Source organism: Mastigoproctus giganteus, chromosome 14 (genome assembly GCF_048544385.1).
Source record: "Mastigoproctus giganteus isolate SK-2022 chromosome 14, ASM4854438v1, whole genome shotgun sequence".
In the NCBI taxonomy this organism is placed as follows: Eukaryota; Metazoa; Arthropoda; class Arachnida; order Uropygi; family Thelyphonidae; genus Mastigoproctus; species Mastigoproctus giganteus.
The window spans coordinates 44990994-45063082 of record NC_143588.1 but is presented as its reverse complement, the minus strand read 5'-3'; the positions used below and the strand labels follow the sequence as shown (position 1 = coordinate 45063082).

General features: G+C 33.9%; 1 protein-coding gene across 1 annotated transcript; it reads left to right on the top strand.

Moving 5' to 3' along the window:
* The first annotated feature begins 16178 nt into the window (after positions 1-16178).
* Positions 16179-62413, top strand: LOC150075100 (homeotic protein ultrabithorax-like). The gene is made up of 3 exons (XM_090388366.1): positions 16179-16587; positions 29337-29399; positions 61950-62413. The coding sequence occupies exons 1-3, from the start codon at positions 16188-16190 to the stop codon at positions 62411-62413; spliced, it is 927 nt and encodes a 308-aa protein (XP_090244492.1). The 5' UTR covers positions 16179-16187.
* The last annotated feature ends 9676 nt before the right edge of the window (positions 62414-72089 follow it).

Genomic DNA, 72089 nt, shown 5'->3' with positions numbered 1-72089 from the left:
TAATAAAAACATATAGGCAACCTATAGTTTATTTTACTCACTCTTTTAACATTACATCATCGAATAAAGGCAAGCTACCAAAAGTCACAGTCGAAAACATTTGAAACGTAATCGTTGTTAGCACGGCCTTGAAAATATACCTTTGAAGGTACTTTAAATTGAGGTCGAAGAAGCTGCATATTCATCTTGTGCTCAGAGATCAGTAAAGGGTACTCAAATTCTCTCATCTGGAACAAAATTGTAGTGTTAGTGTATGACAACGAGAAACTGATAAATGTACAATATATATTTTTAACAACATAAACTGGGATTAATATTTCATTAAAAATTCAGTATGCACTATTATATATTTAATATTTAATTAACAATACAATGTACAGTGTGATCTTTTATTCATCGTGCCATTTTGTTCATCTGAAGAACACAAAATATTGCTTTGAAAAAATTAACACTTTAGCTATATTTAACTGTGTTGAGAAATTTATACCACAACATGTTCAATGTGTCCTCCATGTTTATCAATAATGTGTCGCAGTCAGAATATGATATTGAGAAGGAAATCCTCCAACACTTCCTCCAAAACAGAAAACGAAACTCCTTTAATTGCTTTTTTTCAGCCCAGGAATGGTTCTTTGATTCTTCTGATTCACTCTGAGATAACTCCAGAGATAAAAATCACATGGATTTAAATCGGGTGACATTGAACCATGCAAGTCCTTTTCATACACCTTAGAGTAGCAGGTGGAACCTATTCAACCACCGTATTGTCAAAAAATTCATCCTGGAACTCCAGGACAACTCCGGAGTTTATTCAGTGTTGCCAACCAAATCTCCAAATCTTTCTCTACAGAGTAAAGACGTTGTTGGTTCGAAAATTTTGAAGCTTGAGAATATGCCAGAAAAAAGAGAAAGACGTGCTATGTGATTCCATAAAATATATTTAGAACAAATCTCTTTCTGTTAAGAAAATTGAAGTAAAATAGTCATATTTTAAATTTACATCTAATCAATAGCCTAAGTAAGCTTCCATCACGATTAGGTTGCTTTATTATTTAGGTGGAAAATAGTAATTCAGACTTTAAATAGCTTTTAGGTATAATATAATGCGCAAAATAAATTAAAGCCATATTCGTGGCGTTTACGGATTATACAAAATGCTGTGTTTTTGGGTAGTGTAACTTAATGGAGAAACTGAGCCTAACTACAACCATACGTATAATATTCCCCTTGATGACATCATTATTCATTTTCTGTTCTATCAAAATTTTCTGAAACTTTTTTGTTAGCTTTAGATGTCCATGACAAATGTATCATTGTTAAAGGTCAAGGAATAGACGTATTAACAGATTTTTAAATTTCTGATTTAGAAGTGACTGCAACTTATAAAACGGTACTGCTTTTTAAAAGAAATTTAAAATTTCTTTTAAATTTTAAGAGGTGCTTGAAGAACAATATCTGAAGGAGTGTTGAAGATAATGAACAGGCCTACCCCTACCACATATGTACCATTTAGCTTTCTAACATAATCAACTGAACCTGGAGAAGGATGAATTAAGTGAAAATGCTTTTCATCTAGTCAAGAACTTTTCGTGTTTCAGATACATAAAGAAATATAAAATGAAAATGCTTGGAGATTTCCTAATATTCACACAACTATTAAACATCAAACGGTAAAAAGAAATTTCTTGGAAGTCATGGCTTGTTTGTACCATTTTATCTATTTTCTTTTTATCCCTCTGGAAAAGTCTGGTCGTTCTAATTTCTGTGTACATGCCTCATCTATTTTCATTCAACACCTAATAAGAAAATAAACAATAAATTAAACAACAGAAAATTAAATTAATATGTATTAAACATCTGTTAAAGAATATGTTAGATAGAAAGCGTTTTTAACTTAATTAATGACCACCATTAAGTACATAAATTCAAAGAAGCCATTCCAACTGAAATGGGATATTTCGACCTGATTGATTTATTATTGAAAATCCCTTCCACCGGATGCTTACTTTTCTTGAAATAAAACTATAAGGCAATAAAAAAGAAATTTAGCAGTCATATCTAAGGTGTAAACAGCGAGATAATTGGGCATCAAACTATATATTAACAGAGTGCTTATTAAAAGCTTTCAATTTTCACCATTTTATTATATTAATTTTAAAAAATATTTACTAATTTTGGAGTCTCTTTCCCTATGGAGCTGAAATCTGTTATATTTTTGTTCAGCTTATGTTTGGCACGCAGACTAGAAAAAATTCGCTATCAATGATCTATACCATAGGGTTCAGACCCATTTTTGTGACGTCACCAGTGTGGGAGAAGTTATTGATGTATCAACACGAATCTGTTCTGTGTGAGCTAAAATAATGTAACAGCTAAAATTTATTTGACCAAAGTGAAGGGGGGGGGGAAGGATTTATGTCATAAGAAGACGAAGTAAGTGACTGCAGCACAATACCCTTTGTGAGAATATGGATTTGTCAACTGGTGGTAACATCTGGCTAATTGCAATCCGTCGAGTGTAATAGCCACCACTTCATGAGGCGAACACTAACCATACACCTTTTGGAACATTCTGAATGCGTAAGCAGTCATGTGAGACCATAGATAAAGTAGTAAAAAAATAATAATTTTTTTATTTTTTATAGCTTTAACTATGGTATATTATTACGTGTTTTTTTGCATACCTGAATTGCTTAAGAAGTTAAAAATATAATAAAATATTATTTGGGAAAACAGTTCTGTTGCAATGACACCATTTTTAAGCACCAACACTGTATTATTAAGTTCCAAAATTGATTTAAATGCCAAAAAGAATGAATATAAATGCCAAAAATAAATAAGTAAATAAAATAAAAATAAGTAAATAAAAAAGAATGAATCTAAATGCCAAAAATAAATAAGTAAATAAAATAAAATAATGTAAATGCCAAAAAGAATGGATCTAAATGCCAAAAATAAATAAATAAATAATAAATAAATAAAATAAAATAATGTAAATGCCAAAAATAACTAAATAAATAATAAATAAATAAAATAAAATAATGTAAATGCCAAAAATAAATAATAAATAAATAAAATAAAATAATGTAAATGCCAAAAGAATAATCTAAATGCCAATAACTAATTTTAGAAGTTACAGACTAATTAACATGAAAATCTGCATATTGATGATTCGTTATTGTGCCATTTCTATTTAACCCATTCAGACCATTTCTAATGCTTTACAAGATATACAGTTTCTCCTTATGGGAAAGGGTTTGCTTGACTTTAGAGCATAGATTATCAAAGAGTCATTCTAGTTACAGATTGGGGGGCTTGATAATGATTTCCGTTCATCTCAGCGGTCTATAAATTTCTAAAATATGACAAGTCTACTTAGGACATCCGGACTTAGTCTTCATTCCTTTCTCTGAGAACGAGAGAGTAAAGAAAAAAAGGCATTGATGCCTCAATAGAATTTAGTAATAGGTACAGGCACTGATGTGTATAAAAACACTTGCTGGGAGCCATCAGTCACTGCCCAAATGCATTAAGATGTCTACATCTACGCTTCAACCTTCGTGCGGTCGAAAAATATCGACAAACGCTTTCTCTCCGAGTCCTTCGAGTAAACGTTAAATCATGCCCTTCCTTACTCCTTAATTGTCCTTAAACAACAATTTCTATGCACACGAACCCCGAAGGCTGTAGTGAGAGAGGGGTGTTGTAGAGTATATGGCCGTCAATACTTCCCACATATCGAGCCTACAATGGCTTCATTTTACTGCGGAAGCTTTCTCTTTTTTTTTTCCTCCTTCAAATGCATTTACTTCCATTTTCTCCTTCCATAGATGTAATGAATGCACTTATCATTATACTTATTAAAGCTTTCTTATGGTTTGTCATACCCAAAATACTTTTATTCTTGTTTCTTGCTTGCACATCTTGATGATGGTCCTTTAAAACCTATTGGTAAGTCTTCATAACAAAAAAAACATGCCAGTTAAATTTGTATTTCACCAGCAGGTAATACAAAGCTTTGAGAAGAATGCATGAATCCATTTATTTATTTATACAATTTTGTTTTGTAGTAAACAAAAGAAAATCAGCTTTTGTATACATGCCTTTCTGCCTTATGAAAACATAAACGCTTGATCAATAACCACTTTTTTATTTATGACTAAAAGTAAGCTGCTATGAAATGCAGAGTTGTTGGGCTCTAAAACTGTACGAAACACATAAAATGGCGTTATCCTTCACTGAAGAAGCCATCGGACCTAAGTTTCTCAATTTGGATAATTTGGACTATAGCAATGGATATTACTAGTCGGACACTTCGTGTCAGCCATATTGACTGATAATAATATAATTTTGTTTCAGTTTATATTTCTCATTTCTTGTTTCTAGTTTGTTATAAACATGCTAACGATCGATGCTTATTTTGTTAAAGAATGTTTACGTTCCTACAAGGAAAAAAAATGTAATTGGACAAAACTATGTACATTCTTTCCTTTTTTTCTTTTTGTTTGAGTTAAGAAATGGTTGACTTAGGTGAGATAAGATCTGTCAGCCTTTCTTGATAAAACAAAACAAAAAAACGTCCGTTTGTCATCTCTATCTGGTTACAACCAAAGGTCAAATAGAATATTTATGAAGTGTATTAGCATAGGTGGCGCCAGACGCTATAGGCCCTCAACGTGATTCAAATAGAGAGAAGATTTTGGATTTTTCTAAATGCAGAAAATAGCGTAGCTGTCACATGAATTACAGATTATGGTTGGTCTTGCTAAATAACAAAAACTCAACTGATCTTCCTGGTACGAGCAATTTGGTCCAGCTAAACGAGTAAGGCGCATCTCTGAATGATTTATTTTAAATTATACGCCAAATTATGAAAACAGAACGAAAAAAGATCATTGGTGAACCACAGAATTACAAAAATGCACACACAAAAAAATTCTTTCCAAAAGATATCGTCGATAGTTAGACTAATTAAAATAGAATCGGTAGTTATAATTATTAGCAGTTATTAGCGAGTTATTTATTTATTTTATTCAATTAGAAACACGGGACCTCTACCCGGGATAGTAAAATGCCAGTGTGATTCATGGCATAATTCTCATTACCACCAAGAGAATTTTTCTGTGTTGAAATTTCTGTGTTATTAATTAGACCAGTCATTTTAACGCACCAGTTATTTCGCGAGAAATTTTTACGGGCCTTTTTTGACAAGGTGGCTGAGTTAGTCAGTCTCAGGCGTTGGTTCCTCCATAGCCAGGTGGGCAGGAGCGGCACACGCTTCTTGATTAGACCGAGGTTCGAGCCCGTGACCACCAAATACGGAGGATGCGGAAAGGTCAGGGAATGACCACCGCATATCCTCGGAGCAATATGGCCTTAGTTGCCAATGCTCCTAAAAACCAAATAACAAACAAACAAACAAACAGTCTCAGGCGAGAGATGCATGGCTTTTTCTCCCGGATACTCAAGTTTTTCTTCCACCAAAAAGGAAATCGACTACAAAAAACACGCAATATGGTCCAAGTCACTGATGCCCCTAAAACCTTACAATAGCAGAAACTTGTGGAAGGGCCACAGATTAGGAGTCGCGTATCTCAAGTTTTCATTCATTGGGAACGATGCACAAATTGTGTCATCTGCTTTATAAATACTCTGCTGGAAGTGGAGAGTCAATTTGGAATCAAGATGGAAGAGGTAAAGGCCATATTAAATAGGTATTAGCTGGAATAAGAAGAACAGTGGTATGGGGGAAGAACAACTGTAAACTTTAGTCATTTTTTCTAGTTTGGCCACTTTCAATTCATCTTTTAGAACTTTACTTCGATCTGATGTATGATTAAGATTTTCATCGATGTTCACGGATGAGTACTTGATAATCTAATCAGACCTAGCAATATTGCAGAGGCTTACAAAGTGAAGGACTAACGCAGACAATGTTCTGCAAAAGCTATACAAAGCAGGCTAAACTGGATGCTGTCTTGTGTAACATGCCCTTTGACCAATAAAATGGCATTTAATTATCGTAATGTAATTATATTGAATATAAATTCAATTGACTGAACTCTATATTTTTCTAAAATACATTCTGCAACTTGTAAACTTTTAATGAGAAGTGTAGACATGCAAATATATTGTTATAGTTCATCGGTTAAGATAAAGAACATTATTTTAATTGCAGATATCCCAACTAGACGATGAAGGTTTGTTTAGACGGGGTGTATGATCAATCCCACACCCAAACTCTTCAACCCGATTTGCGTACGTTCTGCAAGAGTGATTCCTTCTAGAATCTAGCAACATTATTAAAATATTGTTTCAGAAGTGTACACAGAAACAGGGGTCGGACGATTTTATTTTATCCCGGGAATTCTGGTTTTTCATCCAACAAACTATCATAGAATACGAGCATTTTTCAGATGCAAACATAAGGGTATATCCCTTATATTTGCTCTGCAGAATTCCATTTAGAACCACGTTTTTTATGATCAGAGTATGAAAGTTATTTTTCAACTTACAGAGGGTTTATCAACCGGGCCCCCTCCACCGAGTACGCTCGTTCATTCTTTTAACTTTAAAGCTGCTGTGCAATTTCACTGGCTGCATGACATAGTAAAAGAAATACAGGTTCCTAAATTGAATTATGACTCTGTTAAAAATAAAAATAAGTGATATATAAAATAGAAAGGAATGTCTAAAGATCTCCCTAAAATAATATACCAGTAGTTATTCGTGGATGATGACCAAGGAAACATTACGCAAATGTCACGTGATATATTTATATCTTTAGATTTTTTATGGAATCTTGAAAGCTCATACTGATATACTCAAAGCTTGTTAATGGCGTTTATAAAAACGTGTGCGTGGACGTATATTTAAAAATATATACGCCGTTGTCACATGGGCATTCCAATATGACTCTTTCCATTGACATGGAATAAATATATAAAACCCGGAGATTCCCATCACATAAAGTAATCTTTTTATCCGATACTTATGACGTCACATCCTATAAATAGAGCTCGTACGAAAGGGGGAAAGACAGTGCACTAGAAAGAGTAATCCGTCACGCTCCAAGATCTATTGATCACGTTCTATTTCTATGCTTTCATCCTAACCAATCGTCTGAGCCGTTTCTAAATAAGGACCGACGTCATGATGAAGTGCGGCTAAGTACCACCGACAGGCGGGGACACCGCTGGCCGCCCTTTGTAATTTATGGGCTACTAACACAAACACACGGCGGCCATATTGGTATGACGTGAGCTGTATTGCACTCGTGGTATCGATTTTCTTCCTGAAATCTTAAACTGAATTTTCTTTTATTAAGAAAATTCAGTTTAAGATTTCCTTTTTACGACTTGGTCCACGTTCTGCTTTGGAGGTATGATGCACGAGGCTTTGATTGAAGTCTCTTCAAGCCAAAGATCTCATTAGTAATTATAATGAAACAACGTAATATGTAATTAGGAACACGAAAACTGGATATGGAAAAATTATATGCTCTTGCGCTACTTTTAATTCACCAATTTGTTAACATTAGCTAACATCATAAGTTTTTCGTATGATTTATGATTAAGGTAGGCTGTTTTTATATATGTAGTATAAGGTAGTGGGAAAGGTATGATATTTTTAAGTTAACATGTAGTAAAACGTATTCGTATAAGAAACACTGTCATAAAAATGACAAGAGTACAATTTATCATTTTTAAAGTTTAGAATTTTCTTCATAATTTTCTAAATTCAATTTCAGTATATTTATGTAGTTTTAATTTGGCTTAGTGTCCTTCAATGTTGCTAGTAATTGCTGATTTTGATGGCAGCAATTTATTTTGTTTACAATTAGTTATGCAAAATTTCTTCTGCAACTCACCAGAGTTCCATGCCAGATTTTCAGAAATTATGAAATTAAGATGTGGGTGGAGAGGGGACCAAAAGGTTTTCGAATCATGAAATTTGGTGTTTATAAAAACACAATTTAACCGTGTGTGAAATTAGAAATTGTGCTGCTTGAATATTTTACAATTCACTGCAAATATAAATTACCATAATAAGTTACATGCACAAATTTTCGGCCTGAACATTTTCTCCATTTGTGGATAATTATTAAAGAATATCAACACGTGATTGATCAATATACGATAATTTCTAGTTAATATTCCAAACTAGTCACTGATTGGCTGTGATATTTATGAAAAAACATTTTAGCATAAGAGATAACAGAGAAAAATAATGGCCCAATCATACCATAGACACAGAATGCATAAAAACTGATATTGGCCCTATTAGAACCAAATTACAGATTTATGTGCTTTCCACATTTTGTACTGTTCTTTGTATACTATCTAGGATGGAACATTACAGATTTTCTTATTCCTTTTTTCTGATGGAACATATTTTTAGAGATTTCTAAGCATTCAAACCTGGTTGGCATGATGCAAAAACTTCTGGGATATGTTTAAAATGCAGCTAATTCTTATCTTGGGATTCATGTACTAAGCCTACTTTTAACCGCACGATAGAGGCAGAAATTCTTTAAAAAATAAAAATCAGATCTAAGTCCAGATAAGATCTTAAATGTTATTCCAGTAAGTATTATGATGTGTACCTGCTATGACGATTTTCTTTATTCTTTTTGTGAAATATTCTTTAAGTTTGCACAATACGTAGTCTGGTTGAAAACACTCTTGGTTGATCTGTGTGGACAGATAAAAATAAAATATAAGTTACATTTTGCTTTTATTTATGCACACAAAAAATGTATATTTTTATTAATTCGTGAAAAAGAGCTGTTCAATTATATTTTGAGTAAACAGTAAAATAATAAGCTGATCAGAGAAATAAAATATCAATTATCCATAGCAATTAAAAAGTTCCAACTAAACTTGCTGACCAAAGCATAATAGTCAGATTTCGTTAATTATTTCGCTTCATTTAGGCTGTAGAAAATGCTTAAAAATCATCACACAACGTTGCCTCTTTGATAGAATTTGAAATTTGATAGAATATAGTCCTGCCAAAAGTATGAGGATACCCAACATGTTGAACTTTAACTTTCCCCCTAATTGAAGACTGTTCATGGGTGAAGCATATGCAATAAATTGAATAATAATAACAATAACTTCTGGAGTCATTAACTGCTTATCTATCGAATAACAAAGATGAGTTATATATAAAGTGGATAGTCATTTATATCAGTAAAAGTGAAAATCCATTTCCAAACATACAAACAAGCGATGAATAGATATCCTGGTTATGAATTTAGAAGTCTTGTTCATGATGTAATATACATTTGCAGCTCAACTGCCTTCCCATGTGTCGTGACCAATCTGCATCATCAGTCCAACAACAAACTGTGTTCCTACCATTAGGGATAATACGAATCTTTCCAGCAATATGGTGAGGTGCCTTATGCTGCTGTTTCTTACATAGAGACATGAAATTGTTTCCGTTCAATAATCCAAGAATTTTTAAATCAAAATACGTGTGCATCATTAACGAATACTGTATTCCTAAGCAGTGTAAGTGGCAGCCAAAAGAGGATACTCCAACTTACCATTGAAAAGCGGACAAAGATTAAAAATTCTCCAGCTCGTATATAGAGGTCCCTGGATCTCTCTCTCTAGAAACAGAACCTGGAGAATTGTGATTTTAAATTAATTATATTTTCAGAAATGCTACAGTAGATTTTTACTGAAGATGGCATAACTGTACTGCATTACTCTTATGTTGTCAACTCGTTCTTACTTGCTGTAAGCAAGCCACAAACGGTTCGCTGTTGAGGCAGTCATCGCAACCATCTTTGGGTTGTTGCTAAATCGTGTGGTTTCATTGCCATCGCTTTTTGTAGTCATTTGTTTTACACATCTCCCTACTGGTGCATGCTTCTAGAAACTAAAAGTTTCCATAGCCACAAACTCCATCACTTGGACATGGTTTCTAATTCGATAGGTACCGATCTTTCCAATTAGAAGGTATGGTCTTTTGAAAGTGTCAGACAAATTTAGAGACGCCCTTCATGTAAACGAAGGGCGTCTCTAAATGGGTCGGTCTTTGGCGTGGACAGCAAGGTCCCCTCCGGAAACTCAAGTTTTTGTACAGCAAAACAGGCAAATCGACCAGAGAACACACATAATTTATGGACATAATACACATGGACAGATAAGTGAGTTCTTAGGCGATCCGAATATGACACTTTGTTTTTACAGACATTCAGAACAAATTAAATAAAGTAACATGAACAATATACAAAAATCGAAAAAAGCCACAATCTCTAAAAATCTGCATACCCAGTGAATATTAGCTCAGCAGAAATCAAGGAGATCCAAACCATTTTGATTCAATTGAGTGGATGCTTAAAGATTTGATTTCTTAATGCTTTCATTACCTTCGTCATAATATTGCCTTGCTGTAAGTCATATTTTTATATTATTTTCTATCGCTGCTGTTGGGAATCTTTCATGTTTAGAACCTTACTAATCTTCCAAATCTTTCTTCAGATGATATTCGCTATCAGTTTCTTCATTCTTCTTTATATTCTCATTTATGTAATTAAATAATATTAAAACTACACTCCCTCATCATCAGCATTCTCCAGTCTCAGTATACGGATAACTAAAGTTCAATTTGAACAACTACCTGCCTCCTCTTAGACTGTAGTTCATTTTAGTCACATGAGCATAATTATTTGCAATGATTATAATGTGGACTTAAGCCTATTCTTACAGGAGTAAGCTACGTTTTAGAAAGCTTGCTTTTATTTGTTAAAATCGATATTGTTTTCACTGCAGGTAGAACAGTTCAATACACAATCATTCCTCTGGTACCTATTCTTCCTTCCATGTGCTACTAAGCAGATAGAAGGAGAAATTTTCACCTTATTTCTAACGTTATCAATCCAATTACTAGTCAGAATGTTATTGTTATTTATCTGTCTTCAATTCAAAGTTATTTGATTCAATTTCTTTCAAAGGACAGAAAATAGTATTCCGTTAATTTTCCACATTTAATTTTGAAGTATTATTTTTCAAAATACCAGTTTCCTTTATTCTTATCTGTTTTACTTTATTAAATGTCAACGTACTTGTATCACCTTAACGTAATTTATTCAGTGCAAAGAGACAAATACGTCCTACGATAATTATATATTTGCTCAGATGAAGTCGATGATACTTCCCTCCTCTGTATGCATCTCAACTGCAATTCAGTTCGCTATTTTCTTTATACTTCTCTCTGTTTTATCATGTTGTCACCTTTCAGCGATCATATCTTCCACCTTCCTTCAATTTACCTTGACCTCCCATCATTGTTATCAGCAGTCTTATCGCCACATACCAGGAGTGAATCATAATGGCTTCTGCAGCCATAAAATACAAGGATCCATCTTCGAGCCCAGCACGGTAAACAGACAGAAAGTGGCATCCATTTTGATCGCACAGAAATATATTAAGGAGGTTTCCTCCAAGAGGTTCTTTAGATAATTAATAATTAAATAATGATTTCTGTGTGACTAAAGACGCCAAAATGATCCCTTCTCTTAATTTTCCCAGGTTGTCTTTGCATGGATTCTCTTTGATATTTATCAAATATCATTATTAACTTGTAATAATATTAAGTTAGGTACGGAAAAAGACAGTTTGGTTTATTATGACAATGTTAATTATTAAACTTGACTAATTAAATTTTAAGACAGAAGCCTCAAACTATGACATTCTTTAGTGCAAAGGCATCATTGCTATATAGTTGAATTTTAAGACAAACCGAAGTTGGTAAGAATCATTATTATAATATTTCTTTGGAGAATTTCACAATATGAGTTGTAATAATGATGCTTAATGTATAAACTTCGATTTATCTTCGAATTCAACTATCTAGTAATTGATGGATTTCAACTAAAGAATGTCATAATTGTAGTTTTATAAATGAATCTTAAAATTATCAGAAAATGTTTCAAGAGGAAAGGTACCTTTACATTATGAAATTAATCCACGATTAATAGCTATATTTAAATTTTATTTTATTTAAATTTCTACTGAATTAGAACTATTTTAAAATTATATATATGTGTGCTGCATACATCAAACATCGATGAATTAATTCTTTTTAAAATGATCAGTCAAGAGGACATCCAAATCAGTCTAAAATTGAGCAAGAGCATTTTTGAAAATAAAAAAATCCAGAGAAAGTTTGAATAATTTGATAATCAGTAAATTTTGCGTAATTTTTACCTAACGAATAAATTATGTATAAAGAGAGATTTTGCCTCTTTTTTTTCTTTTAGTTCTAACTACAAATCAACAGAAATTTTGCGTAATATTTAACAAATGGTAAAACAATAGAAATTCGGTGTAATTTTTTGCTAGCGATATATGAAGAGAAATTGTACCTGATTTGTTTTTCAGTAACAATAAATCAAGGGAAATTTTTCTTAATTTTTGTCAAACGATAAATGGAGAAATTTTTTCTTAATTTTTGTCAAACGATAAATGGAGAGAATTTTTTCTTAATTTTTGTCAAACGATAAATCAAGAGAATTTTTTCTTAATTTTTGTCAAACGATAAATCAAGAGAATTTTTTTCTGATTTAGTGAAACTATAAATTAAAGTTTGAATCGGTCTTGGACTCAATACGAGCCCAAGACCCAACACCCTCCCAAAATGAACACGAGCATAAGAAATCGTTTCAGATGGGATCGCTACTTTTATAAGTTGGATTGCAGACACTTAAGAACCTAATGATGCATGAATGACGAGAAGACGATTAAACTTGGTCACAGATGTGATGGAAAGCGCTTGTGGTGCCTTCTTTATGGAAAGTTATGGCAAGCACTCAAAAAAAAATGTCCATCAATCACGGGCTGCCAAGACTGTCAAAAACAAAGTTTCATCTGTATTTTCTGAAAAAAAAAAAAACACAAAATGGGCAAAAATTCAACGAAAAAGTAATCGAAGGAAGAAATAGTAAACAGGATTCGGTTACTTGTGGTGGTTTGTTCTTATCGCCGTAGACCTCGCGCTGAACGTCCTGATCGTATAACCTACTAGCGTTGTAATTTAAAACCTCTTAAAACCGGCACTAAAGGTACTCAGCAGAGAGACCTCTTAACGGGCAAGTTATGTAACTTAATTGCTTGTTTATTGCGTTATCAGTTTATTTTATGGTTGTGAAAACGTTACTGCTTTCGCCCGAACTCTCGGTTAAGCTAGAATTCTCTCGTAAAGGATTTGAATGCCAAGATGGCGGCCACGACGGTATGCTTCGAGCAAAACGCCTAGGTCTCCAAGGAGACGGAAGATATATAGCTCCCGGTAGTTAACCGTTGTGGGTGTGTCCCACGTGGAGGATTGCCATCTACACAGCAGACCGTTGCTGTCAAAATCTTAAAGAAGAGAAAAGATGAAATCTGGCTTCTTCAGAAACACACTGGTACATTTATTGAACTGCTCCTTCCCCTTCCCCCAACGTCGCGCCTTTCTCTTTCTCATATTCTGTTATGTCATATTTTGTTCTGTCTTACTTCTAGCAAGTGCGAGAAAAATGAAATCTGGCAACCTATTATACTTTCCACTTATTTTGATGGTCCCAAATGGTATAACCGTTGATCTATCTATATTTTACTTAATTTAAGAATTTAATTAATTAAGTATTAATTTTATTCAACTACAGACGTATATATTTTACGTTTTGTTTATCAGTCTGTATTGTATTTAAGGCAAATAATCATAAACTCATTTACAATCATCATCATTCAGTCTTTAATGATTTTCAACTTTTAAGAAAATGAGACATCACTTACTTGTAATTCTTTATCTCAGCATTCATCCATCATTTGTTTTATTTATTTTTTTCTCTCGAGAAGTTATAATTTCCAACGATGTGTACTTCATTATTTTCAGAATGTAGGAATTTTTTAGAAATTAGGAGTAGCGTTATCTGACCTGTAAAAGCAACACACAAAATGAAAATATAATCTTAAAATACTTATAAATTATATAAATACTTATTAATTAATTATATCGTTTAAATATACATTTAAACGATATAATTAAATTTAGAATAGATTTTCCAAATGGGGAAACAAAACTGTTAATATATAAAAAAAAATAATTGTAAAAGAAAATAACAGCATAAAAGTATTTCAATATTAAAACTTTGCCTGTGTCAAATTAAAAGTTTAACTTTAATTTACTTTTAATTTTAACGCTGTTTTAACTCTCTTTTAACGCCATTTTTCTTTTAACGCACTTTTAATTTAAATGCCGAATCAATTCTTTTAATTTTGGCGCAGAATCAGCTTAATTTTTTAATTTGAATTTTTAAAAGAATATTTATAATATTTTTAAAAATATATTAAACTTCTTTAAAATTTTTAAAACATTTTCACTGATCATTAGGATATTATCTGAAAGTTAGAAAAATTATTAAATTCACTTTGAAATTCATATAAATCAACAATTTGCTAATTAACTTGGTTGACAGAAACCAACAACTCAAAAAGCAACTTTAAAATTTAAATTTAACTATAGAATATCGAAATTATAATAGATTAATCTTAATATTCGCGATGTATATTTGTTGTCTGAATTAGTAATTAATATTAATTTTTTTTCAATTTAGTAAAATAATTGATAAACATAAGTCAATGCTGTTTGCTTATTGAATATAGAAGGAAGAATTTGCAATATTTAGATGCACAAAATAAATTTTTAAAATGATAAAAATTAACTTTTTGGAATTCAAAAAAAAATTACTAAAAATAGGAAATTTGTGTTAATCATGTAATAAATCCCTTTAACTTAATGAATATATGCTATTCATCCTCACTGCCACCTGTTATTGATTAAATTATGAATTTGATATTAATTTTATTTTAATTAATATTAAAACTGTTGACTGTTTGGCATATTTCATAAATAACGCAATATTCCATTTCATTTTTACATTTTTCTCTTTGACATTTAATTGCCTCGATCATTCTATCAATTATTCAAAAATTAATTAAACTTTTTGCTTTTTATTTGATCGGGCATCCCATTCAAGATTTGTCTTAGGCAAAATAAAAATCAAAAACTTTTTTCCTATCTTTGTACGCATGCGCAACTCTTAAAGCATATTGTTGATTTATCATTGCTTTTTATCACGAGCTGCTTTATTTTTATCTTCATGTTTATAATATAATAAGTTAATATTAATTTGTATATCATGATACTTTATAAATATTAAATATTGTCTTTGAGGAAATTAAATATAGGAAATTAAACAGTGATTATGTTGGAAAGAGATTTTTAAATAATCTGTAATTTATTACTATAGCAACCTGAATAAATTTTACACTTAGTGGCAGCTGTTCATTAATGCAGTACTGTGGCAACTCAATATTAAGAGATAAAACCTTTAACTCTAAGGACATTTTCGAAAAAAAGATTCTTTAAGGATCTTTTCGAAAAAGCTGTTATGAGAGCAGGTGTGTTAAACTTTTCTTTTGCAGTTAATTAAATTAATTAATCAATTATCATACTAATTAAGTAATTTTTCGAAATTTATCATGCGGATCTAGCAATCATGAGATTAGTGGACATCTCAGTGGGATAATAATCTTAATTAATTTTAATTATACCAAAAATAATCGTAGGAATAACTTGATTCTTAATTACACTTATATAAGCACTGGAATAGTATCCACCTCATTCATTCTTTACCCTAATACCCCATCGATCCAAATTAAAGGAAATAAACTCTGGCTTCCTCTTATTTGACACTCAAAAAAAAAAAACTTCTGGATATTTTAAAAATTCAGCTGTTTTTCCCGGAAGTTAGTTCCTCGTATCGCATTTATGGGATGAAATGCTGGACCATGTGCTTTTAATGAAGTTGCCCTGTGTGGCATTCAACATTTTGATTCTTTAAAAATCACGCGGATAGATGGCAGGCAGTGATGTCTTTCGTTCATTAAAACACACGGTTGTCTTATAAGAAAAAAAAATCTATCCTGAAGCAATGGTTTCTGTTCCTGACGGAAACGACGACTCATTGGCTGCCTACAGCCCTGGGGCTTGTGATTGGTTTGCCTTGTTTACGCAGCCAGCAGCTGATGTACTCTAGCCATTAGAGTGGGAAGCCATACCCGGAGTGTAAAGCTAGTCTTTTGAAGATTTGTAGAAAATTATGATGTAAAATGAGTTCCAATTTTATGGACACCTTTCTTGCAAATAAGTACACGGCCGACGGTGTACCGTCAGCCGCCGCGTTGCAAGGCTATGGCCACCCGCAGCATAGAATGTACCCGTACGTCTCTCCTTCGTCCTCCGTGGCGGTCTCAGGGACTTTGTACTATACTTCAAACGATTTGGCCAAATCTTGCCGATACTCTAGCGGTCACACGAATGGATTAGACGCTGGCTACGGTTTCAGTCTCCAGAACTGTGGAGTCTCCAACCATCCCGCTGCCCCTACAATTATGCCCCCCTCACAGTTCCTTCCACACCCGAGCGCCGACCTCGCCTCCCCACTGTCCTCATGCTCCCAGCTCGGATACCGACAACTTGATCCAATTCCGGACGTGCCCAGATATCCGTGGATGACAATTGCTGGTAAGGATTGCTTTTTCTCCCCTCTCTCTGCCTCTCTCTTTCTCTCGCTCTCTCTCACTTTCTCCCTGGCTCTTTTGCTATCTGTATCTTTCTTTCCCGCGAGAACTTTGGGGGCAGATGGCGCGTGCTAACTGCGAGTACCCTAGTCACTTTCAAATGGCAGTTATAACAAAATGGCCTCCCTTAGGCCTAGCGCTGGTTTCCAGTGGAGTACTAACTGACAAATTTTAAAACAGATAAGTGCCTTTAAAAATTTCCTAAAATAGTAATATATTGTATTTTATAATTCCTTTTTTTCTCTTTTCTTCATCGTGGAAAGTATATTTCAATTTATTCGTATTGATTGATGGTAATTTCGACTTTATTTCATTTCAAAATTTATGATGTTCCTTTGAAGTATTTCTAAATACTGTCTTTGATGTATGTAGATTATTTTGTTTTCTTATTGTGCAACTGGTTTTATTGGTTCTGGAAATGGTTCACAGTCAATATTTTGCCATATTTATAATTTTTTCACTGATAATTCGAGTATAGTAATTATGATATGCATAAAGGAGACCTTTCAGAAACCCAATCAAAATTCTGACATAAGTACAACCGTCCATTTAGTAATTAATTTAAAGAAAAAGGAATTTTCTCTACTCTACAAAAGCTAAAAATCAAGTGGAGGAGAAGAAAATACAAATTAAAAAACTGTATATACGTTATAAATTAAAATTTTCTCAATATATAAAAATGTCATGTGATTAAACACTTACAGAACATAAAAAAGTTAGTCTTAGTTCTAAAACATGGTTAAAGTCAGTTGTAAAACATGGTAAATACTTTAGAAATAATTTAAAATATTATAAAACAACTTCATGTGAATAATATTACGATTTTACTGTTGTATATTATTATACCTAGAGTTATTAATATTTAATGATGCTGCTATCAGATGTTAATGGTGAAACAATAGCACCTTGTGTTGTTATCATAAGAGATCATCATAATCATAAGAGATCATCATGATATCATCATAAGAGATATATGTGGAAGATTTCTGTAGGTTATTTTAATTAGTTTTTAGAACAAGCTTGTTATTAGAGTATAAAATGCTTTTAACTATACTTGTAAACTCTCCATGCTTTTAACCCTTTTTGAATATATAGGCCTAACTATATTTATTCTGTTATTAAACTACTAAGGCATATGTGATATTAAACTAAAAATCACAGGATTTTAAACACTACAAGAGATTGTTTTATGCTGAAGATTGTGTTGAAGAATGCCAACATTCTTCAATAAGAAGAGAAAACCTAAAACTAGACTCAGACTCACAGACGAAAAATTACTGGATTTATTTGTCCCATTCGTATCCAATCCACTCTTCAAAATATGCATATCTATAATATATATGTAGATAGTATTTAAATAATGAGCTGCATATATTTGATTAAAGATTTTATTGGAGCAAAACAGATAATATATCAAGGTTTATTGGGTTAAGATTGTCTTAATAGCCTCAGCTAATCCACTTTAAATATTTAATAAGTAGACTAAAAATTAAAATTAAAAAAAGGACACTAAAATGATGTGTAAATTAAGATAAATGTAAGCGTAATACATGTTAATTGAGTAATGAATCGTACTGCAATTAGTCAGACCACACCCATATTGTATCCCTTTTGGGCGTGTTATGGGAAGTATAACAATTTGCATGACGTGAACATAATTATTAATTGAACTCATTTTTTTAACATAAATAGAGTGAAATATTATTAAACACACCGTTATATTATGTGAAAATATCAGTTATGGTTTATTCATAATTAATAGTCAGTTGAGACATTAAAATTCTTAGAATTTTAATGTCTCATTTTCTTCACAAAGCTTAGAATATTTTATGGAGCTGAACATTCTGTAGAAATTCAACGTGCTTCAAATATTCAAAGTAAAAATTACGTTCTTCAAATGTGAATAATTCATTTAAAGAAAAATTATCATAGCAACTTTTACATAGAATAAGCTTGCCTATTAGCCTGCCTATTTCTGTGAAATAGGCAGGGTAATAGCAGTACAGCAGTGAAACTTGCAGTTGTAATTAGACAGTGTTTTAGCGTTATCAGCAAACAAGTTTGGCAAATGAGTTACTGCAGAATTTCTATGAGTGGCAATGTAAATTAACGGAATGATTTATTTAGCAAATACAACCCAATCTACAAAGTAAATTAACAGCATATATGTGCACGAAAATCCATTCGCTAAAGCGATATTCTGAATTTGAATTGTCCCAGAGACAGCACAAGAGCTATTTATAACATAAATAACAGATGTAAATAGCATCGTGCTATAATAAGGTTAATTTATAGGGCTTCGTTATGAATAAATCAGCCATTTATAACACAACTCTATTAATTAATGTGTACTTATAAATATTACAGAAGGTAATTTCAGAATACGTGATAGTGAATATGCTTTGAAAACAAGCAGGAATAGAACCATTTGTATAATGAAATGTTGGAGTATAGAATTAAACCCTTCCAGTGCATTGCAATTTTTAAAACAATATTTAAGGAAAATAATGAAATTATGAGATTAAAAATTGTTACCGATAAATTCAGGATAAAGAATGGATTCATTTAAACACCAGCGAAATAAATTAGTTAATAGTTAAAAGGAGTAGTTTTACGAAAGAGAAAGCCATCATTGCACAGTACGAATGTAAAATTCCATAGTAGGCTTTGTTTTCTAGCAGATAAACCAGATTTTAATGTATACATCGGCCAAATGTGTGCAGCATTTTAAATGCAGGCCACTTTTGTCATAACAGGTGGTTTAATGCCATATCATTCCCAGTCTGCTTCAACCTTTATTCTGTCTCTATTGTGTCTCTCTCTGAAAGATATATGCTATAATCCTCACGTTTTATTTTTAATGTTCATGAGACCAAATAACACATGTAAGTCCTCCAAAAACCCTGTTAAAGTATAAAAACTTTTCCATTTTTAAAAAAGAAGATGGCGAATTTTCTTATTAGTCAGATTATAGAATCGAACTACTATTTATGTCGGTAGTGTCTCTCGAAATTTGAACAACAGCTTTTAATATTAAGTTTTGTTTATCATTCTTCTAGATTGATACAAGATATTTAGAGACCACATGACTGAAGGAAGAAATTAATTTTTCACAATTACTGAAGAACTGAATTCCAAATTGAGTTCTTGTTTGGTTATTTCCCGGTGCAAAAATACAGCGGTGTCCAAAAGTTAAGCAACAGCCACCACAAAAAATAAAAGTTTCAAAATGTACCCATATGTCAATAAATACTTAAGAAGGGATGATTTGATCTCGATAACTTAATCTGATAAATTCCTCCATTCCTAAGGATGAAATGTTTCTTGCCTTGCCCTAAAATACCAGTAAAGTCTCAACCGTCTGTGTTAAAAGTTGCCGTTCAAGTCGATGTGCAATATAGTCTCTATGATGTTGTTGTTCTTCTTGTTGTAAGGTTTAAGGAGCATCAGCGACTATATATCAGCGTGTATATTGTCTGTAAATTGCGTGTGTTCTGAGGTCTATTTTCTGTTTGCTGGATGAAAAACCCGAGTTTACGGGAGAAAAAATCATGCTACCTCTCCTGAGACCGATTAACTCAGCCAAGTTGTGAAAAAGGCCCACAAAAATTCCTCCCTTCATCGACGGGACTCTGTGACGTCTTGAAAATATAGTGATAGTACTCTGAGAAGTCATCCTTGGATGACTTTGGACAGGTCTTCCTGACACGTTTTCTGGTACTTCTAGTATCCTCAGTCACCTTATCACACAGCAATCATAACTATTTTCTTCCACTGACTGGTTGGATTTTCTTTCCTAATCCTTTGAGGTGGACAAGAACAACAACAAAAAAAAAACTCCCCTGCCCTTTTTCTATTGTTCTATAACTTCAGTCTTCCTTCTTATAGTCTTAGAAGGCTATAAATAATACAAAATTTAGCAGACCAACACTAGGCAACTTGTCATGGTTGACCTTACAGTTTGAGAGATCGAAGACTTTACGTAATTTTCATACCTGGGCTATAAAAAAGGATATAATTCCTCTGTAGCAGAGGGCGGTTTTAAAGAAATGTCATGCAGATTGGTTTTCAGTCCATTATATTTGTCAAATCTTATCATAGCAAATCATAATGAAATTATTGTATATTATTCACTCGATGCTGAACTTCTGGACGCCAGTATATTTATGAATGGAACAGGCTTGCAAAGAAGGAAGGCGGAACTCATGTTAACAAATTGATATAGATATATTTTTATTTATTTTTAACTCGTTTGGAGGGGATATTCATAATCCATTTTATGAGCATCCCAGTGGAATACTTCACTTGACTTTTAGAGTCTCACCCCTTACATGAACCATAAATTTAATTTGGATCGGATTATAAACACAAGATATACCAACGGATGATGCTCCTAATAACTTTGGGAAGCAGCTATTTTTTTAGACAGTGGCTTGGTGAGTGTTAAGTTCCAAAGTAATCAAGGGTAAGAGGGGATAAAAATCTCAGCGTCATTGACGGAATTTGAACTGTATACTACTTGTACTACTAGTGAGGACTTTTAATAGTAGGTGCGAACAGAAATGATTCTCTATAGTTCATGAGAAAGAAATTTGTTCTAACTTTACACGAATAATATGCTACTCTCCCTTCCCCAGACCGGAGAGCAAAGAGACCTAAGGAAAGTTCAAAGGGAGCGCAGAGCTCAAGAGATGTCAACGGTCCATAAAGTCCTAACGTGTGTAATTGTGATGGTCCTTTTAGAAAAAATTCGGGGATCCTGCTCGAAAAGATATTTTTGGCTTTAGCAAAACTGTCATCTGAGTGGTTTGCGTCTTTGAACAAAAGTAGCTTTAAAAATTATGTTTAAGTTTAATTTTATGTCTCAGAGACGAGTTTCATTAACTATCAATGTCTTATATAAATACAGTAATAAATGGTTAAAGACAAAGCGACGTTTGGCATCTTGTGAGTCGTATATCATTGGTAAATTTATCTAAAAAAAATGAAAACTCAGCCTCATTTTTAATTCAACTAGAAACGAAAAACTTGTTTGCAAACTTACTCCCAGATATTTTGGACATCATCGTTATTATATTTAAGTTTTATACTTAAGTTTAAAAGTATAAAACCATAATATGTCTGCTTGTGACAAGGTATTGCAGATCAGTTAATGTTTTTCAAGGTTTGGAGATTCCTTGGTGCATCTATTACTTTGGCGATACGCATTGACCAAATTACTTTGGTCAAATTGGCCTATGAGCAGAAGTGCCTGCTCACAGGCCAATTTGCATGTTTTTCGGGTTAAAACAACCTGGAATAACTGTCAGGATAAATCCTCCTCCTCCTCCGATGGATATGAAAAGTTGTATTGTTATCAGTGTTGGAACTAATAACTATTTGAGTCAAAAACTATAGATAGATTGTAGATTATACGATACCAAGAAAATACTAATATTTGGAAACCTCAGGCGTGACAGGGCAGTGTGCGATACGATTTTTTGCTAATCACTTTTAGTCTTCAGAAACTATATAATGATTACCTGGATGGGAATTTTTTTCAGCATTATGCACAGATGTAAAACAGGACCTCTGCTGTAGTACATCTGAACGGAAATAGTGCAAGGAGGTGCATAAATGTTGAGCCACCTTAAATGTTCTGCAAAACGATTGGACTAATAACATGAATCAAAAATTCAACTTTTGCAAATTGTAATCTTTCATAACACCTTTTATAACTTTAGATTTCTAATAACATTGAGATTAAGGTTGAACTGGAGTTCACGAAGAAATGTAATGTGACTTTAACTATAGCAATAATACAATTAGTGATTCTTTAGCTAAGTATAGACGTGACAACTTAGAATTATAATAAGAAAATAATCAATGGTTCTCCAAAAGATATGATTAATTGCAGTTCATGGAAATTGATAGGAAAAGACCCTATTGTAGACTGTGTTAGGGTATAAAGAGTCAGAAAATTCTTATAGGAAGACAGAAAATAAATTTCATGACACTGAATCAACAAATGTTGATTCAGCAATACAGAAAACACTGTCATTCTGTTATAATGGATTCAGAACTGTGTGCGAAAGATAGATTTGACAAATAGAATGGATTAAATTTTATTAAAAGAAGGCATCATAGGATACATGATATTGAATCAGTCTAGTGTGACATGAACATGGAAGAAGATCGAGTACAGTAATCAAAGGCTATAAGGCAAATTACCTGGAACTCTTGACTGAAAAGACTACTGCTTTCTGTCTTGGAAGTGTCTCGAAGTGAAGCAATATTCTTGACCTAGTTATTACTAACGATCCTTGGGGCATTCAAGATCATCAAATAAAGGAGCCGCAACCAATTAGTGATTATACTTTGAGGTATATTCCAAGGAATAACTGTGGCTAAGGAACAATGTTTTCATATTCTGAAAGGGGAATTAAGTGTCCTTGGATATCATTTGAGTTCTGTTCACTAGGGTCAATTGGAAATTCTAAAAAGCATAAATTATATATGGGAAAGTTCAAGCAGGCAATTCTAGAAGCTACCCATCTTTACTATATACAATTTAAGAGCTATTGTTCGAACAATAGACCAAAATGGGCCACAGAAACCGAATTGGACAGAGAAAAGAGAGCAGCATTAGATGATTATAAATATCAGGAGACCTAATTACCATGATCAGTATAAATATATCTAAAACAAAGTGACTCGAGTGGTTAAACGTGCTAAGGAAGACTATGAGAAGTTCTATGCAAAGAATTCTTCGCTAACTTGAATACTAGAAGAAAATTAACTATATTGGCCCACCACAGGACACAGAGGGTAACATGGTTGATGTCTTTAAATATATTAAGTAGTGGATCAGCGCGAGTAGCACAGTGGTTACAATCACTAGCCTCCCTACGCTGGACAGAAAAGTCCAGGTTCGAATTGGGTTAATGACGCGAGGAACTTTTATGGTTTTGTTTCGCTCTGTGGTTGAGCTAATTGGTGTCAGGCGTGGACAGAAAAGCTTTTTCTCCCCGAAAATTTGGATTTTTCATCCAGAAAAACAGGCAAATTGACTAGGGAACCAACGCAATTTATAGACAAAATGCACATTGGCAAATGAGTTGGTTCTCGGGTGGTCCTAATATAACAGGTTTTTTTTTGTTTTTTTGATAAGTTGAATGGGTATATTGAATCGACATTTTCATGTGAACAGATTTTTAAATTTGAAGATACTGGTGGTCTAGCTAAAAGTGAAAAAGGTGCGGATGTCGATGAAATCCATGAAGTTATTTTTATGGGATTCAGAAGAGGATGTCATCAGGCATTTAGCTATAATAATGACCTCTGAATAAGTGTCCTATAAACTGGAGATATTCAAACGTCTCCCTAATTTACAAAGTGATTTTAAGGATAGAATGAGCAACTACAGACTTGAACGTTTTTAACATCAGCGACAGGGAAAATTATAGAGCACATGCCTAAAGATATAATGCGAAATCATGTAGAGACGAGGAATAGAATTAAGGGATCACAGAATAGCTTTGTTAAGATAGAAAACTCTATCTCTAATGAGTTTAATATGGTACCGTGTGTTTGTTACAAAAGAACTGGACAAAATATAGACTTTAGTAAAGTTTTAGTGTTGGGTTCCTGCTATTCATTAACGACACCGATGAAGGAAAACTGATTCGTAAATAGTAAGGTGGAAACCCCATTCACTGTTTCGCTTTTCTCAGCAAGTCGACATGCTTTCCTACAACTTCTCTAAATTCCCCATATGCAAATGACATCATAATTTGCTGCTGATTGTCAACTTTCACACCAAGCAGCTCTCCACTCATATCTCCCTTTTACAAACTGATAAAGTTTGAAATTCGCCTTCTCAAATTTGCAATTCAGGACAAAAGTATCGCTGATGTGCTTCACAATGATCTGTATTTTTTAACTTCTTCCTACACTTGTGTCAAAAAGTTAGGCTACAGCCACGAAATTTGAGATAGAGAAACATATGTTCTTGATAGAATTATATCAAATCTTTGTTTTAGAACATAATTCTAAGACAGCTACAGCACATCGAGTTTGAAATGAAGTACAGCCCTATTTTCATAATCAAAATATCACGAAATATCCAGTACTGATGGGCTACTCCTGAATAATAGGAATAGCTCCTCTTTACACTGAGGTCCCCGGTCACTCAAAGCAGGTGCCCTCGAGCCTGAGCATTCCGCTACGAGTGGTCATCTTCAGCTCGTTTGAGATTCCTCACATAGGACTCAAGAATCATTCACTTCCTTATACAATTAGGCTTCGCCACGAAATTGGCCGTTTTCCCTGATGTTAGAGGGTGGTGAGCGGATTGGGACTCTCTCCAGATCTCAAAAAAAATGTAATGAGAACAATGAACTGGTGGCTCCACAGATGATGTGCCTGCCAAGTCAGACAAGCTGTCCATAGAAAAAGGAATATAGTCCATGGGCTGTCTCGCATGGAGTCCGTTTTATTGAAGTCTTCAGCAGACACCCCTTCCTTCCGAACACTAAAAGTGCTGGGACTTGTATTGCTGTGTGTAAGTGTGGGTTGAAAGTTGAGAAGATCAAGAATTTAATTTCTAAATACATGTGTTCCAAATAAGTAGGAGGGATAAATGAGGAAGAATAAAAGCGAATTCAGTGAGTTTGGAGTTTAACTGTTAGTGGATGATGAATAATTGAAGCACTTGTTCTGACCGGTTTGGGAGAGAGAGAGAGAGAGAGAGAGAGAGAGAGAGAGAGAGATATCAAGTTAGAAATGTTAATTGAGAAAACAAATGCCTATGAAGACACGTAACAAAACTATCTGTGTGATACAAAGGGAAGAGAGTTTGTAAAAGACGGGTTGTTAATTATCCTGACTGTCCTCTTCTGAAAAGAGTCTAGGAGCTCAAGAAAGGTTTGGGAGCCCACCCCAGATTCGGGAACAATATTCCATTGTAAAAAGCTTCCTACCCAATTATGTAAACTTGTTTTGAAGATGCCAAATGTGATGGAAACTTTTAAACTAGATATAGTGTCTGACATGCAGATATAATGTATAGATATAGTGTCTGGCATGCAGATATAAGGTATAGATATAGTGTCTGACATGACAACTAGATATAGTGTCTGAGCAGTGGTGACATGACAAAAATCCAGGTTCTGTCAATGATACGTACAATAACTTTGCTAGCAGAAACAAAGAGGCAATTATTCAGCTGTAAAAAACAATGGTAGGGTCATATTTATGTTATAGTTATATTTATAGTTACAATAATGTTTATCGATTCAAAAACCACTCCTTAGGAGATAGAGTAAGTATTGCTGGGGTGGTGGAAGGAGGATGCATTAATTATGGATACAAATAATTATTCTCAAAGAGATAAGGTTCGATTTCTGTAAATAACAATGCCAGCAGTGACGAAACTACCATACTGCCAGATTCACCACAACAGGGATGCAAAAAGTCAGGGGGTCCGGACGGTTGGTTTACTGTTGAACTGAATGAGGCATTTCAGGCTTTAAAATGGTTTTGTTTATAAAATAACTGAGGTTTTCTCTTGAGAACAGAATAGCGATTTAAATAAATAGCATAAATGCTGACTAGGGTTATAAAAATTTGCCTTTAATCTAAGAGTAACCAGCCTGAAATAAACTTCCACCAAATGGAACTGGAACTTGGAACCTGCGAGGTTTTGTAAATATACAATGGGATTGAACAAAAAATTGAAATTAGTGGACAGATCTTATGTTTTGCAAGTAATTTATTTTCAAGGCTGATGCTACAGAAGCTTTCCTTCTTTGCAGTCTTAACTAATATCTGTTAATACAATAACAAAATTCCTTCAACTACAGAAATCAATCCATTTCTCTTTGGTGTAATTTCTCTGTAAGTGTAATCTTAGATGTCTAGAAAACCTTAGACCATTCTGGATGGTCTGGATTACATCACGAATTGTAAACGTTTAAAATATAGCTAAGATATAAAATATAGCTATACAGTAAATGGATTTATTCAAATAAGTTCAAGATGCTTGACAGCTCTTAGTCCGACGAATCTCCAAATTATAACGTAGCTCCATAACACATCTATTCAAGTTTTCAAAATCGACATTAATTGGGCTGATTAACTTTATCCTGCTTGCGTATTTACCATCCTACCATCGCAGATTCTTCCTCCTAAATATGCAGATTCTTTTTCTGGCATATACAGTAACGTCACATAGCTTAAAAATCTATTTGTAGTTTCCATAATGTAATTTTTAATTTGAATACTTACCACTGATTACTTTCAGTTTAAAATAAACCAAATAGCAGTTTTTTTACTCCGATTTTAACTTTATATGATTAAACGTTACTTATATATAATATTATTGATTGGAAAAAGCGTCCTTAAATATTTCAATTTGGAGAGGATGTATTAAATGTCCTTTTCCTATACTATAATTTCAAATAGGATTGTTTATTTTATAAAAGGCATTTTGTTCCCTCCACGTTGACATCTTTATATGTAATATCTGCGAAGATTGCCTTCTTATTACTTTACCAAAAGAAACACTTTCTTACTAATAATTATTATTACCATTATTTGAATAAAGGCGCTTCGTTGTGACTTTTAAGTGGTATTCCCTTTCATGAGAACTGGCATGAAATCACTGAACCATTGAAAAAACAATTATGACATAAAGTTGCAGCGTATGGAAGAATCAGAGGGAGGAAATGAAGTGGAAACGCTCAGGTGTGGCTATTCGTAGAAAATTCTGTTTTGTGAAGTACATTCAGTCAAGATAACTGAAATAAGTGGTTGCCACCACACCTGCTTGCTACCAGTGTCCTGATGAGCGTGTCTGAAAACACCATGTGTCAGAAACAAGCATGATATTATCAAAAAATTGGTAATATTTCTCTGTAATTAAGCATTATAGTAATTTCCAGGCAATTTGTTTGAAATTTTTGATGATTGTTGTAATTTCCAGGCAATTTGTTTGCAGTTTTTGTTTATTTTATTGTAATGTTCAGGCAATTTGAAGTTTTTGATGATTATTGTAATTTCCAGGCAATCTGTTTGCAGTTTTTGATGATTGTTGTAATTTCCAGGCAATTTGTCTGAAATTTTTGATGATTGTTGTAATTTCCAGGCAATTTGTCTGAAATTTTTGATGATTGTTGTAATATTCAGGCAATTTATTTGAAGTTTTTGATTGTTTGATCAATACCAAACAATGGTATGAGTTCAATACGCCTATTAAATAGACGTAAGTTTTAATAAACCTATTAAAAGTAAAAGGCTGCATGTTCTGTTATTAATGTATTTTAGCTGTTTGTTTTGTAGTATTAACTGCAGTATTAACCGTACTAATAACTATAGTATTTCGCATTTATTTATTGAGGAACATGTTGAAAAACCTAATGTCTGAAGTTTTTCAGCGCGTGTTGAAAAACTCTAAGTTCTCAGAAGTTTTGTTGGTAAATACTCTATGATTTTATTTTCTATTCTTCGTTTTTATCAGAAAATCATGCTCCTGGAAAGAGATGACAAATACTTCTTTGTAACATATGATCATTTTTAAACAGAGGAGTCAGTTTAAACAGAAATTAAACAGCAAGAAAGATTAAAAATTTCTATAACCAAAAATTTGATACAATAAATTTTAATTAAAAGTAATTAAGGCGGTATATTAGCCTTTCTTGGTCTTGACAGATTTTTGAGCTTATTCTTCTACTAATGTGTTCCAATCTCCTTTTTTGATCTCTGACCATGGTTTTGTTTTCATATCTTGGCTACTCTTGCATCCCAACTTGTATACCCAAAGAGTATTTTGAGAAATACAGAAAACTTTGCGTCTCTTTGCATTTCAGGATTGACAGTTTTTAATCTCATTTGAATCTGTTACCGATTTTTCATCTTAATGGCACAGAAAATTTAAGATACAATTGGCATTTTCTTGTATATTTGCACTATATATCTAGGAGGAATTTCGCATTTGGTAGAGTAGATAACTTTTTCGGTTTTTTTGTTTTTTTTAAAGATATGTACCCACTGGAAATACATAGGCAGGAGAAGCCAATAAACCTAATAGCTGAAAAATCATAAACACAATGTTGATGATGGGGGTATGAACTAGATGAAAAATTGAAAAATAATCGTCAAATAATGAAATACATTGTTTTAAATAGAATATTGTTTAAACTAAATTTAGAGCAAAAGCCTCATGCCACGAGAGGATTATACTTCTACATTGGAATAGTGCCGTTTATTTAGAGTACATACCGAGGCAATTCGTGGCGAAGGACCTCAACAATATGAAATCGTTGCACTAAATAGCAAACCCAGTTTGTTCACTGCCATGTAAATATGAGGCTGTACAATAATATTAAATTAATTTCTAGTTTAGGCTCGCTTCATAGATCTGCAGTTTCATCTACTGTTGTTCATTTGCAACTTTTAATGACCTAAAAATACCTAAGGAATTATTTCATTTCACAAATGCTTTTATTTGTTTGTAAGCATTACTGATTCATGAAAGATTTCAGAATATTTGAGGACTGAAACGGAAAAGTACACACAAACATATACAGAGATAGAGAAGAGGGTAGAAAATGGTATTTTATGTAGAATTCAGTATCGTGAATGAGAATAAACTGATATGACCATTTTTAAATGCTTTTCAAATTCTATATTTCTATGTTTTGCTTTGTTTTTTAGAATCCTTTCTACAGAAACTTCGGTTGACAGCAGCTCATGAAGTTTACAGAGCTAGCGAAGAATGTTAGTATTTGTTTAGTGTGATTATTTTATATAATCTCTCAAAATCTCATGGTTTCCTTTGATTTCTCTGCAGAAAATTATCTAAAATAATTGCACAGGACGTTGATGTCACTCAGTCATTTTAAATATTCATTATGCTTTTATGAAAGATGAAGAGGTCAGTGAATGGCTGAAATGTATTTTGTGAGGAATCGTTAATTTGTTCTGGGAAGCTCTATGGGCTAAAATTATTTATTTCTACAGAATTAAGTAGAAAACCAATCCCTGATTTGGTGTTTTTTGTTTTACATTCCAAGAAGCAAAATACATTGAATTTTCACTTTTATTCCATCCTTCTAAAGATGATTAATGTTTAAACAGACTGTGACGTCATGATCCCATATAGTGAATTATAAACATTAGTCTTAGAGTTATTTTAATGCCAGTAAATTAACTCAGTTCTGTCTTTCAAGAATACTAGTACTAAAAAAGACAGAACTCCTCTTTCTTACTTTTTTTATATTGCACATTTCGTAGTTAGTATTCTATTTGCACTTTTAAATCTCTTCAGTATTATTTTCCTGGTCCCAATATTTTATTTTTAAATTTCTGATTTATTTCACCGTAATGAGATAATCCTCTCCTTACTAATATATAATAAATAAGGTTCATTAATAGAACTAATTTAGTTAAAACATATTTTAGAACTTATTTATTTGACTATTTATACATAAATTATATATATATTATTTTTAAAAAAATTGATAATTTTTAAAATGATGTTTAAATCTAGTTAAGAATAGCCGAGCTCGTACACCATTCCATGTATTTTATAACATGATGTTTTTAAATTGACACCATGTTACATTATGTTGTAAAACATGTTCAAATATGTTCAAAAAATTAAAAAAACATGATCATGTTGTAAATACATAAACATGATTATTAATGTTTAAATGTTTACAACATTTTAACACAATGTCAATCTAAACATTTAAACAAATGTTTACAACATCATGTAAATGTTTTTTTGATGTTGTAAACATTTGTTTAAATGTTTACAACATCAAAAAAACATGTTGATCATGTTGTAAATACATAAACATGATTATTAATGTTTACAACATCATGTAAATGATGTTGTAAACATTTGTTTAAATGTTTAGATTGACATTGTGTTAAAATAAACATGACAAAACAACATGATGTTTAAATCTAGTTAAGAATAGCCGAATTCATATACAATTCCATGTATTTTACAACATGATGTTCTAAAATTGACATCATTTTAAAATAAATACGATGTTGTAAAATAGCATCATGTTTTTCAATATGTTTTTACATGATATTTAAATCTAGTTAAGAATAGCCGAATTCATATACCATTCCATGTATTTTGCAACAGCTGTGTATTAATGAATCAATATGTGCTTTTAATTGTATTTTTTTAAATTATTTCCATTCGCTGGTGTTCTGAAACTCTATCGAAGTGTATGGTAGGGAGACATCGGGGTCAATTGTAACACAGTTCTATCGTGTCATTTAAAATTTTTCTCCTATTATAGTTGTTATAGCGACGAAATATTTCTGAGCAAGGCAATGTAGAAGAATCATGTCAGCATGATTCTCATGTTGCTCAAAAATTTCCCAATTCTTTGGAAAATAAAAACAAGTTCTACTATCAATATTTCTGCGCTATATTTTCTCATCATTTGTTACAAATGTTACAAGTTGAGTCACAGACTAGGCTGAATTGTAACAGCGTGTTTTTTTTTTATTTATTATTATTTTTTTCTTTATTATGGATGTAAATGAAACAAATTACAATTGATCCGGTGTCTTTCCTACCTTATTTCACTGGAGCAAAAGATCAATTAAAAACCAGAAGCGTTGTTTTATTATTTTCATTGCTGTTTTGATGAATCTTAATTAAAAAGGCTGAAAAATAAAGTGACAATAATTAAGCATACTAGATGTGATCTGCATATACTAGTTGTTCAGTGCGTAATCTTGTGAAAGATGAATACCTTTTATACAAAAACAATGGCTACATATACAAAAAAGATCTAGAGCTGTTTTTATTTTACCTTTATCAAAGAAAAATTGATATCACAGAGATACTGTTATGTTACAGATCCCTTTGCGCGGAAGTATCAATACCTATTTTATTTATTTCCCTTTATTCAACGATTCAGATAAAATCAGAAGTTTATTATCCGGTCTTGGTGGTTTACTAATTTTTTGTGTCCTCGTGTATATTTGGTAAAACATGCTAAATGCACACTAGTAAGTGCATTTGGCCTATTTGTTTCAATTGTCAAATACCCATTTCTCAAGAAAATTCACTCTGTTGCATATTAAATAGAATAAATTATCAGCTTGACTAACACTGCGTCAACTTGAATGAAATTATTAAATAAGTAAATCGCTCTTCAGCATTTTTTATATCTCAAAAAAAGTAATATATTCCACCTTAAAATAAAAAAAAGTTTAATTTAAAGACAATTAATTATACTAAAATATATGCTGAATTTTTTAATTCACTAATGTTCTGAAATATTTATTTTTTATTAACCGCGCCTTCTGTTTAAGTATTCAAATGTTCAGTTTGTCTTGGGCATATGAAAAATGAGTTTCCATTCAGCTAAACTGTTGTTGTTTAGAAGGGAATACCTTCTGTTCTGTAATCGCGAAATATCTCTGTCAAATATCCCTACAATTTCAAAAATCGCAATAGCAGGATTGACCAGCTGAAAGTGCGCCTCAAGCGCGGGTTCGAACCTATCCGATGTTAAACTCTGAACCCTTACATAACTTAGAATGCACTGTACCATTAAATTGTTGAAGTACGTTTTCCTAAATAAAGTTGGTGCTTCAAATACGTTGCCCAAATAATAGCCATGGCTGTTTGGTTCAAACAAAGCTAATAACAGTAGGCCCGATTTGTCTGGCTTATAACGTAACCGATTGTGGCTTAGGAGTATAGATGTACACTGGTGTGCAAAATTTAAGGACCAACACTATTTCTAAAGGTTACAACCACAAAATCTTTACTGATGACAGTAGATTCAGTCTCAGCAGCGATTCTGGACGTCAGCTAATCTGACGAGAGGTTGGCACATGGTATCACCCCGCAAACATGTGTTTATGGATGATAACGCCACACCCCATCGCATTGCAGCTGTTGATATGCTTTTGGAAAGTGAGGACATTGTTCGTATGAACTGGCCTGCCCGTTCCACCGATCTAAATCCTATCGAAAACATATGGGACACTCTGGGGAGACGCCTAGCGGCACGTCCACACCCACCAGAACATGTTCACAAACTGAAGATGGCGCTGACAGAGGAATGGACGATGTTACCGCAAGAACTTATCAACAACATTGTTCTAAGTATGGACAGGCGGTGCAAAGCCTGCATCGACATTAGGGGTGGCTATATCTCCTACTGAGGACCACCTCTTCCATCTTTGGCAGTGATACATCTATATCATGGCAGCCAGTGCTATGTTGCCATTTTTGAATAAAGTCCCTCTGTACCGTTTTGTTTCCGTTGTTGTGTCGGTGTTGTTTCCTTCATCATTCTGTACCTCACGAGGTTCCTTTGGTATGCTTTTCCCATATCCAGGCCACTCCTATGAGAAGCTACAGGTGAAAACCTGACTGGTCCTTAAGTTTTGCACACCAATGTATATTTAAATTCCTATATTTAAATTTTGTACTAATTTTAAGTGGGTGTCTAGAAATATATGTGAAAATACTCGTATATTTTGAAACTTGGAAGGGTAGTCAATATAGAGAGTCAGTAGTGCATCCGTTCGAGTTGACCGTGACATGAGCGTACGTCACTGCTAAATACGCTAATGTTGTTGTGTTCTCTATTTTGAAAACTCTCCCTCGTGGGTAGTACAGTGCATATAAGCACCGCCTTTCCCACATCGGCTGAAAGAGGTTCGGGTTCGAATCCCCTTAATGACACGAGGAATTTTTATAGACATTTTTCGCAAAGTGACTGAGTTAGTCTATCTCAGGAGAGGACAGCGTGATTTTTCCTCCCAGAAACCCGAGTTTTTATTCCAGCTAATCGTCCGCAAAACACACGCAATTTACAGATATATTATACACGGCACAATATGACTTAAACCGCTGTACGCCTAAAACTCTACAACAACAATAACAACAGCAAAAATTTGAAAACTCCTCTGACTATATCCTGGAGTATAAATAGAAATTTATTTTTATTCATTTAATATACGTAATATTGGGATTGATGCTTTAAGTTTCTGCGCTTTTAAATTGACTAAAACTGGATTGGGTTATTCAAGGTATGTTGTCGTTGTTATTTGTTGTTGTTGGGTTTTAGGAGCATCAGCAACTAAGACCATGTTGCTCCGTGTATATTGTCTGAAAATTGCGTGTTCTGAGGTCGATTGTCTACTTGCTGAATGATAAACCATAGTTTCCGGGAGAAAAAACCATTCAACCCTTGCCTGTGACCAACTAACTCAGCCACGTTGTGAAAAAGGCCCATAAAAATTCCTCCCGTCATCGACAGGATTCGAACTCAGGTCTTTTCCACCCGATGCGGGGAGGACATCGATTCTTCTGACTGTGCTACCCATAAGGGCATCAAGGTATGCAATGTGGCCATATCGTATTTGTAAATTGCGTGTTCTAGGCTAATTTGCATGTGACGAACCCTCATGTGCAGTGCAAGAGAACAAGGTCCTTGCTTTATGCTACAATACGGAAAAGGCCTGGGTTCAAGTCTTGTCGGCACCGAAGTTGAGAAATTCCTCCCATCAGTGCGGAAGGAACTTTCATAAGCTCTATTCCATAGCATGGCGAAGTTAATTGGTATTGAATGAAGGCTGCAAGGTTTTTCTCCAGGAAATTCGGGTTGTTCTTTACAAAAAACATACATACCAATCATTGAATACAAGCGCATTACTGACGCAATGTATTATAGTGAGTGGTCATTTTATTAGGCCTATATCCTTTTCATAAAATGAAGCGAAACTTCAATAATCGCATCCCATGTTTGTGCCATGCATTATAAAGCACATGGGCAGATCAAATAGCGATGTTGTACGTGTTCCATTCAGTGCGAGAATGGGCAAAGTGGAAGATTTAAACTTTGACATGGCATGGCAATCTGTGCCAGACATCCGGGCAACCCTGCTGACGTTATTAAGACGCGGGTCGATGAAATTGGTCCAAGAACCAAATAACATCTAGTCAAATGGCGATCTTCTGTTCGAAAAATATTTCGTTAATGCGAGAGGCCAACGAAGGTGACAAGACGTATGGAGAGTAACAGAAAAGCTACAGTCAGTCAAATAACTATCCCGTGTAATAGTGGTAACCTAAGAGGCACTTCAGAATGCACAAATCGTCGTATCAGTCAAGGATGGATATTGCAACTGACGATCGACCTGAGTTCCACTACTGAAAACAAAAAATACAAAAAAGATTCGGTTATAGTGAGTTCAGGAACACCAGTGCTGGACAGCGGAGATTGGAACACCGTTTCCTGGTGTGACGAATCCCTGCTGTTTCACGCTGATGGAAGGACCGAGTTATGCTAATAGCAGTACGAGTCAATGGATCGGTCCTGCCAGATGGCAACGGTGCAGGCTGGTAGTCGCAGTGTAAGGAATAAGGAATGGTTTCATGATGCATATTGGGCCCCTTGATACAATTGGATCAACATTTGGATGCCACAGGTTAGTGTGTAAGCGGTCTCAGTGGTTCCTCACAAAACCGCTAAAAGTGTTACTGTGATGACGCAAACTGGAAGTTTATTCCGATTAGGCGTACACTTTCCCGCCTGCGTGCATTCATAAATGACTGGATTTTTCCAACAGTATAATGCGCCATGACACAGGAAAAAATTGTACAGAACTGTGAACATTAGCTGTGTTGGCCATCCTCGTCACAGATCTCAATCCATTTGAGTACCTATGGGATGAAGTGGACTAGCTATTCTGAGTAGTGACCCACAACCTTCCAATTTACAACAAAGTGGGACATCATGAACCAGTATTCTCATTCGCATCCATAAACCAGTACGGTATACTTTTACACTTCGTTCTGTTCATCCCCCGACGAATCCAGTCTGTTATGAGGGCTAAAGGGAAATCTATTCGCTCTGAATTCGCAGAACCTAATAAAGTGCCATTCAGTGTACTTATGCTTCTTAACCTTAATTACATACAACTGAAATTGTGAAGAGTCTAACCGGAGCTGACTGTACGTCTAATAAAAATCCTTACACTCCCACCTAAGATCGGTTAATGCAATTCCCAGTGACAGAAAGTGCTCTTACGGGAATCGAACCTTAGACTTTCATAAGACAGAGCAGCATATCCATTAAGCTACCATTGACTAACGTAAACAAGGTTTTACGTAAACAAAATTATACATACGATATAATTGAACCGTATGCGTACAGATGGAAAGCTGTGTTTAGACACCACCATCTTGTTCCACGTCATACTAGTTTCATCTGCACTCAGTCATGTCGATTAACGTTACGTACCCTGCCTTCGAAACCTGCTACCCAGAAGAAACAACTTGGTTAGCAAAATTGCTGTTTTCTTCACTCTTTGCACGAAACGTTTCCGTAAAATCCATGCGCTTGTCAAAATCATCTTCATTGAGGGCCTGGACTAATTTGGGTGTATAGGACTTGAATACATTAAGCTTGAAGGTTCTTGATAGGATCATTAGAAAGTCTTTTGGTTCACATGGAAAATATAAGCAAAATGATACAAGGAAGCCAGGCTTATTTAGCATTCTTCTTTAAATGTACACTAGTTCTTTAGTTCTATAAGTTTAGGGGTCAGGTTGTTCCAACATTTATAATTCTTTGGCTCAAAGAAAATCTTATATCCAATTCACAGCCGTCCTTAAAAAAAAACATAATTCACTTAATTTTTTACTCCTCACGGCTCTGAAACCAACAAACTGAATTCAGTCGCTGTAGGAATATCTGTTCATGCCAATAACTTACTTGTTATTATTCGTTGTACCTCTTCTAGCCCATCCATGTTTTTCCTGAAATAAGAATTCCAAACCTGTATACAATACTCATGACGTGGCCTAAGCAAAACTTAGGCTACGTCATGAATGTATATGATGATTAATGCACCATAAGTTGAAAAGCGCACTGTTCCAGAAGTCTGTCTTCACTGCTGTCAGAACTTAATGTTGATTCGACAGTTACTCCTAACTTTTTTAAGTTTGTTGCTTTCCAAGTAATAAGATATTACTGTTACTACCCAAACATAAGATTTGGATAATAATAATCCCAGAACGTTACGTTCGCAGTATTTACTTTAACTGCCATTTTCCTGTCATCCTGGAGAGCATAGTTATTTCACCACTCTTGTCAATTTTTTGGAGAGTGTGGATTCAAGACTAGAAGAAATAAGACTTCTTCAATCGGGGCTGTAGTTAGCCGCTCTCATGCGGAGGGAGTAGGATTCTCCCCCTGTGAGTTATTTCGGGTTTTTCACCCGCAGAAACATGCAAATAGATCCCTGAACACACGCTTCTACAGACATAATACACAATGACGCAATATGGTCAAGCCGCTGATGACCCTAAAACCTAACAACAGCTCTGCCATTTTTCACACCAACTACTGGAAAATAATTTACTTAGATTTCTTTCGGAGCCTTGCTTGCTGTTGTTACCAGCCCCTCAACCTATGCGCCATCAGCAAACTCTGATGACAAGCCTATTATGCCTTCATCAGTGTCAATAACAAATATCCCAAACAACAGGAGACCAACACCATGTTCAAACTCCTGTCCACTCAGAGAAACAACCATTTATTGAATATCTTTTGTATTATTCAACTTTTACCTTCTTTGTAAATTGGAAAGTCATTTGCATATCTCCAAGCTGTTGGGACATATTGGGGTTTGCAATCTCTCCTGTTCCTTCCTTTAATATCACCGAATAAATTCGTTTGCCTTCGTTCTTCCTGTCCATATTCTATCTTCATGTCTAGTGCATTTTTATTTATTTATGATTTTTTAAATCAGTTCAAGACCACTTCAGTGGAGCAGCGCAAATTGATGAGATTCGAACCCGGGCATTTCCCACCCGGGTGAAGACGACAGTAATTATAGCCACTGTGAGGGCTTCTCTGAATAGTTTCACATACTAATGATTTTGGAGGGATGTAAGAAGAAATCACGTTGTGTAAGCAAGGTCCTGTACTTTTTCCGACAGATAGTTGATCCTGAAAACTGTGGGTTCTTCTTTTACATCTGGAACACGCAAGGGTAATGTTAAAATTATGACGAAAATTGCGTCTTATGATTTGTTGCCCACTATATGTGTTAATTTTCTCCACAATTATGCGGACATAACCTTGAGCTTAAAAGAAACCCAGTTCTTTACTCTCCTAAACGAGTGCTTAAAGCAAGTGATTGGTGGGTGGTCACAAACCTCGAAAGATACGAAGCTAATCATTAAGCCTACTTCAGAATATACAAACAAAATGGTTGGGAAAAATCTGATTGTTGTGTTTTTATATATCTTGAAATTATGGTGGGTCGAAAATAGCTATAAATTTATGTTTTCAGAAGCAAAACATCTTAATAACCAAGGAATATGCAACCACACAATTCTAGGATTTGCAGCACAGAAAAAAATAACAAATAACAAAACTCAGAATGGTTAAATTATCATGATTAAATTGTTTAAATAAATTCCTTCAGTCCTCTATCAAAATCCGCTATCATTCATCAGAGTGCTGTCAATGTTTTCTTCTCTTTGACCCTGATATTCCGTAGTAACCAAAGCGTTGTTTTATTTATCTATTTATATTTTTAAATAGTATTAAAATTAGCATTTCTCTCCTAAAAATAAAACTACCTCTTGAGAGTTCATCCAGTTTATTTAGTGTATCAGCTGGGAATTAATATAAAACAGCTGTAAAGTTTTCCTCCCCTTGGATTAGTCTGTACGTATTTTTCTAGTGGCACGTTGGAATCACTCGATAACCTACAAATCTTTTCTGATGTGACCACATTACAATGTAGATTTTCTTAAGAAAATCTTCAGAATTAATTCTGATCTCGAAATGCTTCAGAAATCAGAACAAACTGACTCTGGATGTGAATGTCTGGAGGATGTAATTTTTGGGGAATGCAAGCTTGTTCTAAAGATACGGATACGAATTCAGAAAAATATTTCCTAAAAGGTATGTATGAGAGAGGCTGGATTCCTGATTAACCGTCATTAACTTGACTGTTATCTTCTGGAATGAGTCGGGGTTTCGGAAGAACTCCCTCAAATATGGGAACATTATTCCATGCTACGCTCTTCACTCTAACTTTAACCCTAACATAAACGAGTCCTTATTGGTCAGTGGCCGAAGTACCATTGTATTATTTAACAACTGATCAATGAGAGATTTACTTGATCACGTGTATTTGTTAATCTCGGGATGAAAGTGTATTCACACTGAGTATAAACATCACAAGTTAATGTTCTAGAATTGTTTAAACAAATAATGTTAACCCTGGTATGAATAAATGTGTATTAGTCTGTTTTCACGAGAAACACTGTCACCATTATATTTTCCACTTGTCATCTCCCATGTCAGCTCCACCAAAACTTTGTCTCTTTCTGCATTTTGAAATGTCCAACATTTCTGAAAGAAGCGTAGAACAGCCAGAGTTGTTGGAACAACCCTTGGGGGTGGAACTGATAAGTTCTGTTGGAAAACTCCTATGTATTCACAAAACGAAGGTCACCACGCGAAAATTCTACGTGGGTTGCGAAATTGCAAATTCGTTAAATGAATGCTAATAACTTACCCCCCGCTATCCAACGAGACCTTCATTTCAAAATGATTCAACGCTGCTACGATCATTGAAATAGTAATAACGGGTTCAATTTTTCTGATGTGACATCCATAGAAGAGCAATCTTGGAAAATAATGAAAAGGTGTCTGAATAAATTTACTCCTACTAACCACGAGGTTTAAAACAAATGGTTATGTTTTATGAAGGCGAATGTCTTCGGGGTTTATTACTCTGTGGGGTTTAGAATTTGGAGGAAAATTGTAGATAGAATGAGTCGATTAATATTGCCATCTCTCGGCTTGTTTAAGAAAGCTAATGAAAAGTGCGAGACTTGTTTGTTACCTTCAAAAATTTGGCCCCGTGGGGCTAGGAGATTCTGGTCTACATGTTTGAATGACTGTAAGATACCAAACAGCGTGGCACTTAAATAATGGCAAACAGCATAAAAATTTGGATCCCTTGGAGGGATTCAATGTCAATGACTGAGTTCCATGTCATGCGAATATCTTTGTGAAGCTCTGTTAAACTAGCTCTTAGAGATTCAAACTTGATATACGCAAAGGTTTGAGAATTTTATTTTGGAATTCTAAAGACTTCAATTTAACTTCAACCTCTCTGGGATACTTAAGGAGTACAAATCAAAACTGAAGATATATTCCCACGCGATAATCATTTATCTTATCCACCCAGAACAACCGAAAAGACAACTACTCTTCTGAATGTGGTCTCTGAATTGCTATGGTATTTTATGGTCTTAAATCGTCCTAAATCATTATGGCTCAGCAACTGGGGACATTGATCAAAAGGGAATAGTCCAACAATTGCGCATCCTCTGTATTAAAAAAATTGCTCCCTGTTTTATTCAAGGTAATTTCTTACCCCAGTGGTTCTCTTTCCCACCGTTGTCATTGCAGGAAGAAGTATATGGCCCATTTAACATTCCTCTGATGAAATCAATTTTTTTAGAGATTAGATTATCAGTATAATAATGACACATACGTTAAGTTTCCTCAACTGATGTTATCAGTTTTATTAGTGAATCTGAATATACGAAAAATGTTAAACATTGACTGATGGGATAGAAGTTTTTACTCTTGTGGTGTTCCTGGTTTTTCATCCGGTATTTGGAATAGATGTAGTAGAATTGAAGTGCGAATAGTAGATTTTCTGCTTTAATACCTCCGCATTTCTAATTCCACTTATGATCTTTTAGTTCCATTCGAGCTTAGTTCGAAAGCTCATCCGAAGGTTCATGCGTCTTAGTAGTACTTCGGCAACTTTTCTGCCCTAAGGATAATCACACAGATAAGTCCATTCCTAGGTTTCTTTATCAACCGCACTTGACCCCAAGTAATGCAAGACCTCTCCAAAACAGGAAGCGCTCAGTGCCTTGGGTATGTTGTGTAATAAATAATTACTGCTTTAATACTTCCAACTTCTCTTCCTCCCTCTTTTTTCTTTGCAGAACATCGAAAACAATTTAAGATTAAATGAAGGAAAAGTACTCGCGCATAACTGGATCTTCAACATGAAACTTACGATTGATATAATTTCCGATTAAGTTCTAATAATATTTAAAATTTGAAACAAAACTAGTCGCTACTACAGACTAATACTTAGCACCTTTTCTATGTGTTCAAGGTATTTATTTGGCATGGCGTATTGCATAAAATTTTAAAAATTCTGTTACCCCCGAGTGGTAAATAAAAGCCACAGTAAGATGGCCATAATCGTTTCAAGATAAATACGTTGGACCATCAACCAATGCGATAATAGAACACTGGGTAGACAAAACAACACTTAAACATCGCAATCCACTCACTACTTCTACTTGGCCTTTGCCTTTCAGTGATTTATTACAACAAAAATAAACATCTGTTAAATGTAATGCGTCCTAGAGGTAATTATATAGGATGGTTGGTCGCAACCTGATCATTTGGAGGTTACTGTCTGGTTAGAAGCAATCGAACAAGGACACAAGTTATAACATTGTAATGACAGTCCAAAACAAAAAACCTTCCACTGACATTTAAGATAATATATTGTAAGTACTGTATCAGATGAAAGAATGGTAATGAGCATTGGTAAATATTTTACTTAGTCTGCTCTTGTAAAGCTGTGTCTGTATTAAAACATGACGGTGGCAAGATGTTTAAGATTCTTCACCAAAAATCCTGTTGACCAGCGATAGATATAAGATATATCTTTGTTTTTATGGCATTGTCTCTTGTAGGATGTGTAAATTTTACCCAGCAAAGTTTTTTGGAAGATATTTCGCATTCGTCTGACGTTCCAAAAGGTGTACTTAATGCGAAATTCATGGCCAAATGATTAGTTAATATATTCGGATCTTTTTTATAATGGAAATGAATGTACTCGTTAATATTCGAAATTGGAAGTTGAGGTACATTACTTCGTACTAAGAATATTTATGGGTCAGCCCTAGAGATCTTGTCAGCATATTGTAAGATTATAGTGTAAAACTTTCAACTTTAGCTAATTCAATGCAAATTTCATTCCGGATTGTAAATCACAGGTTTGTCATTTGAATGGGAAAAGTTATGCTAATAATGATAAATACAAGGACTTTAAAATTAAAAGCGTAGCGGCATAATAGCCAACGCAATTTTCAGATACGAAGCACTGTACCTTGTTGACTCTATTTTAATAAGTCAATTCCTGTTGATTTTAATAAGTCAATTCTTGTTGACTGATTTGATAAGCCAATTCTTGTTGACTCTATTTTAATAAGTCAGTTTTTGTTGACTCTTTTAAAGACGATTCTTGTTGACTCTTTTTAAAACAATTCTTGTTGACTATTTTAATGTCAATTCTTCTTGACTATTTTAATAGGTCAATTTTTGCTTACTATTTTAATAAGTCAATTTTTGCTTACTATTTTAATAAGTCAATTTTTGCTGACTAATTTAATAAGTCAATTCTTTGTTGACTAATTTAATAAGTCAATTCTTGTTGACTCTGTTTTAATAAGTCAATTCTTGTTGACTCTGTTTTAATAAGTCAATTCTTGTTGACTGTTTTAATAAGTCAATCCTGTTGATTTTAATAAGTCAATTCTTGTTGACTGATTTGATAAGCCAATTCTTGTTGACTATTTTAATGTCAATTCTTCTTGACTATTTTAATAAGTCAATTTTTGCTGACTAATTTAATAAGTCAATTCTTGTTGACTGTTTTAATAAGTCTATTTTAAAAAGCAAGTCACATAAACAAAGTTGCATAAAGAAGCTAGCTTTGGTCTTCTAAAAATTGCTGTTTATTTCAATTTTTTTCCATTCATGTTAACAATAAGTATAGGTTATATATGCTTTTTAATTATTTTCATAAATATATAGCCTTACCTTTCTGGAGATGCAAAGATTGCCTAAAGTCAAAATTTTTCTATTTCCTCTAAATTAAAACAAAGTTTATAAAACAACCGGGTGTTGTTTTCCATTTAACTCAGTCTTCTTGCCTGTTTGGCTTAGTCACCGAACTAGAACATCCAGATATTGCAAACAAGTTTAACATACCCCATAAAACAAAAGGTTAATGATAAAAAAAAGGTCTTTAGCTTATCAAGTTCTTCCTTTTGGCATCAAATCATTCCATATCATTGGCATTAAACTTTATCCTTAGCATTGCGTCTTGTTATGTCCATATGTCTAATTATGATAAAGCTATCACGTGTTTCAAAATATAGCCGTTATACAGAAGTTCAGGTGCAGTATAAAGCATTCAAAATAATGTTTAAGTATCGTTCAATAATCAAAGACTCGGATTAGTAATTCACCTTAATAGATAGAGGTGATAGCCAAAATCTAAAAATAAATTCAGTTCAAAGAAGAGAAAATGATCGCGCATTTCTAAGACTCATAATTTCGCTCTTATTTTCTTAATTTTCTTATCATTCCGTCATATACAATCGCAGTGTCCTGCTGTTTCTTAAAATACCCTCGCGAAAACATTCTGTCGAATTAAGTGATGAAAAATTGTTTACCTTCTTTGAGGTTTTCCAATACAGATTTCACCAGGAAGCATTTATACAATCGACTTTTGTTTTACCCTCAGAACTAAGTAGACAGCTAGACTTGAAGTTTTTTTTTTTAACATGTTACTTTATTTAAACATTGTCCCGTGTATATGTTGATAGATATCTCGACTGAAAGATGGTGTTTAGGCTAACACAGTAAAGATTCCCCACTATTTGCTTTGGTTATTCTCCCCCTAATTCTGTTGCCAAATCCAGCGCCTCAACTTTCTATCTTAGACCATTGTCGAGACAAAGTACTTAAACAATGTTCTAAGAAGATATCTGGGTAGCACTAGATGATGAAAAATTTTAACTGCTCACAAAAATATATTAATAATAAATAAATATAAATTAAAGACTTCGTTAAAATGTATTTATTTCGATGTTTAATTTAAAAAATCCGTTTCATATTCAGAAAAATCGAATTTTGAGATTTTAAGACTACTTTCCAAATTCCAGTTTGAAGATTTAAATTTATGGTTAAGGTCATCAGCAATTTGTGTGAAACAAAACATTTTCCTGAAAATGTTTTTAGTTTATTGTTATTTCGTATTCATTATTTTGAAGCAGTCCTCAAACAATTTCACTGATGAAATAGTAGAGTCAGGAAAGGTGCACTGAACACTCTTTAATTAAATTTAAAATGTTACAATCTTCCTTCAATCCAAAACGTCCATACGATTAACCACAATTTAACTACAACTAAACTCCATACAATTAACCAGTTTACCATAACTAAATGCCATGCGATTAACCAAAACTAAATTCCATACGATTCATCGCAACTAAATTCCATATGATTCCAAACTACAATAAACTCCATACGATTCCAAACTACAATTTTACCACAACTAAATTCCATACGATTAACAGCTATTTAACAACAACAAAATTCCATGCGATTAACCGAAATTCTATACGATAAAACGCAATTTAATCCCAACTAAATTTCAGATGGTTAACCACAGTTTGACCACAAATGAGTTTCACACGATTAATCAGAATTCTTTCTGATGCATTTAGCATCAGAAAGAAACAACTTTGGGTATTGTTTCTTGAGATCTGTTATCATAAGAGGTAGTGTCCGAAAACAAGATATTTTATGAACAACTTTATTTCAATTTTAGCACACGTTTCTCCCGGATGAAAACCAATTTTCCTAGTTCTTTATTAACTTTCCGAATAGTAACCCGTGTCATGAAGGATGCGCCAATGAACATCATCGAATGCTTTTTGATCTATAACTCTACAATGAATTGGATGATTCCCACTAATGCAGTGGATCTTTGATTTGCAATCTACTAATAGAAATTTAAGCGCGGGTCTAATAAATAAAAAATAGTGTGAATATCTCCTTAACCTCCGATCCTGTGTTCTGTGTACTGTTTATTCGGAGTAGCTGATAAAACTATCTTTATTATGTCTAACGAGGCGACAATAGCGTTGTATGCCTCTTCAGATCCCTGTCGTATACTTAACCACCCGACCACCCAGCGCACACGACTTACAGGCCTTGACGTATGACAGTTATGATGACGTCATACTGATATGTGGAGTGTTTATTTAGCACCGGGCTCAAATTGGAAGATAACAGTGGAGAGTGTGGTAGCACGCGCAGTTTTCTGGTATGACACACAACATCTAACGCTGGAAGTGACATAAATGGGGCCGTGTGAAGACTACTTTTAGCTCCCTCACTGTTGTCCATGAACCCGATAACGTAGATAGTTTCAGCGAAAATGAAATAATGGCACAAATACTATCTATTCGGGTAGTTTAGAAGATAAATACCCCTTCCATGGGTTCACAGAGTTCTCTGTAGTTATCTATAAGCAGGGCTGTTTAGTCAGATAAAACGGGATAAACATTTTATCCCTTATTATCTCTGCTAGTATTTTATTAGTGTGTTATATGTGATTGTATAGCACTCAGTAATAGGGTCGTGCTATTCACTGAACGTTAATCCTTAATGAAACAAGTCTTGCTTTAATTAAGATCTGGATTTCAAATTATAGTAGTAGTTAACTTTCCACATATTGTTTAAATAAATCATACTTGTTTGATCGTGTACTGATATGTGGAGTTCTATCCCTGTTGACTTCTTGATAAGTAAAAGCTGTAAATCTTTATCAACTAGCTTAGACATCAGTTTGTGCATCTGCAAGAGTAGTTTGCCTCTCTTCCAGAATGAAAAAAAGGTAGCTACAATTAAGTTTTCAGGCTATTCTATTTATAACTATAAAAATTATACTTACCATTTTGTTTTCTAAGTAATATCTTATACATTATCAGAATCGTTGTTGAATATGTTTGTTCACAACACTTGGATTCGAGTTTTGCATCTACAAAGATAAATCATATATCATTCGAAAAGTCTCAAACAAGAATTGAGTTCATGGCATTAACCAGAATTTAAATACGGAATTAAGTAATCGATGCCTTTGAGAAAATGGCTGATATTGTAAACCAGAACCTTGAAAACAAAAAGAAAACACTTGAACCAGTAGTGTAATGAATAAAAGTTAGGATGTACGTGATCAAATCCAGACAGATTTTTTCCCCTAACTATTCCTTGATTCTTTTGATAGAAAAGTTGAACGAAGTGATATAAATAAAAAAAAAGTATGTCATATAAACTAACTACTGAACGTTAAACTGAAACTTTATATTTGACCTCCCCGGTATTCTGAGATCCACTTGGATTCCAAAATATCCATGCAAGTCGATCACAGAATAGGGCATACGTCCGGTAAAGTAAAATGGCTGCTTTGCATGTGTTGTTTTCTAACAAAATGCGTAATCTATAATCTAACTAAAATCTAGAAGTATAATCTGTTATAGTCTAAAAGAAATATAATCTATTGTAATCTCTAAACATGTGTAATCTAATTTTGTTTTATAACAAAATGTGTAATCATTGTATTAACTCTTAACATTAGCAAGCATTCTCAAATACCTTTGAATACAGCAGACTTTTACAAAATCATTTAGTACCAACTTGAACTATCATAAGGCAGTATTTTAAAGTTAGTTCATCTTGTGTAAAATACTGCGAATTGCGCTTTTAAGTACAGAAATCTAAGTTAGCAGGACTGATATATTCAAAAGGCTTAACATCTATTCTTTTGTATTGTCTTGTATTTCGTTATAACAAACTGCAACTGTAAAAACATAAATATGTTAAAGTAATTAAAATTTACTGTACTCCAGAAGCTCGAGAACCCTGTACATCTTTCTTGATGTTAATTGCTTTTTCATAACTCGTCTTAAACAGATCACAGCTTCATACACTGTGATTCGGTTTTTTCAAGTTTAGCAACATCCATTTCTCATATTCCCGTTAATAAAATGTTCTGCCAGCCTCGAAAATTTGTATCCAACTGCTGCAGTTCATGTGATGGTAGTGATCACAAAGGAATTCCATTTTTTCGACAAAACTCCCCGATCAGAAGCAACAGTGTTATTGAATCTTCTGACGCTCCAGTATGTTCTTTAAAATGATGGAGCTATTCAACAAATATTTCAGCATTGCTGCAACCACAGGGTATAGAAAAACCTTTCACACCAATTAGAGAATTCGCGACTAACCTGTTTGTCATGTTGCAAAAACACACGATTCAATCGTTCTCATTCAGAAATTGATTATAATATTTATCTCAATCATGGACTAGTTTCATGGATTCCATTTTGCCAATTTTGGAACTGTTGACAATCTAGATCCATCTTTATTTGAAACACAGACCTACTTCTACGAAAACTACTGATATGGAAACTTTGAAGTAGGCGTATGCTTTATAATTGCAATCAATGGTGAAATATTTGTAATAATAATCATTATACAAATCATTTATCGTAAAAGATAAGTGTGGACAAACAGTAATTCGGTATACGTGTTTCAAATCTTATAAGTCCTGTATGTTATAATGATTTCTATGGATTTTGATGTTACCAATCTGCTTCTAATCGAAACGTTATATTTAAGTTATTAATGATAAATCTATACTCTGTAAATAGGCTTAATTATAAATAAAAAGAGCAAATAACAATTGTAAATGTAAAATTTGAACGAACAGAACTTTATATTTGCAAAAATAGCAATTAACAATATTATTTGGAGTAATAATAATAATCATAGAGTTATTTTCACAGACACTTTTAAATAACTGTGACAGTATTATCTAATACCGGGAAAAATCTTTTAAATAAATTCAGAGAATCGAACTTACCATTTTGTTTAGACATAAAACTAGCGGGATCCAAATAAAAGCTTTTTTTGCGCTACTGATTACGCTACTAATCTATGCGCAATCCACGTTCCATCATCTAAACTCCTTGGCCAAACGCACAAATGGCGTACAATGATAAATGTCTCATCTGTACGATCAAATTGCCCCACAGATGACCCACGCTCCCATACCTTAGCTCATTCAAATAATCATGTGACCTTGTCCGACCAACCGGATGACATTTTGACCACGAAGTTTTATAACATTGTTCAGCCGAACCTCCCAGTAATCAAGTTTTATGGCTACGAGATTCCCAGCAGCCACTGATAAAACGTTAAACTTTCATCTATTTGATCACAATATTACTAATGGCTGGAGTTTTAAAGTTTGATGTTCCTTTAAGAGCCTTTTTGTGTCCCAATAGCCTAGAAGTAAAATGCGAGGGGAGATTGCCACAATCGGTAAGTTTCTGATATTCCAGTTCTTGTTTTGATTAGAATCTGTTTGAAAATAGAGAACTAGAAAAACCGTGGCTGTAAGACAAACTACGTTTGGGCTTTTAGGAAATAATTATTTCGATAGTTGACTAATTTCTAATATTAAAATAAAGTATTTATTTCGAGGGATCTGTGGATAAATTGTTGTTGTAATAATCTTAAATGATTATCCTATTTGTGGCTTAAGAAAAATAACCTATAATGTTTCTTAGCATATAAACGTTATATCTTTAATATTAATAAGAAATTTAAATTATTAATAGAACCTGGTAACATGCCTTTTTATTATTTTCTCATTTTTAATGTTTTAGTCAAAAGAATCAAAGAACAGTTAGAGAAAAAATGAAACGCTTTTGACTGTTATACTCTGGTTTGACTGTTATGATTATATTATATTATTATAATATAATATTTGTGCAAAAACATCAATTGCTTAACTTAATTCTGGTTAATATCATAAACTGGATTCCTGGTTTACGCTTTTGGAATGATACAAGGTTTATCTTTGTAGATGCAAAACTCCACACCAATATTACATATTTTTAATTAACACGGAAATTAAATTGATGCGAATTTATATAATATACGTAGCGTTGTCTGAATTAAGTTTAATTAAATACTGAATTGTTTTCTAATTCACGAGATGCAGCTTCTATCCTTGTGAACTATGCGGAAGTTTTTCATCAATCTACAAATTGGGAATTATTCCTTTAGTATTTTAAACCGCTTTTTGTGTTTTTCTATTGTTTCCTACGTTAATTTATTCTTTTCGAGAAAAATATAATTCGATAGTGATTATCAAATACAATTAATGTGCGCGGTACATAAAAAAAGGCAATTATGTAAGATTAATTTTAAAATTTTGGAAAGATTAATTCAATTAATTGAAAATATGGGCGCACCATTTGTTACAGCTATTTACAAAATTATATGTCGGATCGCTTCGATATGGTCAGAGTTCTAACTGAATCCGGTTTTTCTTAATTTTTTTTTTTTTTTTCAAAATTGTGCCAAAATGCCATTTAATACAAGGTAAGCTCCGTTGTTAATAATAATAATAATAAAAAATGTCTAATGTAAAAATTATCGTCTCCTGAATTTTTATAAGGATTTCTTAAGTCATAACCGTTATTATTTCTTCATAGTTGTCTTCATAAATAGCCGCAGGGTTCCTCCACTGCCAAGATGCGAAGTTGTAATGTCGGCGCTTTTAATAATTGAATATTCGACGCCATCCCCCTACTTGTTTCTCAGATATTCAAAAGAAAGAAAAAAAATATGAACTTCACGTCAACTGGATGTTCTGTTAACATTTTTCGTAATGGTCCGACATATAAGATATTCGATCCCAAAAATCAAAGTTGCCGTGGTTACGGCGAATCCAGTTACCAATAATCAGAGAACTGACCTCGCAAGCAGCCATACGAGAGAGAGAAAGAGAGAGAGAGAGAGAGAGAGAGAGAGAGAGGCGGAAGAGATGAGTGTACTATCGATCGAGAGCGAACGCACGCGCGCGCGAGCTGCTCGATGGCATTAGTTCAGCGAGGTTGCGTGCTCGGTTTTCTGAACTGGCAGTAACGTTATAACTGCAATCTATTTTTCTCTTTTGCCTATCAGCTCTGTTAAAATTCTAAAGAAATTTAAGTTTGCAAAAGAAATGCTAATAATCGCTGGATATATTAACAACTCTTAACAAAGCTATCTAATAAGCATTAGAAATATATAACATTTCTTAACAAAGTTTTACAAAGCTTTCTAATATGCGTTAGAAATATTAACATTTCTTAACAAAGCTTTGTTAATATTTAACATTTTTTAACAAAGTAATAAGCGTTAGAAATATTAGCATTTCTTAATAAAGCTTTCTAATAAGCTTTAGAAATAGCGTTTCTTAACAAAGCTTTCTAATAAGCTTTAGAAATATTAGCCTTTCTCAACAAAGCTTTCTATAGAAATATTTCTAACAAGCTTTAGAAATATTAACGTTTCTTAACAAAGCTTTCTTAACAGAGCTTTCTAATAAGCGTTAAAAATATTAACATTTCTTAACAAAGCTTTCTAATAAGCGTTAGAAATATTAATATTTCTTAACAGAGCTTTCTAATAAGCGTTAGAAATATTAATATTTCTTAACAGAGCTTTCTAATAAGCTTTAGAAATGTTAACATTTCTTAACAAAGTTTCTAATAAGCGTTAGAAATATTAGCATTTCTTAACAAAGCTTTCTAATAAGCTTTAGAAATAGCGTTTTTTAATAAAGCTTTCTATAGAAATATTAAAGTTTCTTAACAAAGCTTTCTATAGAAATATTAACGTTTCTTAACAACGCTTTCTAATAAGCGTTAGAAATATTAACATTTCTTAACAAAGCTTTCTAATAAGCGCTAGAATATTAACATTTCTTAACAACGCTTTCTAATAAGCTTTAGAAATATTACCGTTTCTCAACAAAGCTTTCTAATAAGCGTTAGTAATATTAAGATTTAGCAAGACGTTCTAATAAGCGTTAGAAATATTAACATTTCTTTGGAATGTTGACAAAATATGTTAATTGTTAACTACTAAAAAAAAGGAAATACAAAAATTCAAAAAAATAGAGGTACTACAATTTTAAAAAAATGGAAGTACTACAATCGAAAAAAATGGAAAAGCTCCAGTATTACTGTAATCGTTTTTTTTTTCTTTTCTAATTGATATGTTTTGTTCACTTGTTATTTGTCTTTCTCCTTTTATATTCAGTATTCTTTTTAAATCTAACAGACTAAAATTTCAAATCAATATTTTTATAACTTTTATTCGAAGTAATCTGTATCGCTTGATCGAGTTTTGTGATTGATGTTTTAGCCGAACACACGTTGAAAGAGTAATAACCCATCTTCAGTTGAAGTGATAATCATTCTTAATAATTATTTTTCCACTAAAATATTTACCCAAGAACTAGACGGATTTTTCGGAATTGTAGACGAATTGTAAACGAATAGCAGGATAAGTCCTAACAGTTGGGCTTAGGCCTGTTCCTAGAGCTCTAAACGCAATTCCAGGATATGGTATGTGTTATTTACTTCTTTTTTGTTGTTTCGAAAGTTTCAAATGACCTTTCCACCTTTTTTCACATTTTCCCTCGCAGCCGTGCGCTTTGGGATTTCACGATTCTGACACATGCAGCGAAAAAAATATGAAGTCGCTGCAAGACCATTGCAAGGATCGATTCCAACTAAGACGCACAGACACACACACTCCAAAAAGAGTAAATTAAGTATTGATTGAACTCCAAAGCCACGTCCTAATCAAATAGACTTCGCACTCAGTGTAAGAGGGATGGGCCATCAAGGCTACGAGGATGAAATTTTACATTCAGCACGTGTAGTTGTAAAGCCTCCCCACCTATTTCTTTATTTCCATCTGCAGTACACATTTTCTTTAGTGTTTTTGTGTCAAGTAATCACATATACGAGAGTTCCGTCAGTATTTAGCTGCGCGCGTTTCGCTGTCTTTCAGAAATGCAAGAAGTAGTAAAGCTAAAAGGTAAAAGGTAATTTTCCACTTGTTTCTTAATCTGCGAAGTAACTTTGATTCGGCCTTTGTGGACTCAGTTCCGGATTACTATTTCCATTTCGCCTAATATCATTACGTCTCGCGCACCTAGACTACCGTAGTTTTTGTCGTTTTTTCCCCCCTTCTTCTCTCTCGCTAATTTCTTTGTTTTATTAAATTTTTCCCTCTTTCTCTCCATGCATTTTCACCGACTCGTGCATTCTGAGCGATTTAAAATTTCCATTCCATTCCTTACCATCATAGTCCCAGACAAATATCATGACCGTTAGATTCTAATATTGCATGACTTTTAAGCTTGGAGATTCAGAAGGGTTTGTGGGCCGCATTTATGTGTACAGCGTGACCTTAATTAATGAAACCATTGTGTAAGGATCCACCATCCTCTGGATAGGCCTATGAATGTAACTGGCAAAAATTTGTTAGCTCTACGCATGCCATTTGTAAGGACTCATAATAGATAAAATGTTTTGTTATTAATATATATAAATATATTCATATAATTTATATTATATACGGTACTGGTTTATGTGATCATCAGTAATATACTTGTAGAATAATTGAGGAGGGCTATACTAAGTTTCGTATTGTTTATTATCAAAAATGTGTCCTGTTATTAATAGCTGGGAGGATTTCATCATGTCTTGTCAAAATTATGTATCCTGCCATTAACAGAATATGTCGTTTCGTGCTGTTTCTCAAAAAACCCTTTTATCCTACTATTCAAAAACGATGCCCCGTTGTTTCCTAATGTAGGACTTTTAATCCTGTGATCCGTAAAGGACGACTTCGTAGTTCTTTAAAATAGGACTTTCATCTTGCTACTCATAAAGGTTGTCCGTTTCGTTGTTCTTAAAATAGAATGTGTCAGTTATGAGTAGGCTTAGAATCGTTATTAATAAGGCATCGTATGGCACCTTATAAGTAAGACAGAAATAGTTCCTTAAAAATAGGACTTTTATCCTGCTATTCATAAAGGTTGTCCGTTTCCGTTGTTCCTAAATAGAAAGTGTCAGGTCATTAATAAGTCATGAGCAGGTTTAGAATCGTTTGTTTAAAATAGGACCTATATCCTGTTATTAATAAGGCATCGCATGGCTCCTTATAAATAGGACAGAAATAGTTCATTAAAAAAGGACATTTATTCTGCTATTCATAAAGGTTGTCCTTTTCCGCTGTTCCTAAAATAGAAGGTGTCAGATCATTAATAAGTCATGAGTAAGCATAAAATGATTTGTTTAAAATAGGACCTATATCCTGTTATTAATAAAATATCACATGTCCCTTATAAAGAGGACAGAAGTGAAAATAATTGGCCGAAAAGGACAGCTTTTGCTATTCCTTAAAAAAATCTTTTTTTTTTTTTTTTTAAATCCTGCTATTGATAAAGGACGACTTCGTTGTTTATAATAAGACTTTTATCCTGCTATTCATAGAGGACGTTGTTTCGTAAAATTAGGAGTAAAAATAGATAAGCGACTGAGATGATCTGAAATCCTATTATCCTGATAATCATAAGAGTTATCCGCTTCCGATGTTTCTAAAATAGAACGTATCATGTCATTAATTAATCATAAATAGGCCTAGAATCGTTTGTTTAAAATAGGGGACCTATATCCTGTTATTAATAAAGAACTGCATGGCACCTCATAAATAGGACAGGAGTGAAAATAATTGGCCAAAAAGGCCTGGACTGATTCCTATTTATTATCCGATGAATACTACTTTATAAAGGAAACATGCAGATGATAATTTTCGCTGAAAATAAAATGTGGCATACGATCTTTCCTTTCAGGCAACGAGGTATTTCTTCCTGATAGCAACACTGTTGCACGAGATCTGCTCTACTCATGTCTAAAATGAAAAATAATCTCGCCCGCTGTTTTCTATGTAAAACCAGGCCGGTGTAAAAAGGGGAACTGCAGAAAACGAATCGATAGTGAAGCAGCGAATCGGCTCTGTTTCTCAAGATAATTCTTCCAGTTACAGAGAACAATATCGAAGACGACTGCAAAAGAAAAAAACGAATAGTCAAAAGACTACCGAAGTCCACTGGGAGATATTATTCTTACCCTAGGGTCACTAAAAGTACTAGGTACGGTAGCAGAAATGTCGACCTTTGCTGTGTTGATGGCTTGTCAGCAAGCGTGCTGGAGCATTTGATGGCTCTTAACCCGTTTTACTGGGATCTTCGTCTATCATCCAGCTTTCGAAACAAGCAGGCATTTCCATTGATGTCTGTTTCACTCTTCCACTGCCCTACTCTATTGTCCCTTATTGTTAAACGCGTGAATGCTATTCGGCATCACTCTGTCCGTGCAACAATGGCTCAGAACGTGATATTTGCCGTCAAATTTAAACGCTCAGCCATGCGTTCTTCTTTGTTTGAGTCTTTTGAACCTGTTTCTTTGTTGGTGATTTGTTATACAATGTACCAAGTGCATATTATTTATGTTTTGTTTAAAAATATTAATGAGGTGTTTATTCGGAGGTGAATTACCCGGTCTTAGGTGGAAATGCAAGTTTTTCGTTGTATACCACAAACCAACCTTGGAACATGTGCGATTTATAGGCATATCGTGAGGTCTCATAACGTAGGTTGCCTCCTTGCGGTAATTCAGAATAAAACAACAACTCATTCGTATTAAAATGAACATTATAATAAATAATAAATAAATAAATTTTCTTGTTAGTGGATTTTTTAAAGATTTTTATATTATTTCTATCTATAATCATCATAAATATCAGTTATATCGATTCAGCCTGCTTCAAATTGTTCCTTAATGAATGCGTTCATGGTTCATGTTTATACAGGAGCATCCATTTGGGAAATTCCATTTGGTCATCTATCAGTGGTTCAAAATATTCAAACTAAACATTTTGAGAATTGGTTAGAAACGTCCTTAGATACTGCAGGGGGTTGTCCTGGAGTTCCTGGATGAAGTTTATGACAAAGGGTGGTTTTTAACCCTAAAATGTACGACGAAGGACTGCCGTGGTTCCAATGTCACTTGATTTAAACCCATGTGATCTCAAAGATTTTATCTCAAAGACTGAGCACTACAGAAGAATTCAGGAACCATTCCTGAGCTGAAGACAACGATTGAAGATTAATTTTTTCTGTTAGAGAAAACATTGAGGCATGTTCTAGGTGGAAAAGGAATGTACCAGGGCTCCTTTTTTTAAAAGAACTTTTGGCCAAAAATAAAAGATTCTTCATACATATCATTTCCATGAAATAAGTCACAGGCAGCTGATTAATTATAAATGACGTGTTGTCTTTTATAACTTAATTAATAGGATTTATCATGACGTTGTATTCTGAGTTCTTTCCTCCAATGAGTCTTCAAATAATTGACGAATTAAAAATAATAAACACAACTAGAAAGACGTCTGTGAAACAAGAGTACTCATTTAGACAATCATATACGAGTTTATTATTTTTCAAATGGATTGAAGTGTCTTTATCGTTCTTGGTATGCACAATCTTTAAAATTTTAAAAATCTTTTGTTGTACAATGTCTACTACATTCGATATTACCTGGTTATCAACTGAATGTTATGAATGATATAAATTCATTCAACACACAAAAAAAGAGTTCTTTAGCATGGAGTTCCAGCATGTACATTTGTTTCTTTCATCTCTTCATACAGTGGAAATAAGTTCTAGTTTTTTGACTTTTCCATGAATTTTGACCTGCAAAAAGAAAAAAAAATTAAAAATTGTAAGACGTTAGTGCACAACACCACCAGCGTAATTGACATGACTATTATATATTTTTTGATAACAATAATAAATATATACAAGGGCAACCAAAAAATGCTTCGTACACCTTCCTTTAACATGTCTTTCTGTAGAACATTTGATTATTACTAAATTGAAGTCTCGGGAGATTTATTACACCATAATGAGTCTGTTTGAAGATATAGATCTTGTAATTAATGGCATACAAGTGTCAACCATTTTCTTGTATGCATTTACAACGTGTCTTAAACCTCACTAATATGTTTTTCACGAAGTTTCAATAGAAATATTGGAGATTTCCTGTTCAAAGTATCGGCATAAATTCTGAGTACGCCTTGTTTTTTGGTAGACTTTTGATTTCAGATATCCGATAAGAAGCTGGCATTGTCAGCTTCTTATCGGATTATCAATAATGTATAAAGGTAATTGTTTTCACTTCACTGCACATACCTCACAAAGTAGTCCTCACGTTTTGTAATAATTTTTTTAATTTCATCCGGATTTTTAATAAAAATTTAAATGGAACAAACAAACAAATAGAAACACGTACTTCACAGATCTTATGTGATTTAATAAAATCAGCAAATAGCAACACATCTAGAACGAAGTATACAGTCAACGTTTTTGTAATATACTTTACTTATTTCCTCCTGGATTTTAATAATAATTGAAAGATAACGCATATTCCACGTTTCAGATTGTTCCAATATGAAGTCATAACCCGATCGGGTCTTATCCATCTCACAACAAAGCGATTAACCATCATTACAGATCGTGATGCAGGAGATGTTACATCAGGATCTGTCGATATTTAAAAAGCAGGAATCCCCTTGCTTTTTTCAACACACACACAAATAATTGTCTTTTCTTTCTTTCTGTGGACAGGATGCTTGTGTTACGGAAATTCCAGGTATCACCACATGGAAGGCGTGGAGAGTTGTATCAGATTGTTGAATTCTGCCATATTTTTCACTGTAAGTGTCTGTATGATTCCCCTATATATATACTACCACATCCACACTCTATCTTATATAGGACCTCTAGGTCTGGGTAGTTGGACTGTAGCTTTATGATCTGTTTGATGGAGGCTGAACTTTTATAAAAGGTGAAGATCCCAAATTTCTTGGCTTCTTTGGCTATTTTAGAGCTGATTGGAGATATGTGCGGTATACATATGGAGGTGCTTCTGTCGATGCTAGGTGGTTGTGCGATGGACTTGGAGGTGTCTATGATGGCTTTATTGATGACATGAATCGAATCCTATAACAATGACAGGAGCTGTGGAATACAATAGGCATAACAAAGCCTACTAACAAAAAACTTACGTTGGTTAGCGAATTAGAAGCAGACATTAAAACAGGTTCATGAGGGATTCGCGTGAATTGGATATTGATGACGTGATTGGTTATTAAATCCTGGCCTTTTCGGGCTTGTCTTTTCTTTCTCAAAAGTTTGCGATGTATGTCTTTTAGTTTTCTTTAACAACAACCTATTAGCGAACTTCGTTTGCTGTATTCTTGATTTATCATCATTAGGCCTATCTTCTCCCATCTTACTCTGATATCGCTTTTCATTATTAATCCCTCACAGCCAATTAGGCTGTCCAAAATGTTTATGTAAACTATACAAAAAATATTCCAAAGAAACAAAAAAAATCTTACGGGGAAACCACGGAGTAGAATTATCAATTAAGCTACGGTTACTGACATTTAGAGAGAGAGAGACAGAATAGAAATAATTCATTTTTAATTAATAACAACAATTTGAAGAAAACTTAAATTTTTGTACGCGTATATCGTTGAATTAATCTACGCTATGGTGTCCTTGTAAGTATAAGGACACCACAGCGTAGATATTTCTTGCGCTTTGTTTGATTTTTCTCGCTTTGTAATTCAGTATGCTGGCCCTGAGCTCATATTTAGACTTCTCTGTCTCTTAAACATCCCCTGATGTTTTCCCTCTAGGTTATAGGCCAACAGGTACAACATTAGGACATGATTAGTCGTTGATACACTCTTAAAAGACCAAAACAATCATAATAAATCAAAATCTAATATGATCTTTGACACTTCCGCCTTTTTAAAATATATTTTCGAGTATACAGTACAAGCAGATGCCTGAAACTGTTATTGGATCTCCTATTCTGCAATCCCGGCACATTTAATACATATCTTTTTTATTAAAAGCTAAAAATTTATGACTGGATAAGTGTTAGGTCATGAATAGCGTGCGAAAAAGAACATCTTGTTGGAATCTTAATGTGAATAATAATGTATGTGGCCAACGTACATCATTATTCACAACGCGAGTAAATCTCTAACTTTTATTATTGATGTTCGATGTCAAGCACACGAATCCCTCATGAACCTGTTTTAATGTCTGTCTACTAATTTGCTAACCCACGTAATGTTGGTAGGCTTTGTTATGCCTATTATATTCAACAGCTCCTGTCATTATCCAATGTTTGCAGTTATAGGATTAACCAAAGTCACGGAACACAAAAAGGTTCCGTGTCAATTTTATCTTTCACTCTTACAAATGGACTCTATTTATACCAAAGTTGGCTTTTCGTGCGGTCTCAAGTGAACTTAAATTCTGGCGAACTCTACTTGCATAACTGGAAGAGGCGCATGAACTGCTATTAAAATTAGTCCATCAAAATAGAACGCTTTCTTTGAAAATGTTACAATCACATAATTAAGGAAGATCTGGCCAAAAACATAATCGTCATTAATGTACGAACTCAAAGTAAAGAGAAATAAAACGTAGTCATTCAAGAAGTGAGCCCTCCCCACCTTTCCCGAAATTATAACTGGGAACCAAGGCTAGAAGAAGAGTTCAAAAGTACCCATGTCGTTTGTTAGTATTTCATTAGACAATAATGGCTCGTTGTACTTAAGAAAAACATCCCTTCAAGTTCCAATTATATGAAACCTCTGAAAAATCATTTAACTATAGATATTAAAAATTACTCACGTGGCAACAGTCTACTTCACCCACTACCATGGACTACCAGAATCTCTTTAATGGCCTTCCTTTTTGCTTTCAATTCTTATATTATTTTTTGCTTATTGGCAATCTAAAAACTGATTATTTAATCCTCCTCTAGTATCATGTTGTCCTGGAAGTAGGACTTCTGCCGTCAGCTGGATTAAATAAATAATTTTTCCGTGAGATACAACAAAAATGCCCTCCTAGGATCGCCGACTGACCAATACTACATTTTAAATATGAACAACAAAGGATTTCTATAATTTTGATTCAAATTTTTGTGAAATTGAGTTTTGAGAAATTGTGAAGTTGAGTCAAATTTTTTGTGAAATTTTGACTGTTTTCATTTCTGCACACATTAAGTCAAAATATTATATAATTCTGGAGAGCATAGTGTTTGGTCAAAATGGGAAATTTTGACTACTGTTACCTTACAAATATTTGGTCAAAATATTTGTAGAATTTGGACTTGTGCTTTATACATGTAGCTAAAATATTGTATTATGACTAGACTTTGCCGAGTATGACAAACTTATTTATACGTATAGTCAAGATTGTATTATGACCAGACTTTTCAGAAGAAATCCAACAACAGTACTTTAAATGTTAATTGGCACTTCCCTGTTTATGAAAGCAACTTATTCAAATTCCACTTTGCGAAGTAGTGGAATGGAACTGTCACGTGAAAAGCCTACATAGCGTAAATTATATACGAGGACTGCTCACCGTCTCGAGACTTGAGGCAATTTGGAAACTTAAAAATAACCAAAAAGTTAAATCTTTCCTCTCTCTCTCTCTCTCTCTCTCTGTAATTCCAAATAAGCATCTTCAAACTTCTGAAAATCGACTACTTCTATGGGCGATTACTGTCATTATTTTCCGAAATTTTGGTCTTCGAATGCTCTGAATATTCTTAAAATTAAGAAACATATGGGAAAGCTTCAAAGCCTACGGCATAAAAAGAAATAAAATCTTCAAAATAACTTATAGTTCAGAATTGCTATCTTGCTCTCCTTATCACCTTCTACTGGTTCCTGTTGTAGAGTCCAGAGTGGGCATAACGATTTTCTTGGAGACGCTGCTACTCCTTGAACTGCTGGCTGCAACAGTCAATAACTTCTACCTATATTAACACTTCGCGAGTAACCCTCTGGCTATTTTTCGGCGCTTTTTCCCTTCCGATTTCCCCTTCCATTCTCATATCATAACTTTAACTTATTCTTTAGTAATTTTTCAACCCAAAACTTTTCAAGCAAATGGGTTTTATTTATAACAGATATCGCATAAAGGGAAACACAGGCGCGCGCACAAACCACTACCACACAGATAAAGTTTCTTTAGGCGTACGAAAAAGTGGACAAGTCAGCGATTTTCATAATCACAGTTATTGAAACCTTGATCTTAAAACGTGGAATGCGTGAAAAGTATAAAAACAACAACAAGATTTATTTTTTGGGATAAGTTACACGATAATTGTCTTTTTTGTTAGCGCTTGAAATGACGCAAGTGGTGTAGCATGTTCTCTTGCGCACTCAGTGGATAGCATATTAGGGACATCATCACAACACTGGATACTTCAAAGATATGACCCACAAGTTGACACTCACAAAAGTTCTTTAGTATTAACGAATCACAGAATCTCACCGGTGTGTTCTGAAGATCTAAACACGGCTCTGAAATTCCCATAAAGATATAGTTACTGAGTTATTGAAGTCTTTCTGAGTTCCAAGATTTTTTTCAGCAGGTTGTTTTCCACATCATCCTTTCCTTCAACTTATAGATATTTCAAAGAATATGTTGCAATATTTGAAGAAATATATTTGTTTTAATGTTCATTACTTTTGATTTTATGCTGAATATTTTCCATCCTATGATTGTATTTGCTGTATATAGTCTCCATAAACTGGTTGAAATATACGAATAACATTTATCAGAGTTAGGTCAAAATGTTTTTCAATATTAGGCTAAAATTAATCAGAGTTAGAAGGAATTTATCAGAAAAGTCATAATTTGTTCAGAGTTACAGTAGGTCAAAATTTTTTCAGAGTATTTTTTGTAGTATTTTTCAGTATATATATTTTTTTGACCTACTGAAAAATTTTTTCAGTAGGTCAAAATTTTTTCCAAAATTTTTTGGCTTCAAAAATTTTTCAGAGTTATGTAGGGTCAAAATTTGTTGGAGTTACCTTATGTTAGAATTTTAGAGGAGCAGAAAAAAAAGTTTTAGCTGGAATAGAGCGAATGTTTTATGAAATAGGTCAAAAATGATTTCATTATCGAATTTGTCTATTGCGGTTTAGTAACACCTGGTCACCCAGGTGTTATGATCGGCCTGTGGTTTGATTTGGGTTTACTGGGCTGCTAATAATATTTCAGAAGTCTGATTGGATACTCCTTTGTCTAGAGGTAAATTTTTATTATGTGTTCATGGATTTTGAAATTCTTGGACTACATAGACCTAATTTGGGATAATGAATCTTCATAGTGATACTTCTGAGCACGCATTCTTCGACTGGAATACCACCAGATGCTGTCGAGCTCAAACTATTTTTAACTTCATTATACTTAAATAATCTCTGCTATCATTTTGAAAAATATCTTATTAGGAAGATCGGCTAAGCTTCTATAAACCAGTTGACTGAAATCATGCCTTATTTTTGAGTAAAGGCTGTTTATAAATTTGTTTATATCCTAAAATCGGATCCGATACCTTGAAATTGAAACAATGTTGATTAATGAACAAAAATAAATAAGTAATGATCCTCCAAAGTTCGTGCTAACTTCGATATTAAAGCCCTCCTCAGAATTTTCGATGTTCCGTTAGTTAGTTAAGAAAATCAGTTCGGAAACTCCATTGCACAGAGAGGTTTAATCCGATTAGTATTTCCAGGCAAGGTTAAAATTATCTTTAAGGATGTTTTGCAATGCAAAATTTATTACGATGCTTATATTAAAACAGGGTTGCGCAATTATCCGTCCTCGAACTGTCAGAAGGTTGCCAGTTGGGAATGCACTTTCGTTTAAGTGAGTTTGTTCATTTACTCCATCAGGTCATTAGACAATGAGCGTGTGCGCTTGACCTATTCAGTTTTCTTCTTCTTCCATATGGAAAATGTCAAAGTAACTTCCTTAACCTCTTTTGTTTAAGAAATTCTTGACATAACCTTTCTGTTTCAGAAATCATGTCTCTGTGGGCAACAGTATATTTTCTTTGTGGAGGCAAAGATGTTTTTTTGAGGGGTGGGGGGCTAAGTTGTACGAAGTAATATAAAAAGTGATGTCCCTTACCCCTTCATGGTTACTGTTCCATAACGAGCGACTGTTTAGACTATATTAGGTGTTCATATAGTGTACGATTATTTTATATAGATTCTAGTTATTTAAAATAAGTTTAAATTATTAATTTTAGTTCAAACACGAATAGATAAATTGCATATTGCTAGTTTATAATTTTTAATCTTCAATTTTTCAATCTTCAAATTATAAACTTCAAAGTTTATAATTTTTTAATCTTCAAATTTCAATCTTATACATTGAAGATTGAAAAATCCCCAAAAAAAATTTGGGGATTTTTTTTGATGGAAAGTAAAAGGAGAATTTTTTTAAAAAATTAGGCAGTAATTGATTGACTATTTATAACTCGCTTCCTTCTGCTATACCGAACCTATAATTCAATATATTTGTCTTTTCTTATAACAGGTCCAAATGGATGCCCTCGTCGTAGAGGAAGACAGACTTACACCCGGTTCCAAACACTCGAGTTGGAGAAGGAGTTCCATTTCAACCACTACTTGACCCGCCGGCGGAGAATCGAGATCGCTCACGCACTTTGCCTGACGGAAAGACAGATAAAAATCTGGTTCCAGAACCGACGCATGAAGCTAAAGAAAGAGCTTCGGGCAGTGAAGGAAATCAACGAACAGGCCCGAATGGAGGCGAAATTGAAGGAACAGGACGACGATAAGAAGAAAGATTCCAAAAAGGAGAAAGAAAAAGAGAAGAAGGAGCCGCCGCCGCCAAAAGACAGCGAAGACTCTCAACACTCCCACCGTTCCGACGACAGGTCGTCTTCGGCCAGCCCCGAGAAGGACACGGCCACAGCAACCACGGCAGCCACCCGGTCCCTGGCGCCTTTCTCCGCCGACGAAGACAGTCAGCCGTAAACGCAGTTTCGCTGCCGAGTAGTGCCAACGGACTTGACGGTGATCGAGATCATGTGGGAGGGGCGGGTAGCGGAAGAAGATAACCTAGCTCCTAACCATAGTTCGGTAGCTTTGATTAGGCCTAACATCTGAGCATGTGTATGAAATGTTTTGAAGTGTATACCTCTAATATTCCGTGTTCTACAGATTTAGTAGTTAGACCACGAAAAATGTAAAGCCCATTATTTGGGAATTCGTTTTTTCCGTTTCTTTTTATATATATATACAAAGTCTAACTTTTGTTGTTCCCATCGGTAATTCTGTTTATTACTACTGCGTTTGTTATTCTGAAGAAATTCTTCCAATTCTAAAACTGCAAAAAAAAGAAAAAAAAAAAAAAATCAATCCTGGAGTTTTTTGACTTCAATATTAAAAGTAAGAAGACTGTGTCAAGATTCAGACCAGTGTGCAATACATAGTCTTCCGTTTTTATGAGCAAGTTTTAAATTTTTCAACACTTCTGTTTTTTGACTATGCTGTGATGACTTCTTAGAATAAATGGCGATACTTTCATTTTTTATAGGCTCATCTTTAATTGTCGTGCATAATTTTTTTTAAGTTCAGACAATGTCATAATGCCTTTTTTTTTTTTTTTTAAGTTTGCTAAAGTGAAAATGCCGCTGCCTCCAACTGAGATTACTATTTCGAGCGGATTACACATGCCACCTTGTGTGTTTTTGTATAAAATATTCTATGTTTTAAAAAAATTCAACAAAAAAAAATTTGTAATCTACAAGAAATGCATGCGCACGTGACAAGTTTTGATTTTATTTCCTGATCCACGTGTTTTGATAGATTTTTTCTTGTTTAACAATGTGCAATGTACAACAAAAAAAGCACTTCGCGCGAGATGAAATTTTATCTGATCCACGTGAAATTTTTGAGTTGATCCACGTGAAATTTTTGAGTTAATTTCGTTTTTGTTTTTTTCGTATTTATAAGGCCATTGTTTTTTCTATACGAAAACTATTTTTCGCGTTAAAAGATTTCATCTCGCGTGCAAATGTACGTGAAATACATACGTCACTTTCCGTCTTTTACCAGTTTGTGACAGTGGAAAAATAATAAAGAAAGAGTCATGTTATTGTGAACATTTTGATCAATGTGATGTTGGTTTGATTTTTTTTTTCATCATTTCAGTATAAGTAGTTATTGTTATCAATGAGAGAAGTTATGTTACATTTTCATGACATAAGCATGTGCTATATATATATGTATGTATACCTATACACGCATATATATTTAAAATATATCTGACTGTGAAAGGCTTCATAAATACGCTCATGGACAGGACTTTTAAACAATCCCACGAGTTTTGATGATAGTACGTTTAGCAGTGATGACGTAGCCAATTCGCAAGGCAAAGTGTGATGGTAAAACAACAGTAATAATGTATAGCATTGTAAATGTTTACCTGCGGTCATTGCAGAAGGAAACAAAACCTGGTGAGGACAATTTGGCTTTCCATTTTTGGTATCCACATCTATTTATTCTCAAAATACGTCTGTTGTTCGTAATAATGCTGTCTCATTATACATAACCATTAACAACTTAGTGTGAAAACTGCTTGGCTTGCTTCCAGCTCATGCATGCATTGGGTGATGGGTGTAGTGATCTTTATATACAAGGTGCTGTTATTTTATTTTTGTTTTTATCTTCTAAATGGTGATCTTCCTGTTGAGACAGTGTAGAAGAAGAAGAAGAAGAAGAAGGAGAAGAAAAGACAGGAGAAGGGATATGCAAGAGGGGATAAGGGGAACAAAAAAAAGTTTGAGCTAGACCCGAAGTTATTCCCTGTTTGTCCGCTATTTTTAGGGTGTAGTTTTGAGCGCTTCTGTTTGCTTGGTGCTCTGTGATTGTCTTCGACAACTACAAAAGTGGTTGTATAATTGTTATGTAGATTACTTGTTAGAATAATGAGAGCAGCTGTTTTTGTGTTGTGGTTATACCAACGTACGTACCTCACATTATGGTAGTAAGAACTAGATTTATATCACATAACTTGTGGTGGAATAAAGTGTTATCCCCTCAATGCGTATTGTATTCTTTATGATTCACCTCGTTTCGATCATTTCATTTTATCCACTACTCTTATAAAAGTTATGGCACACTTCTATAAAATGAAATATTCTGAATCGATGAATAATCCATGTTAAATGACAATAAAGCAAATTTCCAGAGAGTTTTTATGTATAAAAATATATATTTTATGAAATAACTCGATTTATTTTCTAAATTTATTATAAAATCTAGTCCATAACTTTTAAAAGATTAGAGAAACATTTTATTGGTATGATCTGGTGGTTAGATCTTACCACTAGGCAGTAGCTATATCGCCAGATCCTTTATTCGTTAATAAGCTATCTTAAATTGCTGTTCTGGAGGTGATTACAAATAGAACTTGTTCGCAAAACATTTGGATCATTGAAAATCGCACCTCAAAAATTAAAAACTGTGGAATATTCGCTTAAATTTGAAATTTGTAGTAGTGAAATTTCGAAATTAATCGAAAGATTCCAATTTAACTCACTTTCTTTAGATTGAAGACTCGTGTAGAATAAAGAACACAATTTATGTACTGCATGGCCACTTTATTAGAACCATGGGAGATGTGCGACATTCAGAAATCTGTGCAAATATATGTAAATCGAAAAGGAAACAGGGTATGTGAGGAGATTGCTATAAACTTCCGCACTACACAAGTAGCAGACCTTCACGGAAGCCAATGATCTCGGATCCAGAGAGAAAATATGGCTGCATTAGTACCAGAAACGCAAAGGGTGGACAGAATAACTGGAAGTAAGTCATATGGCCGATGAGTCCCAATTTAGGCTTTTCAGCACCGATGGAAGAGTGACCATGGAACCGTCCTGTTGGGTACCGATAGTTCAGCTTGCTGGAGCGAGTCTAATGTTGTGAGGCTTGTTTTCTTGTCATACACCTGGTTTCCCAAATATCAATGGTGGGCACTGTGAATGGCAGAGCATATCTGAAGATCGTTACAGGTCAGGCACACCTGGCAGTGCTGTCTGTTTATCCTCCCTCTCATGGATAAGGATATTTTCAAGATGAAAATGCAACCTCCGAAAATGTGTGGATGAGTGGTTTGAAGGACGCATTGAGTCCATTGACCATATGTGGAATGAATTGAAAAGGCCTGTTTTCCAGAACAGTCCTCTGCCCACGTCATTCCAGGAACTGAGCAGTTTTCTTTCATGAATGTGGCTTTTTAACTTGTTGTTGTTGACCCCATGTGTCGTCGTGTTGGAGCAGTGATGAGGTCCAACATGCTGTCAACTCATTGTGCTAATAAAGTGAGCAGGTTAATGCAGAACAGATAGCAGTCTGTTCTAGTTTATCTATTTAATTTTTTTTTTTTTTTTTGAAATCCCCATATGAATGCATGAATTTATAAAAAGCATTCTTTTTATAATAAAAACCAGAAAAATCAGATACAGAATACCAATTACGAAAAATATCACTAAATTACAATTACAATTGAACATTACATAACTTCTTTAAAAACGTAACTGTAAGCCGAAATCTCCCTAAAATTATTCAAATTTTTATTTAATTTTTGCTACATCCTGTTTTATGCTAAGTACAGAAATACAAATGGGATTTGAATTAAAGGTTTCTTGATACTGTTGTGTAGATAAAAGAAATGTATCTGAAGCACAAACATTTTTATATCATAATAATTTAATATAAAATTCTCGATTTTAAATATTATAGTTCGCACAATCCGATATTGATTAGCCTTAGAACAGAAATTAAATGATTTTATTCTTTTATCGATTTCCCCTTTTGTGAGTTAGAATATTTATACGTTTTTTCTGCAAATACGATAATTAGAAAGAACAAATTTGAAGTTTTTGTACACAGTTAAAGTAATACAGTAAACTCCTTTAAAATCTGACACCCACGTGGATTGAATGAAGACGGGTTTTTAGAGAGATGTGAATGTGGTTCAGTCGTTTTGGAACAACACATTTCAATGAATATTACAACAACACCTTTTTAACGAGTTGTCCTGGTATTGCACTACTTTAAACTGACAGCTTTGGTTACGGGTTCGTCTTTTAAACAAATGGATAATTAGCCTCTTTGGAGAGGTCATCTGTTTTTAATGTTACTTTTAATTCGTATAACCCAGAAAAGAGAGAAAACAGACTACCCACTAGGCCAGTAGCTTCCTGTAAAGCATGTCGTCCTAAATGTCATTTTGTAATGATTGCCAGATTTGCCCCATTTCCGTTCTACCTGTCGAGACAGAAAGAGCAATATTTCAAAATAAATGAGTGACGAAAGCGACATTACTAAAAGACAAAAGGTGGGAGCCCTGATTTCTACTATGGGTGATATAGACACAGGATACCTGATTAAATTCAAAGTTTAAGTTAAGCCTTACCTTGCTCCAATATTTTATAATATGAAAGCAAAGTTCCTGTTGATATCCACTATAAAATTTATATCCAGTGTAAAATATACAGGGTGATTAAGAACTCTTCTGTTAAACTTCAGGAGCGTGTTGGGCGATTTTTGTAGTCCTGGGACTGTTCAACTACAAGCTGATATAAACTGTACTGAGTGCATTTTTTTAAATATAAGACAAGTTATACGATCCTTCCCTAGACTGCAAAAATTGTACGCTAAAATATGTAAATATTTTTGCGCCTATAAAGCTTACTGAGGAAACGAAGAGCTGGGTCCAAGGAATGATTTTGTAGTGTTGACTGACATACGGAACCTCAACTCTGCATCAAAGGAAATTGGTTCTGTGGTTCAAAGAGTCATATGACACGTGCAGTTTCCAATTCGATGGACATGTTTGGGTATGCAAAATACTCTGAGAACGCTTACTGTCTGCGTATATGGTCCTAAATATGAATTAGAAGGATGGGGAGGGGGTTAATAGTCATAATTGGTCGATTGATTGATAGTCTTTGATATTCTGGACGATTAAAACGCACGTTGAAGAGGCTGACATCGGAACATTGTAGTGGGCAGCACACAGCGTGGATCTCACTCCAACTGGACATTTTTATAGGATTTAATGGGTATTGACTTGTTTCTCAATTGAACGTCTTTGCGATGAACTGCGATGCGAAATTAGGGTAAGACATTCGACCGTCTTCGTCAGCGGAGATCACGAATGCTTTAAAGAAGTAATGGAGTATAACAGCGCCAGCTTTTTAGCCGAAATTAGAAGAAAGTCTTCTATGACACATTGAAGCAGCCATTATGGCCAAAGGTGAGCCAACACGTTGTTCGTTTCTTTGAATATAAGCGTTTTGTTCATGAGGACCGGCTTGCTATAAAGCGCCATAGAGCCAAATATGTTCTGATTTATGTTTATTTTGTACTTATAACAACCGTTTTTAAAAAATTTGTCCCCAGATTCTAATCTGTGCGTTTGTTAGCGTCCTACCTGATTTAAATATCGTGGAAGAGAAGCGTTCAAGATAGTTTGATAGCAAAGTTTAATTATATAACAGCAGCTTTAATATTTCATCATTCATTACCATCTTTCAGAATTTCTTTGAGTCTTTCTGCTATAATTCTCTGTCACAAATGGTGCTAACTGTCTAAGGATGGAATATATAAAAAATGCAAATTGTTGATGGAATGAAAATGTACCAGTTGCAATACTCTTTTTTTATTTCTAGATTAAAATCTATTAAGCTATTGTATCAGACTACAAATCACAGAGTATCACCATTTAGAGTCTAAATTTTAATTCATAAATTTACGTATTATGTCAGAGCTTACGTTTATTGGACATACTTCCTGTAAAGTGAGGATAACTGGGCACTTCGGTTTTATATTTTTATAATTGTGCTAAGTATCTAAAGTAATGGATGTACTTATCTATTATCTAAATCAGTTACTTCTTCAAATCTTTTCTGAAGAGGGAAACACGGTGCCAAACTAGTTTTACATTTAAAGTTTTTAAATGAACACTTGGCCAACTAAATTTTAATAAAAGTGATAATTCTTATTATCAGACTGTTAGTGTCAGAAAACTTACTCCACCCTAAGTGTGTAGATTGATTTATCTTAGATTTTGGAAAAAGAAATAAATGATCAGAACAAATGATCTCTATTTAAAGTGGAAATTAGCATATATTAGTACAAAGCATAACTCTTTTTGGCAGCAATAAAGCTATTATTGTCTTGGCATTAAGTCAAAAAGGTGGTTGATATCCTCATGAATATTCCTCTATCCCTGTGTTAACCATTCCCTTAAAACCGTTGTGGATTAGGTTGACTGAGACCGCCTCAAAATTGTTTTCCCGTCATTGCTCAGCTTTATTCAATAGCGAAAGAAAATCAAGCGATCTAGCAGTCCCTTAAAAATATGTGGACATTGCAAATAAACTATCCGAAACCATTAGCGGTTTGGGATCGAGTAGGGTTCTCTCGGAATATAGGGTTATGTAACTTTTGGAGCAATGAGATAAAGACAAATCTAAATACAGTTTCAATCAGCGTCGATCTGTGAGTAACTTTGGGCAGATGGCAGTGTGAATGATGATCGTAAAAGATCAAAACCCTTATCATGATTCCCAGTGTTCCATTTATAAACTTTTGTTGATTTGAGACAGAAAAATTCTCATCGGCACGCGCCACAGACAGATCTTTCCACCCCCCCCCCCAACAGATTCTTGACTCATCACTAAAGATAACCGTCAAGATTCTTTATTCCGGCGAATCTATCTCTGTAGCACTGTAGTCCTCTACACAATGTGACATAGTCAGGGAAAGAGTAACCACAATGTCCTAGGTAGCTTCATTCCTGCGTCTGCTGGCAGTCTTTTAATGCTGCTTCTTGATACTGAATGTCTAAAAGATGAATTGACATCATCTGTAATCCTTTTCAAAGAAGCAAATCTATCGGTCGTAGCCTAGCAGCGAATTATTTGGTTCTCATGCAATATTTGTCTGGCCGTTCCAGAACCTAGACTTGAATTGAGATCAGTAATTCAGGCAAATAACAGCCCAGTATAAGAATGGTAATCAAAGAGACAGAGCTCACAACTTGAGCTCTGTCATGCCTTGTCATGGAGGGGATATCGTAGTCAGCCACCGAACGGGTTCCATCTTGTCAGAAAGAGAAAAAGAGAGAGAAAAAAAAAGTGGACATTAGAGGATTGTAAAAACGTAGCGTGGTCTGACGAATCCCAGTTCCTGCTGTTTCACGCTATTGGGAGGATCAGAATATGGCGAAATCAGCATTAGTCCATGGACCCAACCAGGTGTCAACAATGCAAGCTGCTGCTGGTGGTGTAATGGTGTGGAAAGTGTTTTCGGGATGTACATTGAACCCCTTGATACCAATGAAGCAACGCTTGTATGCCACAGCCACAAGTTATCTGCAAATTGTTTCCGACCAGACACATCCCTTCACGAGTGCAGTATATATCCATCTGCGAATAAGTTCTTCCAAAGACAATGCGCAATAAGGCTGGATTTGTGCAGAACTGGTTCCAAGAAGATGATAGTGAATTTAGCCTACTGCGGTGGGCTCCCCAATCACTAGATCTTGATCGAGTTGAGCAATTGTGGAATGAGGTTGAACCAGCTTTTGAATAGAGATCCGCAACCATCCAGTGTGCAACAACTGGAAGAATTTGAGTCAACGTGGGCCAGCATGATTGCGGTACGCTTTTACCACTTTGTTCAGTCCATGCTATGATGAATCCAGGCAGTTCTGAGGGCTAAAGGCGAATCTACTCGCAATTATGTAGATGTATCTAATAAAGCGATCGTCCAGGTATGAATATGCCTGAGTTATCGTCGGGAAACATTTCTTGTTGCTGGCCATTTTAGCAGTTTCAGTTTTTGTGATACTGAGTGCATCAAGTGCATTTTTAGAAGTAATAAGTATTTTTTTTTTTTTTTTAAATCCCAAAAGAAAATTCTCTGTCCGCCTATTCATATATCTGAGGGCCGGCATATTTTTGATGAATAAAATGAAATAGGGGAAAATTAGGTACAGATTTTTCTCTAATGAAAACTAACATTAGTCTGATTTTTAATCTGAGTTTCGTAACCTTAAAAAAAAAAATGGTTAAACAGTCCTGGTGCAAAAGCATTCTAAGATAAAAGAAGCAGGAAGTCATTTACGATTGTCATATTTGACTGATTTTATATTTAATAACGCAGCAAAATTCGGTTTGCATAATATTTTACTTATATCTGTCCTTGAGTTTATATCTGTCCTTGTTAGAAAAAAATTCACATTATAAAAGTGTTATCAAACGAATCCTGTTTAAGTTTTTTCATCTGTCCTTGATAAAAAGAATTTTTATTATAAACTGCTTGAGCAGTGAAGCAGGACGAGTGCCTTACACAAGTATTCGTTATTTAAATTCCTTTGCTTCCCTTATTATTGACTTCAGTGTACACACAGGTCTATTAGAAAACATATGATCATAAATGCATATTTATATAACACTAACGGTGTCTCAATCAATTTACATTTATTTAAATATTACAATTAAGCACTGAAAGAATTTTTTATTATTTTTAATTAATTAATTAAAAAATTAAATATATATTTTTCTAGAAATTGTATATATATGTTACGAAACTTCTTTTTAAATTTTAAAAATTGCAATTTCGTATAAGGGAACTTGTAACCAAGAATCCCCTTAACTTTTATCCATTTTCAAGTTCTCTCAAAATGGCAGCTGGATTAATGAAAGTCGCATTTTTTTAAACAATTATTTCAGCGCTTTGTGCTGTTCAGCATCATTATTGTGATAGAGCGATTCAATATCAACATTTTATGACTAGCTAATCTTTAGTAATGATAATCAATTATAAAATATGCGTGCAACTTGCATTTCGAGGAGAAATAAGACTCTGTAATCCGAAATTAATATTCTCAAGAAAGCTCTTATGGTGGCATTAAAACAGTGATTACACACTTAACGGTTGCCAAATGAAAACTTTCTCCTGGACGAGTATTAAAGGGCCATTTCATTTCTCGAAATTCCTAAATTTTCCTACCAGAATTTTAATTACAAAGAACATTTTGGCATTATGCGATAATTGCTTTTTTGTGTAGTCTTTCTTTACTGAAAGTATCTACAATTTGTATTTTTCTAACCAAAGTTTTTCTGAGATAATTGTAAGATTCCTTTTGCTTATAAACGAACTTCTTAAAATGATTTCTGTAAATTTCGTTATATTAGTCAACTCAACAAATTAATAAATAACATTATGGAACATGACGTCATACAAATGTATAATGCCATCATACATACGAGTTCTACAAATGTACACTGCCCTCTCAAAGTATTCAGACACCATAATTTTACTAATGTTCAATACATTAATAAACTCTTCAACGACAGGTAAATTACGAATAGATATGACATCTGATGAATGTATACTCTCCTCCCAAAAGTATTAGGGCACCTTCCCTGACCGATGCCAACTGAGAAACAATAGGGGACAGCTATAAAAATAGGCAGAAGCTAGGGATTTGCCTTGTAAGCAATTGATTCATCCTTTTTCATATCATGCAAATCATGGTAATTTATCTAAGAAAGGGAGGAGTGAAACAACAATGGACAAATAGGATCAATCGTTAAACTTAAAGGGGATGGTTGCATTCGCTCGTGTT

Bases quoted from the DNA above. Each gene is read 5' to 3' on its own strand.
- LOC150075100 (XM_090388366.1), top strand. From the start codon at position 16,188: ATGGACACCTTTCTTGCAAATAAGTACACGGCCGACGGTGTACCGTCA. The intron at 16,588-29,336 runs GTAAGGATTGCT...TTTGTTTTTTAG, and splicing joins TCCGTGGATGACAATTGCTG to AATCCTTTCTACAGAAACTT. The intron at 29,400-61,949 runs GTTAGTATTTGT...TTCTTATAACAG, and splicing joins TTACAGAGCTAGCGAAGAAT to GTCCAAATGGATGCCCTCGT.